The sequence below is a fragment of the Mastigoproctus giganteus genome, chromosome 14, assembly GCF_048544385.1.
Source record: "Mastigoproctus giganteus isolate SK-2022 chromosome 14, ASM4854438v1, whole genome shotgun sequence".
Classification (NCBI taxonomy): domain Eukaryota; kingdom Metazoa; phylum Arthropoda; class Arachnida; order Uropygi; family Thelyphonidae; genus Mastigoproctus; species Mastigoproctus giganteus.
The window spans coordinates 77,434,603-77,506,691 of NC_143588.1; the positions used below are offsets into that span (position 1 = coordinate 77,434,603).

Consider the following 72,089-nt stretch of genomic DNA (forward strand, 5'->3'; position numbering starts at 1 on the left):
CCCTGACCTTTCTGCATCCTCCGTATTTGGTGTTGACGGGCTCGAACCCCGGTCTCATCAAGAAGCGTGTGCTACGTACTGCTGCTCCTTCCCACCTGGCTATGGAGGCGCCCCATTTAAACAGAAGTGGGCTTCATCACTCCAAAGGATGTTCCATGGCCAAGTGATATCCACTGTCATTTGCACCAGAAACTGAAGTACACATGTGAAATGAATATCTGCATCACCATGCTTTAGAATGTGCATCTTGTAAGGATAGTACTGCAACACCTGACGCATTACTAGCCTTTCAGTGGAATATGGCATGTCAACTTCACGAGAAATAGCTGGCACACTGGCACTACCACATGGAGATTGACTTGATAAATCCACAACAGCCATAGGCACATCTTCAACACAAGAGGAGTCCACTCGTTTTCGACCTCTACCTGGTTGAACACCAAGATGTCCTTTTCACTTCAGATTTTACAATCATTTTGCAGACAGCACAAACAGTCATAGGTCCACGTCTTATGCGCTTCTGACGCCAGAATTCTCTGATAGCCGCAGCTGCATTGTTGCTGTTCTGATAGTACAGCTTCACTAATAGCGCCTTTTCCAGCAACGTTGTTGGCATTGCTGCTGTAGTGCAGGCAAACATCTACTGTATGATTTTGAAGAGACTGCTTTGCTTTTATTCAGTACAGTAGAGCTGAGTAGTGGGACTGTGGCAATAACTTATGATTATGCAAATAATGCAAGTTATTTGCATAATCGTAACTAAGATAGTTACACGCCTCACAGTGACAAATTTTGTAACTAATTTTTTTTTTCCCAATAAATAGCAAGCACCTTCTTTATTGTACCTGTTGTCCAAATTTTTCTTCAGTACATAGGGATATTTAATTTTAACAACCGTATATTTACTTGTTCCGCAATGACTCCCAGCAGTCTTTGAAATTCCCTGAATTACTTACAGCTCAAATAAATTTAAAGATGAATTGGTGGATAAATTTTTAGAATGGGCTGCAAATAAAGTGAGTAGTTTTTTTTTTTTTTTATGTTGGTTGATGCTGTATAAGCTTAGTTCCTTGCATTATTTTGCCACTAATAATATTAATACTAAATTCTTTTCTTTCTTTACATTTCTCTTTCCAATCAAGGTTCATAAAAAACATCAGCAGCAGTAGTGATCACCTGCAGATGATGGATTTCAAAATCAGTTTTGAAATGCATCATCCAAGTTTGGTTCACACTGCCCTTTTGGGGGGAACAAGTAGTTTAGATTCATTTTGAAAATATACAACTGACTCTGGGATATCAAAATTCTAACATTGTGAAACTGTTTTAGCATTAGTTGCCTCTCTGAAATTTAACTCAGCTAGAATGAAGAAAACTGTTTAATCCCGCAATCATTCCTCTAATCTTCATGGTGATATGACTGATTTATTAAAAAATCATTAAAACTTGCCACCCACGATCCCATAATTTTGAAACACTATGTATTACCACACTTAAAATTAAATTCTTGAATGTCATTGTTAGTTTTCCTCTGATAAGAAGCCTTGTGATTAATTAACCTGGCAGACCCCCCCCCCCCCTTTTTTTTTTTTTTTTGCTATATGTAGTACTGCCTGCCCTGACAGGTTTTAGACTGGAAACTTTGAAAGAAAAAAAAAAAAAAATTTTGAATCGTGCTAGGATGTACTTATGCTTGACCTTTTACCAACAGATTGAAAATTATTAATTTTATTTATAACTTTAATATTTAAAATTTTGTAAAGTTCATATTCATTAGTGCTTGAATCTTCACATTCTCTTAGTTATTTCTGTCTGAATGCAAACTGAGTTATTTCTCTCTGAATGTCAGAGAATGCAAACTGAAAGTTTACTCAAATAGCAGTTAAACAGTGAAATTAAAACTAATAATTTGTGTTCTGTGGAAGGGTACACTTCATAAATCGAAAGATTTATTACCAAAATTAGCCAATTAGAAACATTTTAATAGTATAATAAAATCACACTTTAAAGGCATTTCCCCCCCACCCCAATTTTCTTTTCGCCAATGGACAATGTCAAATCGCATAACGATTTCATAATTTTTTTACTCACCTATCAATTTGCATATATGTCCAAATTGATTTAACAAATATAAAAATCTGTTACATTTAAAAATATATTTGTTAAATAAAATGTGTTAAATCCAGAAGAAAATGTACTTTTTACTCGTTCTCTGCAATCAAATATTTAGTTATTTCCTTTTCAAAGTTAATATTTTGCTTAAAGGAAAAACATTTTAAATCAAATTGAGTTGAAAGGAAAAATTGAGTGAAAATGCAAGTAGACCGAATGAAAAGGGTATCAACGATTTTTATTTTAGTGATCATCCACGGTCTAAAAATAATGATTTTTATATCGAGCCTGAGACGCCAATTGCAGCATAATTATCGCCAGAAAATCTTAGACTGAAGACCTGTTCTTTTGCTCTAATTGAGCCAGCTGTATAAATTTTGTCAAATTGCAAACAATGTAATTGAATGCTCTAGTAACTTGCTAAATTTTTTATTACAGCATTCCCCTGTGAGTGTATTGTTTCGATTTTCCTAACTTTATACGAACTTACTATTTACTAACGGGAAGGATACTAGATATCAGCTTCCTCCTTGCCAGTTAATTCAACTATGTAAATCCCCTGGCCATATTTCTGGCCGTGGAGGGAACTTTGTTGTTTGTATTTATAACCTTGACAATAAAGATTTATTTACATACAGTATTGCACAGCAGTGCGGTACCACTCAGTGATACAATCTCTCAACTTGGAGAGTACGACACTCTGAGGGTTCATATATTTGATTATTTTGAATTTAAGCAATTTGATGAGTAACTTTTATTTATACTCAACCAAAAACAATTGCTATTCATAGCAATTGTTTTTATTACAAAGCAGTGCGCTAAATAATGCAATATTCCAGAGCATTGCATTTCTTCGGAATATTGCATAAATTAAGCAATACTTATTTTTAAAATTACCCCAAAATCATCCTTTTATATTTGATAAATACAGTTAAGTATATCTTATTTGCAACAATAACTTTAGGAGCAGCATCCGTTTTATATAATTCTAGCATATTCACCATTACTACACTTTATTCGTCATTACTGCAGTTTTGTACTAATGCTACTCCTACTGTTAAATTTTATCTTTTGATAACAAAAAATTTTGTTCATTAATTAAACATGTTTCTACTCTAATATTTCTTTTATATATCAAGCTACGTTCTAATTTTTGCTCTTCTCTATTATATATACTAACGTTTATAGTAACTCTAAATAATATTTCGTTTTACAGTATCATAACACTGTTTGTATCTCCACTTGTAATAAGAACAAATCAATGTTTCCTAGAAATCAATTTCTGAACAAGATCTGCTGCCATGCATCACGTGAACAAAGACACATGCGTGTCATCCTATTGCTTTTCTGCCATTGGCTCTCTCCATAATTTCGTTTGATCGAGAATGTTCCACATACTGCGTCATGACTGGAGGGTTACTGTACTATATAAGGAAAACCGAGGGTATGGCGCTCTCTTTAACAGTGCCTGTCCGTTGTTAGGTCCAGTTTTATTAGCCGTTAAAGGAATTCTCCTAACTAAAGTAAGGTAATGAGTAAATATGTTGTCGATTTGTTTATAAGTAAATTTTATATTTTAATTAATGTACATTTTCTCATATTAATAACTTATTGAATTTAATTTACTATTTTAATTGATCTGGAGAAATGCCATATCGCTGAAAAGCATTCTGAGAATAATAGGGGAGAGGACTTAAAAAAAAAAAAAAAAAAATGTAATGTTCTTTCTGTTTTTATTATATTTAAATAAGGAGAAAAACTTGGCACAATCAGGTTTAATGTTTGTCTGTATATTAATGGCAAGCTAGTGAAAATAAATGGAATTTTTATGTTAAACCAAATTGTTCTTATTTTTTCATATTTTCATATAAAACCAAATCAAATTTTTTAAAAGTATTGAGAAACCTTTATCCTCTTTTTAAAAGATGATTTCAATAAATCATACCAGTAATCCTGGAGAGTTAAGTGAAATAAAATAATTCTTGTATGGTTGAACAATGGCCGGAACCCGCGCTTCAACAAGCGGTGAGGTACCTTTGTGTAGACGTACGAATCAAGATTATGGTTAAGATCCCCCTCTACTCTCACAATTTGCGGGAAATTGGAAAGCTTTTATCAAAGTTTAAATTGTTCCTGTAACAAATTTATAATATTGTGTTTTTCTTTTATATGGAGGTTTTTTGTTTTTTTTAATGAATAGGAAATGTAAATAATTACGGCCCGAGATTGTGCTTGATCCAACTTTGGACTTTCAAGCAGCATAAAATAAGTTCTTCCACCTCTCTAAAATGGCGCCTTTTCCGCTAACTGAACTAGTGCTCCTGCCATTCACAATGACGTACGTGCAATTAAATATTTTCCTGTTTCCGTTATATAAGATAGTTGAAAAGGTTCATTAACGCATAACTGAGATGAGTTTCTGAGGTTATTTTATTTGGCGTTAGTCCATTTTGGTGGAAATAAGCAAATACTGGGTGCTACCAACAAATAAACCTATGGTGTAAGGGTTTTTATTTGGGTTGATCTTTATAGGTGGGTTTCTAATGTGCTTAGGAAAGTGGTTAAAATCCATTATTTGGGTACCACTTGTCTATGCGCAGTGGTCGTAGAACGGAGGTAGAGCTCTGTGATTGGGTTATTATTGTGAAGGTGTTTTTTCTTTGTTTCGTCGAGGAACTAGGCACAGTGGATAGTTGCTCAATTCCTTCCAGCGCCTTCACTTTCAGGATATGAAACTAGCGCGGCGATCTGAGGCCATCAAAACTCAGAAATAACGCGCATGTCCAACGCTAATAAAGTTGCTACCACGTGGTTGCTTTTATATCTCGAGTTCTAGTGTTCGTTGAACGTAGAAATTGTTTTTACTATTGTTATAGTTATTTGTGTATTTTTCTATTATAATTATCTGCTGTCATGCAGAGAAATAAGTGTTTCGTGTGCAATAAATGTGGCTGCGATTGTACTCATTTCCGAAAGAACGTTTAAGGTAATTTATCGGAATCCATAGAATCGGGAAATGAAATGTAACAAAAAAAAACTGAATAGCTAATTAGTAACACGTGATTATTAATTCTTTTGAGTTGGTGTTCGTTGAACGTAGCAATTTTGTTTTACATAGTTTTTTTTTTTTTAACTATTATAATTATCTGCTGACATCATGCACAGAAATAAGTGTTTCGTTTGGGATCTATCTGGAGTTCGATTGTACCGATTTCGGAAAGAGCATTAGTAGAGGCATATGATGCAAGAAAGCAAGCTTATGCAGCATCAGCCAAAAAAACCCCTTCCACTTCACCCCTCCGTTCGTTCGAAATACCTGTCCAGCTGAGCCTTAAATTTATTTAGGCTAGCAACTTCCACAACAAGGGATGGAAGTCTGTTCCACCAACAAACTACCCGCTGGCTAAAGGCAAATTTCCGCACATCTATCCTTCATCTGTCTTTCCTCAATTTAAATTTATGTCCTCTCAGGTGATTATTCTGAGCAAGAGGCAGAATCCCATCAGCATTGAGCATGCTCAACCCATTCAAGGCTTTATACACCTGTCAGATCACCTTGCCAGTGCCTAGTCTCCAGACACTGTAATTTGCAAAACTTAAGCCTTTCTTTGTAAGAGAACCCTTTGTTCCATTCACTAATCTTGTTGCCCTTCTCTGTACTCGTTCCAGCAGCTCCTTCTTGAAATGAGGCCTCCAGACCTGTATACAGTACTCAAGGTGTGGCCTGACCATTGCCTTATACAGGGAATAATCACCTCCTTATCCCAGCCAGAAAAATTCCTGTATATCATTGATAAGACACCATGAGCTACTCTTGCAGCCCATCTGCACTGCTCAGAGAACTTCATATCTGCCTGCACAATTACCCCAAGGTTCTTTTCATTCTCTACCACTGTCAGTGTAGAAACACAGTTGATACGTTGCTCTGGGGTTGCAGTTTCCCGTATGTGGTACTTTACATTTGTCAATGTTAAACTTCATTTGCCACCTTTCCAGATCCTGTTGCAGCAGAATAGTGTCCTTAACAACCCTGCCAACCTTTGTATTGTCTGCAAACTTGGACTTTAAGCTTGATATACCATCATCAATATTATTTATAAATACAGAAAACAATAATGGACCCAACACTGAACTCTGAGGGACTCCACTAATAACATTAGTCCACGATGAGCAGTGTCCCTTAATTACCACTGTCTTCTCTCCCTCAACCACCCCTTTAACCCTAGCAGCAACTTTCCTCCAATGCCACAGTGCTCCAATTTGTGCAGCAGTCTTCCATGTGCAGCAGTATCAAAAGCCTTTCTAAGATCCAACTATATAATATCAAAGTTATTCCCTGCATCCAGTTATTTTGCAACTGCATCATAATATCCAATCAAATTGGCCGGGCAAGACTTCCCCTTAACAAAACCATGCTGTGTCCGAGCTATAACTGAAGTCTAGTCTAGATGATCCTGCAGTGCTTCTTTAGAATAGAAGTTAAACTCACAGTTCTATAATTACTTTTGTCAGTCTTTGATCCTCCTTTGTGAATTGGGGTCACATTTGCACATTTCCAGTCTATGGGTACCTCCCCTGAGTCAAAGAAAGCTCTCATAATTATGGCTAAGGGTTTGCTTACTTCCTTTGCTGCATCCTTTAATATAACTGGATAGATCCCATCCACCCCAGGTGCCTTGTGTTTATCTTCAACAATTTCTCCTCCACTTTCCTCTCAGTTATTACAAGATTATCTAGCTTACTGCCAGAGTTTAATACACCTCTGGCATTTCCCTTGCTGAAAACTCCATGTGTGAATGTCGATGCAAAATATTCATTTAGTTTGTTAGCTACCTGAGCAGGATCATCAACAATTGAACCATCGATATCAAGTGGACCAATCTGATTCATCCCCTCCTAGAGTTTACATAAGCAAAGAACTCTTTGCTGTTTTTCTTTGCACCCTTTGCCAAAGATTTCTCGTAATCTGCCTTTGCCTGCCTAACTTCCTCTGTAACTTGGTTACAGATCAACATATCTATCATAGGCTTCTGTGTCATGTGTTAATTTATGTATCCCATGCAATTTTCTTTTCTGCCATATGTCTCATTAGTTCATCTGACATCCATTTAGACCTAAACCTTGAATAGTATTTCTTAGTTGGTATGTAAAGCCTAGTAGCTTGCAAGATAAGTTCTTCGTAGCATCCATGTTTAATTTGACTTGTACACACGTATCTGTCTGAAATATGTAGAGGCCATGCCATCTTAGACTATAGGAGAAATTAGATAGTATGAATCAGAGCTGTAATACTCAAATGTTCTACGTTGATTTTCTTCTTTCTAAAATAAGAGGAGTTTAATTTTTTTAATTGTGTTAAATTGGTTTTTAATCATTTATTTTTTACTCTAATGTAAGTTTTCGGTTTTTTCGTTTTAATTTTTGGAGAGTATCACATGGAAGTGTTCCACGTACTATATTGAGGTAAACTCCTTATTATTTTACAACTATAGGAGAAAGGAACTGGGGTAGAGATTCAGAAATGGGTACCCCTTTCAAAATGGTGGTGAGGAGGAGCGGAAGCTGTGATTGACAGGTTTTACTCTGCCCACTCACGGCATTCCCCTCCCCTCCTCTCCTTGGATGGCAATTGACACAGCAACAAATATTGGCTGCTGAAAACAGGATAAATCCAATAAATTAAAAAATTCATTCAAGTTACAAAAATGCACACTTTGAGATCACATTGTCATGTGACATTGGAATAAGTCGGATAGATAGAGCTGAGAAGGGGAGAAGGTAATTTAAAAGAATTTCGTAAAAGAAAAAAAGGCAAATGAGCAGTTTAAAATTAAACAGGCTTTTTTGTATCGGCTGCTGCCCCCTAACCCCTTTTTTTTTTTTTTTTTTCCCCCACAAAATTGGAGATTGAGCATTAAGAACGATAACTGCTTATGCAATGAACACAGAAACAAAGGCCTTTTTTTATATATTTTGGTGGGGTGCTGCCAGTGGCATAAAGGCATTTTTCCCCGTACAAAATTGGGGATGAAAAAGAAAAGTAACAGAAAATCGACAATAAAAAAAATGCACGTTAAACGAGCATTTTTTGTTCGAAACTTAAACTTCAAGTAAGTCTAATATCTTCTCAAACTCCAATCCTAATACCTCGTATTTGGAGTTTTTATATAAAAAAAAATTCTCATCTGTCCTGTTTCTTTTTATACATTTGATTTTAGGAGTAAAAAAAAAAAACTGCTTGCAAGCATGCATTGATCCAAACAAAGTAGCCATTTTCATGGCATTTATCTTTTAGTGGAAAATTTTCAGATGGGAAAGAAAGCCTTATCGAATTCAAATAGTTTATTTTTGCATCTATATAGTTATTTTTGAATCGTATTTTGGCTTGAAGATCAATTTCAAGTTAATTGCGATTGTAGTTTTCAGCCCTAGAAGTAAATGGGTTCTCAAACAAACTCATGGGACATTTATATCAGAATGTACTTTCAAACTTGTCAAAAAGTAATTGTAATGATGAAAGGCAACAATTCTTTGGAAATGTTTGTCCTTTAGCTCAGTACAACGTTCGAAGTGAACTAAATTTAAATTGTCTTGCTCAACTGGAATTTAAATAATAGCAACTTGTTCTGAAATCATTTGATGTCACCACACAAATCAGACCAATCTTACTTTCTTTTCCCTTGTAGTTTTAAATTAAGAGCATTTAAATTACTAGAAATGTAAGTATGAATTGCAAGATCAAACAGCCACATTAATGCCATGTGAAATTTACAGTTGAAATAACCACATTCATAAAGTGTTGGAGATCCAATACTATTCCATAAAGAGCTTCTTGATGCACAATGCAGTTAATAATTCCAATCTGAGTTTCAGCTCTGATATCTATCATTTTCTTGGTTATTCTGTCCATAAGCCCAATGTTTTTATCAATCATATTTTTTGCACCGCCAGTTGACTCCTACCAGGTTTTTAATATTCAATCCTAATTTTTCAATAGATTGGCAAAGATTTTCACCTCTAGTTCCGTGCATACTCTGTAGATCAGCTAAATCTTCAGCTGGTACAAAATTATCATTAATTTCACGTATGAAGTTGAGGAGTTGGGCTGTCACTTACATCAGTATTGCCATCCAGTGCCACACAAATTTCATTTGTTTTGTTTTCTAAAAGTTGTTTGAACAAATTCTTTCCAATACTTCTACTCTTCGTGTAATTAGTTTGTAAAGACAAACTAATGTCTTGTTTCTACGGACAAATTTCTTCCCCAACTTTTAACAAACAGCACTTTAAATTCACCATTGAACGGTTTACTTTCAAAAGCGATAGAATGTGCAGTTTGTTAACTGACACGTTCAGCAGAAATTTCTTGACTGATACATTTTCTGTATGTTTTGTTTTCTTAATTAGTTTTGTAACTTTGAACACTTCTTTTTTTGCAGCACTCCTTTATGTTGAGCATAAGATTTATGATTGGAATCATCAGTTTTATATTCTTTAAAAACTGTCTCCTGACAGACTAAACATACTGCTTTTTTGTGGTAATTAATGAAGAAAGTCTCCAGTCCACCTTGGATCAAAAATACAACACGCCAAATTGATTCTCCCCTTTTGAAACATTTAAAGAAAGATAATTAAATCAATGCAATGAGCAAGCTGTATCAAAATACATAACTGTATTTAGCATACATGTGATTGCACTGAATCACATGTACTTGTTTGATACAGTTGAGCTAGACGCTTGCTTGCCTGTACACGCCATGGAGATAGATGCTGTTTTAGTTTGCTTTCCGTGCGGGCCTTATAAAAAATTATTCACTGGCCTGCGGGGCTGTAGGTTGGACACCACTGATGCATGGCATAAAGGTCTAACTTCTAAATAAGCTTTGTCAACTTTTTGTAGTTGGGTATCCAGTTTTCTGACTGCTAACTGTGGGTAATGGTAGATGGCTGTCTTCTAACTTCTACTGATGCTGGTATTCCCCATGGTTTAGTCATTTCTCTCTAGCTTTTCCTCTTGTATATTAATAACCTTGCATTGACTAGAAATACTATCCATAGTTTTGCTGATGGTAGCACATTGCATTCCACCTTCCAGTTTGAGAAACCTTGTCCTGCAAAAATAGCTTCAACTTATTGAATATCCACTGCTAGTTCCTTAAATGCTGATCTCCAGTGGGGCAAATTTGACTTTATTTTAATCCTAAAACTCTGACTATTTTTTTTCTCTTGCTGCCAGCATTACTTTAAAAAAAAAAAAGCTGTTTGCACTACAAATGGCAAATCTGCCCTACAATGAAATATCATTTCCACATCTGGGGAGTGCCCCCAAAACCTCTGAGGCTTCTAGATTCCATTCAAAAGAGGGCAGTTAGGTTAATGACTTGTCTCTACCACATGTTTCATAGATGTTCTGTTTCTGCTGCATGCCTTTTCTATAGATACTTCCATGGTTGCTGGTCTTCTGAATTGGCTTCTATAATTCCCACTCTTTCAAAGCAGTCTGAACATATGCCACAACCAATCAACATCTTTTACTCCAACTTACTCACAGAACCAACTTCTCTTCCTCATTTATTCATTCAACTTCCTGATTTCTCGTACAACCATCCTTCATATGTATTTCCTGAAAATTCCAATCTACTGAAGTTCCAAGTCTAATGTTAACAAATCTTTCACCTTCAAACAATGACCTGTACTCTTACAGGTAGCTTTTTTTTTTTTTTTCACAACAGTTCAGTTTCTGAAGGAACTGTCACAACTAAAATGTAAGTCAATGAGTTAATTTCAGGCCACTGAAAATTGACATAAGTAATATTAAAGCTCTGAAATGAATGTGAAAACTATTTTTTGAATATAAATCAATTAAATGTAATTCAGTATAAAATAACCGAACTAAATAGAATTACATATTGTACATTTACTTTGATATATTCGAAGCCCGGACCAAAAGTTTGAAGTGCCTCCATAAGGCCCCTGCATTGATCTGTTTTGACAGTGAAGTACTGCAGAGATTTTACTTCTGATGTTCCTGGTTGAGGATAATCCCTTTTATTGAACAAAGCATGCAGTGTTGACTATTTCCCATTGGGGAGGCCCTTATTGAGGGTCTCCATGGCTGAGAGGATGCATTGTAGATTGCTTGTATTCATAGATTTTAGGAGGCTCTTAAATCTTTCTCCTCCTGTTGGCTTAGTTCTTTAGACAATTTTTCAAAGTCTTCATTGAAAAGATGCTGTCCATGGTTATCTTCAGCTGTAACCTTGTCCAATCCTGCCTCTTGTGCAAGCCTGCTAATGTGTTCAGTGTTCTCCAATAAGGTTGTGAAGTCATGCATAAATTGTGGGAGAAGTTTGTACCACATTCCATTCAAATAGTTCACTGACACTGACACTTCCTCCCAAGCTGTGTTGGTGTTATTAAATGCATACAAGTGCCAATAATCCTTGATAGTCTTGTTTAACCTGTCCAAAACTCCATTTCTGTCAGGGTTTGACAGAGTTAAAGGTTGCTAGGCTTTATAGGTTGCTATTATCTTTACCCCTTGGCCAATTAGATGGAAAACTGAAATGGTGTTTGTGGCAATGTAAACAACATTGATGTCCAGAGATGTTTTGACTTCAGCAAGGTTTGCAGGATGGGCAGGGGCATTGGCCAAGAGAAGCCATGGCTGGTAACTTTCTCTTGACAAAAAAGAAACAGTGTACAAAAATGTGTACCAATCAAAGAACATTTCTTGTGTAACCCTACTCCTGTTCCATTTCCAGTAGACAGGCAACATGGCTTGCCCTTGAGAGCATGTAGTGTCTGTGAATGGTACACCAACATTTGTTTTAATTTATACCCTTCTGTACAATTGCAGGACATGCTGCAGCTGCTTTGCCACTTAATTTCACACAGTTGCATTTTGAGATTTAAATTGCATGAACCATCCCTTGCTACCAAAAAAGTCTCATACCCCCCCTTTTTTCTTCAAAAATTTACTTTGCCATATCAGTAATAACAGCTTGTTAATGGAATATATATATTTTTTTATTATTATTTGTCATCCACCTACAATGGCAGCTTTTCTATTTTTTCCAAAAGCTTGCTTTTACTATATAACTCACTTGTGTTGCACTTACTATAATATGTGCATTGACTTTTATTTTATTGGCATTTTTCATTATGGTACTTGCACTCAATGGAGGCAATTCCATACTTCTACACACATTAGGATGTATCTGACCATATTAAATTACCTCCTTGTTTTTTCTTTCTTTGACACGATAGATCTAAGTGACTTAGTGCCATTCTTACATTCATTTGGCTTTACAGCACTCCTACTAGACATGGCTGCTCTTAAGTTAATTTAATCAATTTTTAATATAGTGGCCCAACAAGCAAACTGAATGTTCCCTCTTGTCTCTGGCCACCTCATCCTTGACTGGCTTAGATCAGGGGTCAGCAACCTTTTTTGAGTGAAGTGTCATTTTGATCTCTTTTTAAAAAAGAATCCTTAGCTCAATTGGGGGAGAGGGAGATTTTTAAGGAATGGAATAGTGGAAAGGTTTTTTATTAAATATTAGTATATTTTGAAATTTACTAAACAAAAAACCTAACAAACATCCAGTTAGGTACGAATTAATGTGACTTTTGCTGCTGACTTCTTGAGTGAGTCAACATCAGGTGAGTATGCTGTAATTTTCATTGTTAAAGATGCTGAGAGATTTGCATTAAGATGTTTCTTGATTTATTTTTAATATAAACTGTAGTTAATGTTTGAAAACATTTGCCAACAGAAATATGTCAAACAAAAAAACTCCAAATGTAAATATTTTCAAATTTATATACTTGTCCAGTAAGCTACTCCACACATCGAACACAATTTGGTCTTGCTTTTTCAACTCCACAATCACTGTCCATTTGTGTAGAACTGCAAGGGCAGCCTTTTTGCCTCTCCAAATTTTCAGTTTTAAGCATTTGTCTTGCACTCCACATTTATTTTTAAGCCTTAACTCCATTTTAAATTGTGCTTCGTGTGGGCCAAAAGTTAGAGCTGCAGGTTGCCAATTCCTAGCTTAGATGATAAAGGGATGGCTCTCATCTCTGATTGACTGTGCTGTTTTTACATTATATCTGGTATTTATATTTGCACACTTTGAAATTTTTTGTCATGCTTTGAACTTTACCGTGCTAACTGGAACTTGCTTTGAAGTTCAGATCTCCATTTCATTTTGTGAAAACTTTTCACATAATGAGGGACCAGATACTGTCCAGCAGATTGCTATTGGGGGAAAAAACCCACATGTAGACAACCTCTAACTTAGATTTTTCCCTAACTGCTAAATTTGCCACCCTTGTTGATGAGATGATTAGAGCATTTTGTAATGCTTCCATTATTTTTATTTGTCTGAGATTGTTGATGTGACAACTCCATATTTCTCAGCCAAAAACATTCCAATTCGCCCTTTTTGAGACCTAAATTATTTTAGTTTGGTCTTAACTTCAGCACAGGTTTTAGTTTTGGTGACATCAGTATTAATATTTTTTATAAATTGCAATCAAAAATGCCCACTCACAAAATGAACAAGTGCATTGGCTAGCCATGCTGAGAAGATAAATTTTAGAAAGTTGAATTGGTACATGTCATACTGCTGCATGTACTTCCACTACTTAACTACTTCACAATGCTTGTGAAACACTATCCCACATTTTTCTCTATAATGTATTATGTATTTGACCTGTGCAATCCAGATACTAGTTTACTCTCGTTTAAAACTCTTTAATTAATCCTGGAAGTGATTTAAATAGTATCATATACATTCAAAGCTCTTTATAGCAACCCTTTTTTTTTTTTTTACGGCTTGTGTATTGGTCTTCTGGCCAATTTCTTAACATAATGCTACTTTATGAACAATCTATATAAACAGTTTTTTTTCTCATTCCCTTGGTAGAGCTTGATAGAACTTAGACTGTATATAATTTAATTTTTGATACATTTATATAATCCAAAATAGTTGCATGTGCAACTTATTTTCACACATTTAATGGTCTTTTGAATTGGAAAATGGAAGAGAATGTGAGACTGACTTTATTTTATGTTTTAAGTTTTAACTTTTAAAAAGTTTTTATAAAACTTGGCAATAAGCATTATAATCAATAAGAAAATATTGGCATTGTTCAAGCAGGACTTAATTTTCCTAAAAATTAATAAGAACCTGCTCCTGTTAGGTCAGTCTTTCTACTAATTGGGTCAATTGCCTGATTAAGAGTTGCACACATCTGTGTGCATACACCATAATCTAATTATATTTAGAGGACAACTCCAAAACTTGTGAAAAATAAGTGATGTACTATACATCTAAACCAAGCATCATTCAATACTTCAAGACCTGTTGTAGGGCTCTTGAAGTCGCATATGGTGCAAAAGTAATTTTGTTAGTGATTGACAGAGTATTGTATTAGTGCTCTGTTTTCTACTGACATATAATACTTTGTTTGTTACTTTTTGTTCACTGCTTCTAAATATTGCTAATCCACATACTGAACTTGATCTGTGCTGAATACAGATTTTATACCATATTCAATTATTTGTTAGATTTTGAACAGAAAAATAGAATTTGAGTTAGTAAAATGTCAAACTATAACACAGGTCATATACTACACTTGGAACTGTAACAGGGCAGTGTAATGCATATACATGTAATTCTCATAAAACACAATAGTTAGGTTCTTGTAAAGTCATGTAGTGCAAAAGTAGTAGTAGTGGCATGTGATGCAAGAAAGCAAGTGTATGAGCTTATGCAGCATCAGCCAACAAAAAAAAAAAAAAATCGCACCATTCCCTCCAAATGCCTGTCCAGTTCCTCCTTAAATTTATTCAACCTATCAACTTCCACAACGACAGATGGAAGTTTGTTCCAACAATTAACCACCTGCTGGCTAAAGGCAAATTTCTGCACATCTGTAATTCTGTCCTTTCTTAATTTGAATTTATGCCTCCTTAGGTTTGTAATCTGAACAAGTGGAAGGATCAGCGTGCTCAACCCATTCAAGGCCTTATACACCTCAATCAGATAACCGCGCAGGTGCCTAGTCTCCAGCCACTGCAATTTGCATCCCTTCATTCCCCTCACCAATCTTGTTGCCCTTCTCTGTACACAAGTAAATCTACATCTTTCCTAAAATGAGGCCTCCAGACCTGTATGCAGTACTAAAGGTGTGGCCTGACCATTGCCTTATACAGTAGGAAAATCACCTTTTCCCTGCTAGCAAAATTCCTATATATCATTGACAAAACCCCATGACCTGCCCTGGCAGCCTTGTCTGCATTGCTCAAAAAATCTGCCTGCACAATTACTCCCAGGTCTTTCATTTTCTACAACCTTAGTGTAGTACCACACAGTTGGTACATTTCTCTGGGGTTACTGATAACCATATGCCATACTTCGCATTTGTCAAGGTTAAACTTCAGTTGCCACTTGTTAGCCCATCTGCCCAAATTATCTAGATCCTGTTGCAGTAGGACACTGTCATTAATGACCCTGCCAACCTTTGTATCATCTGCAAACTTTCTGAGACCACTGTACTCACCTTTTATGGAAGCAAAAATGGTAAGTAAATCCCACATCAGTACACTGTGATTACTGCCACCTAGTGGTTCCTTTATCTGCAAATTCTTAATACACAAATGATCACTGCTGATAACCAGATCAAGAGTATTACTCTCTGGTTGTCTCTCGAACATGCTGCTGCAGAAAACAATCATCCAATAAATCCACAAAAGTCTGACTAATGTGTGAGTGACCAATCCACAAGTTCCAGTCAGTATCTGGGAAGTTAAAATCCCCCATTATAAGACATTCCGATTTACTAGCCCACTCTATTTCTCTGTACAATTGTTCATTGTACTCATTCGAGTCATTAGGCCTATAACACACTCCTACTCTTATTTTTGCTTTCGCAGTACTTATATCACACCAAACTGACTCAACAGTGCACTGTTCATCTATATCAACTGGGTGCACTTTTGATTTTGTTTTTCTTAATTAACAGCATAACACCTCTCTTTCTGTACACATTGTATTTGCCAAATTCCAGTTCTGCATCACTTATATCCATGTGACACCATGTCTCTGCTATCCCAACAATATCCACCTTTGATGTCTTGACCAACACTTCAAATTATACAGGACTTAAGAACCAGTACACCCTACCTGTTCCAAAAGCTAACAAAAATAAATTTTTTTATAAAATGCTATTTTTTTTTTTTTATTAAAAATAGTATTAATTGAACAAACTGTGATACATATGACAGTTAATGTACTTTTATTTACTTTCTTCCTTTTCATTGCTGCCAAGCACAATCAAATGAGAATTTCTGTTTGCAGAATATCTTCATCTTCTGAACTTTCCATTGCAGCATCTAGATTTTGTGTATCTTCTGCTCTTTAAAGAATTGGTAATCTGGGATTGTTTGCTTTTGCTTGATAGATCTCTGTACGTTGCATGGTATGGAGCCAAACATTAGCATTAGTAGAGGCATTTGATGCAAGAAAGCAAGCTTATGCAGCATCAGCCAAAAAAAAAAAAATTCTACTTCACCCATCTGTTTGCTCAAAATACCTGTCCAGCTGAGCCCTAAACTTATTTAGGCTATCAACTTCCACGACAAGGGATGGAAGTCTGTTCCACCAACCAACTACCTGCTGGCTAAAGGCAAATTTCTGCACATCTATCCTACATCTGTCTTTCCTCAATCTGATAATTTATGCCTTCTCAGGTGATCTTCTGACCAAGAGGTAGAATCCCATCAGCATTGAGCATGCTCAAACCATTCAACACTTTATACACCTCTATCAGATCACCTTGCCGGTGTCTAGTTTCCAGACACTAATTTGCAAAACTTGAGCCTTTCTTAGTAAGAGCAACCCTTTGTTCCATTCACTAATCTTGTTGCCTTTCTCTATACTCATTCCAGCAGCTCTACATCCTTCTTGAAATGAGGCCTCCAGACCTGCATACAGTACTCAAGGTGTGGCCTGACCATTGCCTTATACAGGAGAATAATCACCTCCTTATCCCTGCTAGAAAAATTCCTGTATATCATTGACAAGACACCATGAGTTAGCACTGCTCAGAGAACTTCATATCTGCCTGCACAATTACTCCCAGGTCCTTTTCATTCTCTGTCACTGTCAGTGTAGTACAACAGAGTTGTACTACACTGACACTACACTGTAGTACTTTAAATTTGTCAATGTTAAACTTCATTTGCCACCTCTCAGCCCTTAACCTTTCTTATCTGCTTAACCTTTCCAGATTCTGTTGCAGCAGCATAGTGTCAGTAGTGTCCTTGACAACCCTGCAAACTTGGACATTAAGCTTGATATAACATCAATATCATTTATAAATACATAAAACAATAAGTCCCCCAACACTGAGTCCTTAGGGACTCCACTGATAACATTAGTCCACAATGAGCAGTGTCCATTGATTACCACTGTCTCCTCCCCCAACCACCCCTTTATCCATAGCAGCAATTTGCCTCCAATGCCACACTGCTCCAATTTATGCAGCAGTCTTCCATGTGCAACAGTATCAAAAGCCTTTCTAAGATCCAAATATATAATATTAAAGTTATTCCCTACATCCAGTTCTTTTGTGACTAATTGTATCCAAATTGGTCAGGCAAGACTTCCCCTTAGCAAAACCATGCTGTGTCCAAGCTATAACTGAAGTCTTGTCTAGATGATCCTGCAGTGCTTCTTTAATCAGTGCCTCCATTAATTTTCCTGGAACAGAAGTTAAGCTCACAGGTCTATAATTACTTGTGTCAGCCTTTGATCCTCCTTTGTGAATTGGGTCACATTTGCACATCTCCAGTCTGTGGGTTCCTCCCCCGAGTCCAAGGAAGCTCTCATAATTATGGCTAAGGGTTTGCTTACTTCCTTTGCTGCCTCCTTTAATATAACTGGATAGATCCCATCCACCCCAGGTGCCTTTCTTGTGTTTATCTTCAACAATTTCTCCTCCACTTTCCTCTCAGTTATTACAAGATTATCTAGCTTACTGCCAGAGTTGAATACCCTTCTGGCATTCCCCTCGCTGAATAACTCCTCATGTGTGAATGTCGATGCAAAATATTCATCTAGTTTGTTAGCTACCTGAGCAGGATCATCAACACTTGACCCATCGGTATCAAGTGGACCAATCTGATTCATCCCCTTCCTTCTAGAGTTTACATAAGTAAAACTCTTTGCTGTGTTTCTTTGCTTCCCTTGCCAAAGATTTCTTGTAATCTGCCTTTGCCTGCCTAACCTCTTTTGTAACTTGGTTACAGATCAACTTATATCTATCATAGGCTTCTGTGTCACATGTTAATTTATGTATCCCATGCATTTTTCTTCTCTGCCATATGTCTCATTAGTTCATCTGACATTCATTTAGGCCTAAACCTTGAACAGTATTTCTTAGTTGGTATGTAAAGCCCAGTAGCATTCCAAGATAAGTTCTTTGAATGCTTCCCATTTTGAATTTGCTGTTGGTAACATCATCAGTTGGTCCCACTGTATAGAATTTAAATACTGTGTCAGTCCATCGTAGTCACCTTTACGAAAGCAATAACCCTTCCCTTTACCCCTAAAGGTAGATACCTCTTTGAGCGTGTCAGCAGTTTAAGTTTTTACAAGCCATTAAAATATATACACATATATAAATTGGATCATTTAATTTTAAACTTATACTGCCTTATATATATAAATAACAACTTGACGAGGTAACCTTTTTAAAGGTTACCAGAATTATCTTTGTTGATATTTTAATATTTTCTTGGCGCAGTATAACTTCAGCCGTTTTTGCACAAATAAAATCAAACTCAAAACCTCTTTGAGTAAATCCCACTTCAGCACACTGTGATCACTTCCACCTAGTGGTTCATTTATCCTGCAGATTCTTAATGCATGAAGAATCACTACTGATAATCAAATCAAGAGTATTACTTCCTCTAGTTGCTTCCCGAACATTCTGATGTAGAAAACAATCATCCAATAAATCCACAAAAGCCTTGCTAGTGTGTGAGTGACCAGCCCCCGAATTCCAGTCAATATGTGGGAAATTAAAATCCCCCCATTATAAGACTCTGTAATCCCCCATTATAAGTCATTAGGCCTACAGCACACTCCTACTCAATTTTGATCTCCCAATGCTTAAGTCACACCAAACTGACTAGACACGTCACTGTCCGGTGACGTCGACTGGCTTCACTTCCTTGGATTTAGTTTCTTTCCTATCCTGTCCATCCTTTCTGTAGACATTGTACTCCCCAAATTCCAGTTCTGCATTCCTTATATCTGTGTGACACCACGTCTCTGATATCCCAACAATATCTGCCTTTGAAGTTTTGAGCAATACCTCATTCATCAAATTTATTTACTAAACTCCTAGCACTGGTGTACACGCAAATATACAGGCACCTGTTTCTATTCTTAGGGTAGCTAAGAATAGAAGCCTTTCAGAGACTGCTGGGAATCATTGGAGTACAAGTAAACAAATGGTTCCCAGCAGTCTCTGAGATATCCTGAATCTTGTTTTTCAGGCTTCTGTTCATTCCAATAGAAGCAGTGCAAGAATCTCTCACCTCTGCCAGTGGCTACTGTTAATCTACTAGTCTTTGTCTCCCCCCCCCCCAAGCTATCAGTTTTCCGACCCACCTAACACTACCACGATAGCATCAGCAATATTCTTGCACCCTTTCTATTTAAGTGTATCCCATCCCTGTAGAAGCAGTATCTCTTGTTAACAAGTACAGTCCAGGCTGGAAAAAATTCTACCCCTTGAGCCTTGCACAATCTTTCCAGGGCCAAATTGATTAACAAGGCTCTCATCATATACTCCCTTCTATCGTGTCTGGGCAGAATTGCAGACACTTTCCAATTCAACTTTGACTGAAAGGAACAGGATCTGCATTTGAAAAATAGATTCTAATTGCTTTCCCATATGGTTTTTAGTGTAAAATTCAGAATTTCTGTGCTCTCATCCTCTGAATTGATATTTGGTTTACCTCTGCCATTTCCACCAAATCTGCTTTGCCATTCTTTTTCTACCAGTAATTCTTGAATGTTGTCAGTCTTATCAAACCTTGCTTTCCTACTGGCTTCCATCAAGGGAATCGGTAAGTTCCATCTTACTGATTCCCTTGACTTTTACTTCTTTGAGCAGTAAAGCTGATACAATCCACAATTGATAAATGTTTCCATCACTTCAATGATTCAGAACCAATTTTTTCCAAAATCTATTGTAGCAGTTTTCTCATGTAATTAGTTTCAAAGGGAAATAAACGTTTTGAATGACTTAAATCTTTTGTATGGCCTGGTGTGTTACCCAATAGTATTAACTTTAAAATCTAGTTACCATTATAAATTGACAGTTACTCAAATTATGCCCAAGTTCCTTGGCATAATTTAGGGCTATGAATTTAATTCACAACAAAAATTATTCCAATATGGTTCTTAAGAACAGTCTAGTAATACATGCTTGGAAAAACTTAAACAATCAAAGACTGATATAACCATACATCAAAAACTGCATGCTTTTGAAGTCAATATTTTGGTCCCAAGAACAAGTTCAATAGCACAGAACCTAACATGGGAGAATTTCCAACAAAATAAAATGCAGGGATATTTTTTGTCTTTTTATCCAGACAAAAGAAAATGTTGAAAAATTACACCCAACATAATCACAGGGTTTTTTTCTCACACAAGCTCAAAAATACCATGTCATGCAAGGTTTGCTGCAATTCTCTAACCGTGTTATATAAGTACAGTGCTATGCGAGGATTGGTGCAGTTTATCAATGTGCTGTGTTATACAGGGGTTTCCTGTAATGTTTGATAGTGATCAAATAATACATGTTGCAGCATCACTACATTAAACTAATGTATTTAAATGCAGTAACACTGTACCATTTATGCAGCAATAAATTGTAGTATTCTCAATTAAATTGAATTTGGACAGAAAACATGCCTCAGCAGCAAAGGGCTCCAAGTAGGAGTTCTGCAGCTTAGGGACTGCTTCTACAGGGATGGGATACCCTTAAATAGGGTACAGGTGATGCTAATGAGGCAGTGTTGGTGGATCAAAAACTTGATAGCCTTGAGTTAGAGAGAATACAAGAGTATTCAGCAGTCCTGGGCTTGAACCTGGGTCACTCAAGGCATGTGTACTTATACATTGGCACCCCTGACCACGAAAAATGTTTAACAGTAGCTAAAACTACTTCTGTATTTAGAAAGAAGTTTGCACATTTAATAAACTTTATGGGTCACCTGACAGGTGTAGTGTGACCACTCTCCGGTTAAGATAGCTTATATTGCGATTTGAAATTGGTTGTTATTAATTTCAGCTTTAATACAGAGATGTGATGAATTCTGCAATCACTGGATCAATTTCCTTTAGAATCTGCAGCTTTTGCTTGCTCTGGAGATGTAAAAGCTTCTCTTAATGTGGCTTTCATATGTTGTCATTTAAAGATAGAGATAACCAATTAACTTCATAAAAAAATGTATTTTAGTAATAAAATCAAGTTTATTTTCAAAAAACTGAATGAAGATTTGAAATATTGCATAGTCGGGTCTGTGATTGTTAAATGTTTAGTCTGCTTGACCCAAGGCAAAAGCATGCCAGCACTTATTCCTTAAGTAGTTTTTTTTAACTACTCCTGTGTGATGCTGATCTTGCAATTTGAGGTTAGCCAAGAGTAGTTGAATTTCCTGAACACTTTTTTCCCCCCTCCCTTCTCTAGAAGAGAATTTAATTACACGGCTTTCTATTTAGACAAGCATATGGATCCCTTTGCTGAGCAAATAAAGCTATAGATACTATGAACCATGGATGCTTCAAATCTGGCAAATGAAATCTATTGACCTTAGCTACTTGTGGAATCTTCAGAGAAATCAAATTTTTGTTAGTTTTGTCTGTGCACAGATAAATTCAATAAAAAATTGCTTGCTATGTATATAAAGTGCTTAGCATCAGCTTGAGGCTCTAGCCCTAAATGCGCCTTAGTCTAAAATTGCTTGCTTAATTCCTTCATGGTTCTCATTGATCCACCTGATTTCATGTAGTAGCTGTTTGTGACAGCTACTATGAGTATTTCCTCTACTAGGCAACAGTACTGAGACTTGCAGTTCTTGATTTATCCTTTAGACCTCACTTGTTTTCTGATTTCAGCCAAATAATTAATTTGTATATTAGTTTAAAAGATTGTAATAATTACTGCTTTCTCTGTAAACTTTAAATTATATTAACTTGTTTCTCTCTCCATGTAGAGATGGCAAAAACACCAGCTGTTGGTATTGATTTAGGAACCACATATTCCTGTGTTGGAGTATTTCAGCATGGAAAGGTAGAAATAATTGCCAATGATCAAGGAAACAGGACAACTCCAAGCTATGTTGCATTCACTGATACAGAAAGATTAATTGGTGATGCAGCAAAAAACCAAGTTGCTATGAATCCAAGTAACACTGTATTTGGTAAGTATTCTTTAAGCTTAATTTGAAGATTGATTAACTGGACAAATGAAAAATAAAAGCATACTATTACTGAACTTTGGAAACAACTTTTATTCCATTCTTTGGTGACTGAAGATATTCTAGTGCAGGGGTGGGCAACTTAATTTCTGATGTGATCTACATTTTTCTTTAAAATGTGCCGTAATCTATCATCTCAAGAATTTCATTGCACATGGTTGAAAAATGTTTACAAATTTTAAAACTAAATAAACTTCAGAATTATTTTAAATTCGTACGTGTGATAAGGCCAACCGTAAGGAATCTTTTGTATGTAAGAGTAGTGAGGTGTTTTTTTTTTTTTTCTCAAATATGAAACAGCTGATTCATGTAGATATGTGGAACCAAAGCAGGAATTTAAAAGTTCACTGCAATTTTTTTACATTTGAGTACTTTTCTCTGTAAACATTTCCACAAGTCTTTTTCTGATGATCTCACTTAGAAATATTGTTTTGCATGTGATAAAATTTCATTTAAGTAATATTTTCTCCATGTGAAAAACTCAGCTTTTTATTTCATATCAAAGTTACATTAAATGGATAAGAAATATTGAACAGTGTCTTCAATTGTTTTAAAATCACATCTGAAATGGTTTCAAAATCGTCCACAACTTTCAATTTCAGAAACAAGTTTCTCACTTAAATTTATAAACAGGATATTTTTGCAAATGATCTTACATATTTGAGGCACCTCCGTAGCTAGGTGGGAAGGAGCAGCAGCAGTGCGTAGCACATGTTTCTTGATTAGACCGGGGTTTGAGCCCGTCACTACCAAATATGGAGGATGCGGAAAGGTCAGGAATGACCACTGCATATTCACGGAGTAATATGGCCTTGGTTGCTAATGCTCCTAAAAACCAAACAACTTACATATTTGCAAAATGTGTTGTGTTTTTGTTTTTGCCAAGTGTTTTGCCATTGCCAAAAATTGATATTTATACAGGGTGTTTCAGTTAAACGTTTCAGAACTTCTAAGAGGGGTAGGGTACATCCTGACAACTCTAAATCATATAGCAATGTGGGGTCGGAAATGCTTTCCTGAAGCGGTGTTGTACACAGAAGCACCATAAAAAGAAAAGAGACCGTAAGTGAGAAATCGTTTTAATAATACATGAAAAGAAGCAAAAGGTACATGGATTAAAGTAAGTGTTCGAAGTTTCTTCAACCTCGTATTGCTTTCGCACAGTGGTACCTTGGAAAATGTGCTACAAATCCCCTTTTTCCTGCTGAAGTGTTGTTTTCCGATGAGGCATCCTTCACAAGGGAAGGAATTTTCAACACGCATAACGGGCGGCCGAGAACCCGCATGCAATACGACGTCGTGCAGCACAGATTTGATTTTCGGTCAATGTATGGGCCGGTATTATGGGAGATCACCTCATCGGACCTTACCTGTTACCGTGTCGTCTAACCGGACCTATCTACTTGATCTTTCTGCAGCAAGTATTGCCACAACTTTTGAGAGATGAACAGATTTCTGCATCGACGCAACAGACAATGTGGTTCCAACATGATGGAGCCCCTGCCCATTATAGCGGAGATGTTCGTAACTACCTGGATGTCACATTTGGTCAACAGTGGATCGGACGTGGTGGTCCCGTGCGTTGGCCTGCTCGGTCACCCGACCTATCATGTCTTGATTTTTATTTCTGGGGTCATATGAAATCGCTAGTTTATGACACCCCTGTTGACAATGCTGAGCAGCTGGTTGCAAGAATCGCAGTAGCTGCCGAAGAAATTCGAAATTCACCTGGAGTATTCCAGAATGTTCGGATGTCCATGCGTCGGAGATGTGAGGCGTGCATTGTAGCCCGTGGAAGAAACTTCAAACACTTTAATCCATGTACCTTTTTGCTTCTTTTCATGTATTATTAAAACGATTTCTCACTTACGGTCTCTTTTCTTTATGGTGCTTCTGTGTACAACACTGCTTCAGGAAAGCATTTCCGACCCCACATTGCTATATGATTTCGAGTTGTCAGGATGTACCCTACCCCTCTTAGAAGTTCTGAAACGTTTAACTGAAACACCCTGTATACTAATCATGCTATCCACATTTTTTTATTTATTTATTTTCCTTGTAATTCCCAATTCAGATTGCTTAATTTTTAAAGTTACCAAAAAGCGAATTACCACTGTATCTTGTAGCTGCTGATAATCATCATCCCTTTGATCAACTTTTTTTAATTTCATTCAGCAAATTTCTGTAGAAACTTATTCCAACTCTGCCACTCACCTCACATCTGTGTGTAACATCAGATCTGGTTCACTTTCATTGAGTTGCATAAATGCAATTCTGCTTTTTGATTCTACTGTTTTTTTTGCAGTGCAACGAAACAACAATCAATGTGACTTACTAAACTAAAGATAATACACTGGTGTGCAAAACTTAAGGACCAACACTATTTCTAAAGGTTACGACCACAATCTTTACTTAAGTCTACTCTACTGATGGGAGTAGATTCAGGCTCAGTAGCTAATCTGGCGAGAGGTTGGCACACAGTAGCACCCTGCAAACATCACTTAAAGGGATCAATATGGTGGTCTAGGTGTACTTGTCTGGGGAGGTGTTATCTTGGATGTACACAACTCCAGATCTGGCAGAGAGCTTTTCTGCTCTCTGCCAGATCTGGAGTTTTCTGCCTCTAGAGCAGAAACCCATTTTGATCCATATGTGTAACCAGTGCATGCTATCTGTTCAGAGGTGCCATTGGCCCAGAGTTTGTTTATGTAACACCACATCCCTTGTTTGGAAAGTGAGGACATTTATGGATTGGCCTGCCCATTTACTCTATCTAATTCCTATGGGACACTCTGGGGAGACTACTAGCTGCACATCCACACCAGAAAATCTTCACCAGATGAAGACTGCACTGACAGAGGAATGGACAATGTTATCACAACTTAACATTGTTCTAAGTATGGACATGTGCAAAGCCTGCATAGACATTAGGGGTGGCCATAACTCCTGCTGAGGACCACCTCTTCCTTTTGTTCCATCTTTGGCAGTGACTTATTTCCTTTGTGTTGGTGTTTCCTTCATTTCAGTACCTGATGAGGTTCCTTTGGTATGCTTTCCCATATCTAGGCCACTCCTATGATAAGCTACAGGTGAAAATGCTGGTCCTTATGTTTTGAACACCAGCGTGGGTACACTAATCTCCTAATGACTACTTAATAATGGCATTTCATGTTGTTTATTTACGACTTGCAAAACATCTGTTTATACCTATTCTAGTTATTACTTTAATCTTATTTCTGGTTGGAGTTTTTTTATTTATTTTTATTTGGAGTCTTGAAGTGTCCTGGTTAATTCAATCCCAGTAAATTGAGTTTGCTGTATATTTAAAATTTGATCAACATATATTAAAGCAGTGATCTACTTATTTGCCATCCCCATTCTAGTCTACACAATGGAATGTACTGTACTCACCCAAGAGTGAAACAACTTTCACTTGGACATTGCTCAGTGGGGCAAAGTTCCAAGCATGTACAGTAAATGCTAAACTTTAATGTTAAGCATTTACTGTACTAGTAAACAACTGTGTTATTTGTGTTAAACTCTTTGGTCCAAAAAGGCCTGTCTGCAAGTAGTCTCCAGTTTTTTTAGAAAGTCTGAACCTGCATAAACTAACTAGCAAAAATACTGTAAGATAGCCAAGTTGATGGATGGTTAAAATTGAGAAATAAGTACATGGGGTTTAAAAAAAAAATCTATGGACCTCAGACTGGGCTTGCATAGCTTATCTTTCTTTCATCTCTAAAATGAGTTCCTCAAAAATAAGACTTGAGTTTCTGAACAAATAGTCATTTGGAGCCTGATCTGCATTGTTGTGGGGTGATTGTGAAGCAAAAACCAGTGACTCAATGAGGCAAGGATAATTAACTAATAATTTTCCTTTTGCATCCCAGAAAATTGAGGCCACTTTTCTAGCTGTGATGTGGTCCAGTTTGGTTTTTTAGGGTTGAAGATTCCTTGTGCTTCCACTGCATGATCCTGATTTGGGATCATAAGTTTAGACAAGTTTCATCACCAGTTACCAAATAATCATTCTGAATTGACATGAATAGAAAGGTACCTGAGAAACAATCTTGCACATACTTTAAACATTCCCAAATGCTCATGTATTGTTAATTCCCTTGATAGGAAATGGACTTTGAAGTCCACTTAATTATACAAAAAAAAAAATCTTAACAATTTTAAACTATCAATAACATCTTATAAAATTTAATACATTTTATATACTGTGTACCCTCAGAACTTTGCATGCTACTCTTAGTCAGTATACAGGTAACTCCTGTTACTGCTCAGTAACACTGACACTATTCTGCTGGCCTCAGCCTTTTCTATGTGAAGAGCTGTGCATTTAATGTTCATACCACTCCTAGCTGCAATACACTGCTACCCCTCTTGATTTCTGGCTTTGGAGAAGTGGTGCTACAGGTAGAATCCCAGGAATCTTGCATTTTGTTTATCACATGGAACTGATTTCCAGTGTCGGTGGCATTTAGTTTGTATATAACTCTGCTTTGAAAATATAGATCAGTCTGTAAAGCTAACTATTGCATTTCTGCACTCTACTTGGTGTGTGTGTGTGTGTGTGTGTGTGTGTGTGTGTGTGTGTGTGTGTGTGTGTGTGTGTGTGTGTGTGTGTGTGTGTGTGTGTGTGTGTTCTCATTCAACTGTTCACCTGCTTTCCTTCCTGGTAAATCAGTCCTTATTGGTAAACAAATTTAATAACCAAGTATTATACATGTCAATGTATATGACAAACCAGAATGGTATTACTATTAATGCTAATTTTAGCATGCATAGAAATTGAAGGTGCCAAAAGAACAAGTGTAGCACATAAAGTGGTACACATGTTAAATTATATAGAATCCACTGATTTGCAAAGAATTCAAGATCACTTACATCTGTTACCAGAATTGACGCATGGAAAATTAGCTTTAAGATGATCCCTTTTTGAAAGTACTAAAATGAGTTTACTGGTGTACTTTGGTAGTCATTTGCCCTGACTAGTAATGGAATTAATTTTAATGACCTTTTATAGTAGATGTCCTTGTTACTTGCATCACCAACCCCCTTGTTTTGGGATTATGCACTATTTTCATTACCTTTTTTGTTTTTCTTCCATAGATGCCAAGAGACTCATTGGTCGACGTTTTGATGATCCTTCTGTACAATCTGATATGAAGCATTGGCCATTTGCTGTAATTAGTGATGGAGGAAAACCTAAGATTCAAGTAGATTACAAAGGTGAAACAAAATCATTTTATCCTGAAGAAATATCTTCAATGGTACTAACCAAAATGAAAGAGATTGCAGAAGCATATCTAGGAAAAACAGTTACAAATGCTGTTGTAACTGTACCAGCCTACTTCAATGATTCTCAGAGGCAAGCAACTAAAGATTCTGGTACTATTGCTGGGTTAAATGTGCTGCGTATTATTAATGAACCAACAGCAGCTGCAATTGCATATGGTCTTGATAAAAAGGTAAGTGTTAAATTATAGACAGCTAAAAATTTAGTTCTTACAAATATTCTTTGGCAGATGGTTTCCATGCTAATTACCAGTCAGCATAAGCTGATTGGTAATTAGCATGGAACGAACAGAGTACTAGTGTTGGTGCCATTTCAGTGCTGTTTATTTTCATTTTGAGCTGATAGTAAGTAGTCTTCCTGCATCTGAAACTAAACAATATGAAACAAAGAAAAAATATACCATGGGAAATTTGGTTCACTAAAGCAATTGACTAACTCTGTCACTGTCTTCTAATCCAACACTTCAGATAAGTTTTTAAAGAAAAAAAAAAAAATAGAAATACTCTAACAAAAACATTTTGTCTCGAATACTACCATAAATAAAAGGAAAATAAGCCTTTCAAATTATTCTGGATAACTGACTTCCAGGTACCCAGTGTTTTATTGGAATTAGATTGATTCCTATTTAGTAGGAATTTTTACTAGCAGATGGGTGTGAAGACAATAGGTGCTTTGCAGCTAAAAAGTAGCATCTGCAAATGCTATTAAATGTTTTGTTAATGCTTTGCTTTTTTCTTTACTATTAGGAATATACATCATAATTTTAACCTTTTTTTTTTAAATCTGAGAAATCTAATTGATTCATTTAAATTAAACATTGTTGTTTAAATGTACTTTCCACCTGATTTTATAGGGAACTGGAGAAAGAAATGTTCTTATTTTTGATCTTGGTGGTGGTACTTTTGACGTTTCTATCCTTACAATAGAAGATGGTATATTTGAAGTTAAATCCACTGCTGGTGACACCCATCTAGGAGGAGAGGACTTTGACAACCGTATGGTTAACCATTTTGTACAGGAATTTAAAAGAAAACACAAGAAAGATCTAACAACAAACAAAAGAGCTCTTAGGAGATTGAGAACTGCATGTGAAAGAGCTAAGAGGACATTATCATCAAGCACACAGGCCAGGTTTGTATATTATACTTTAATCCTTTTAACTTAAATGTGACAAATAAACATTTCTAGGAGTAATGTCACTTTATGTAATGGTACATGTTCAGTTGTACATCAACATTTTCTTCCCTTGGTATTGCTGTTTTCAGTAACTTGTATTAACCTGAAATATGGTTTGATCATTCTGCCAATACTAAGCTTGCAGTTTTTTTGCTTCATAGATTTGGGTTCAAATGGAACTGCTCTGATATCAGATGTGGGGCTCTCCTCCATCTGAGGTTGCATTGGTGCCATTCTTAGAAAAAGCTTGCATTTTTTTGGCCTGTAAAAATGCTTACTGGATATGAGCTGGTATAAGAAGTAATTGTACCCCCCTCTGTCTTTAAATCACTAATCAACTCACCCAGTGTGAGTTGGGATTTATGGGGGGGGGATGAGTATTCTGTTTGGTCCAGTCTGGTTTTGACTTTAAATTAAAATCAATATAGAAAAAAAAAGGGAAAAGAATAACCATGCTTAAGAGGCAAAGCAACATTCAACTTGTTGAATCTTAGTATCATTTCACTATAAATACTTGGAAGATTGTGTCCATTTGCAACACAATACTATCTAAATGAAACTTGGGTGTGCCTGTTTGAGGGGAAAAAATAACATTTTTTAAAGGAAGTTTCTAGTCATCTACTGGATTTGAACCTGGGCCTTTTCTGCATGGTATGGGGAGGATTTGACTATACTGCTACTACTACCTGTGCAGACTATTTTGATCTAATAAAATAGAACTGGGCAATAAGCAGGAGTGCATTATGGCAGAATGTAACATTGGATCATCATGTTTGTTTTTTATGTGCAGTCAATAAAATTCTTAATCTTTCTTATTTAGCCTCATTATTTCTATATTAAAAATGAAACTTTCTAGATGACAAAATTGAAATAATGCCATCTTGAATCCTCAAAGGTTGGTATTCTGAAAGTCTACTGTACTATGGAATAGATCCATATTACTAATAAATATGGTCTTTTTTTTTTTTTTTCCCTTCTTTTTGGTGTACATTGTTTAATCTGTGTTATACCTGATTTGAATTTAGGTTTTCTACAGGTCTCATTTAACTTCATAAATTATCTAATGTTCTCTTTTCGGATTAAGTGACAAGTCTTGCTTGTTTGGAATGGTCCATGTTTTGATTCTCATGGAAGACTAGAACTTCTAAACCCATCTACAGTTGAATGGTGTACTTATCTGACTTCAGGTGGAAAAATAGGGTTTTCTGTTAGTCCAAATCATCTCCCTGCACAACATATAGATCTGCTGGTAAACTGGTTTCTACAATTAAAAGTGAGTTATGGTTAAGAACAGGGGTGGGCAACAGCTGGCCCGCGATGATGTTGAATCCGGCCCCCTCGGTAAATGCATAAATATAGAAAATCCATACCTGACTACACTCGCTGTAAATATTCGGTTCAATCGGGAATCGCGGCCAGTACAACAGTAACCAAGTGATTCTATCTACGCAGCGTCAAAGAGTTATTTCCTAATTATTATTGTAGCATTGATCGAACGAAGTTCCTTTGGGTTTGACTTTTTATTGAAAAAAATATTGGTGCGAGATATTTTATGTTTTATGCCTTTTCTAATTATTACAATTTTTAATTTAATATAATTTATAGCCCATAAAATGAGCCAATTAAAAAAGAAATTGATGCCGAATGCTGCATTTTCAATGATAATTGGACATTCAGATATTTTTTTTAAAAATACATTAATAATTTGGTAATTCAAGTAATATAAATTTTTTTTTTTTTAGGTTCTGATTTTTTTCTATTAAATCGTTCAATCTATTCCGGCCCGCATCATGATACGAAAATTTCATTCGGCCCGCTGACAAAAAAAAGTTGCCCACCCCTGGTTAAGAAGTTAGAACTTAGGAGGCAATTCAGAAAAAAAAGAATGCAGGTGCATTATCATGCATTAACATACCTTTCCCAGTCTATTTTGGCACCTCCGGGGGGAGGAGCAGCAGCGCGTAGCACATGCTTCTGGATTCGACCGGGGTTAGAGCCTGTGACCACCAAATACAGAAGATGCAGAAAGGTCAGGGAATGACCACCATATATCCCCAGAGCAATATGGCCTTAGTTGCTAATGTTCCTAAAGACCAATTAACAAAAACAAAACCAGCCTATTTTTAATACCAGTACGTAACTATGAGGAAGTTGGAATTAATGCTGCCTTGCAGGTTCAGCACTTTTGAAGGTAATCTGTTATTATTACTCCATGCTAATCCGGAAAAAAAACTGACAGCATTACTTTGTGCCAGCACTTAGTTACACCTTTGCTTTTTTGGGGCAGTAATTCATGCTTCCATTGTTTTGCCATTTGTTTAGTAAAGTTTGTGGTTATGGTACCTATAGATTAATGTATAGTCACACTTAGTTAAAAGTGACTAGTGCATTTTGATAACTTAAATTGTAGTGTGATTAATTCACATGTATAGGTTTTTGCAAGATGAATATTCTATGCCTAAATAGGTTGAGCTATTACATTATAATAGAACCTTACCTGAATACACTAGTATTTCCTTTTTAGTAAAAACTGTCTACAATCAAACTAGGTGTACTTTGGAGTACAATCAATTCATTTCAAATATCAGCTTTTTATGATTTTGATAATTTAATATTCTTTTAATGAAATTTTTCATTAAGTTTTCATAGCCTGGATGTTTAATTCCTTGTAAATCAGTGTGAGGCAAATCTTCCTTTCTCCATTTTCAAAAATATCTAAGAGGTAAACAAACTGATTAAACAATAGTTTAGTAATTATACTCTAATATTTTGGAACAAGGGAAAATATCCCATTTGGTTCCCATTAATGGAGAAAACAAAGTCCTCAATTGGGAAAGACTTCAGATATGAGCTGTCTTGCAGAAATACTATTTCAGAGCAATGTGTCCAGATCTGGATATAGCTTAATGGTACTATGGAGAAATTAATTTAATTAAAACTTGTGGCTTTTGACACTTTACTGCAAGATTTTGAGTGCTTGTGAAATTAAGTGTTTAATAGTTTAACTTTGGGTGATATATAAGGAATCTACTACAATCTTAATATTTTGTTTTTTACAGTATTGAAATTGACTCCTTATTTGAAGGAGTAGATTTCTACTCAACAATAACAAGAGCTCGGTTTGAAGAGCTTAATGCAGATTTATTCAGGAGTACCTTAGAGCCTGTAGAGAAAGCTTTACGGGATGCAAAATTAGATAAAAGTCAAGTTCATGACATTGTTCTGGTTGGTGGATCCACAAGAATTCCCAAAATTCAAAAGCTTCTTCAAGATTTCTTTAATGGAAAAGATCTTAACAAGAGCATCAATCCTGATGAGGCAGTTGCTTATGGTGCTGCGGTACAAGTAAGTTTACCATTAATATATTGAATGTAGATTATAAAAAATATTACATACAGCCCTTGCTCTTCTAGCAAAGTGCATCTTTGTTTTGTTCTTACATAGCAGTCCTTTAAAATAAATCATGGTGTTGCATGTTACTCTTGATTAGTGTTTTTATTTGGAAATAGCATTCCACTAGGACTTAAAAATGAAGTGTTTCCAGACTAATAAGTATCCAGCCAATTTTCTGCCTTGCTGATATTACACCACCAGATAAGCCTGAAACTGGCTTTTTAACAGTCATCTGTTCTGTTCGGATATACAGTCATCAGTAACTGTACCGAATCTAGTAAAGATGTAATGTTCTTCCAAACCAATTATTGATAACAAAAAAAAAGCAATATTTTGTTCTCTCCTCTTCAAACTAGTCAAATCAGATACTGATCATGGAAATCTTGCCTGGCAGATAGCCAGCCAGTCAATTTTTTTTTTTTTTTTTTTTTTTTTCCCTTTTCAATTCATCCAAAAGATATTTTGGGGGTTTGCTCAGTATTGCATTGTCATGCTGAAACTGCCTTTTATCCTACATCCATAATCTAGGACAAGTAAAATAAAAATATCACATGGCATTTGATGTGCCACAAATTACTAGCAGTGGTCCAAACAGGCAGTGCAAGTACTTTTTGCTAAACATTCATGGTATCTGACAAACTTGAAGAATATACAGGCAGTTTTCAGGTTTAAGTGATGAAGAATAAACATTCTTTAACATTTGTGTTGTAAATATTTATCTATTATAATTTGCTTGATTTTACAGGCTGTTTTTCATTTCTTTTGATAAATCATTGTTTAAACAAACTAATTAGCTGACTAATTTCACTGTTGAGAGTGTAACCCCTATTTTTAACCTTATGTCTATGGGAAATAAATTGCCGCTTTACGAGCACGCACTAGGAACGAATTCGAGAACTACCTGTATACCAACTTATTCAGAGTGCCATATGGTCAATTTTGGACTTTAGACAAGTATTTCCTGGCTGTAAATCAGTGTTCATTGATTTATTTCTAGCATGAATGCAGTTTGATTTTTATCCCTGTTCTTGATATGTGGATGATCCACTTTTGCTGGATATCAGCAATGTGCAGCTACTCTTGGAACACTCCTTTTAAATTTGAATAAGATTATGCTTGCAAGCAAGAGGTAGTACTGAACTGGAATTGTGTTGTGACCTTAAAATAACATTATAAATACATTTGCAATGATAAGACAGCTATATTCATTTGGGCATCTTGTCAAGAACTTGAATTTATTTATGCTCTTTTTCACATGTCAGTTATGACAATTTGGCCTTTTCATCAAATGTGACATGGAGGCACTGTACATACCTACTACACATTTCAGTGTGTAGGTTAACCCATTCTGTCTACATAGTAGAATGGATGATCTAGTCTAAGCTTGTTGCATTCAGAGTGTAAAGTCTTGTAAAATAGCCAACTATGTCTTTGTCAACTGCCATGAAAAATGGTGTACAATATCAAGCAATGTGTGCAAATTTTTTTAAAAATTGACAAATGTATAAAAAGTTCAGGCTTGTAGATTTATATCCTACATTCCAGTTTTTCTGATGGCATGATGCCTTTTTGGATGGATGTAAAGCTGTAGAAGATGAGACAGGCAGGGAGAACTGTCTCAGCAACAGCAGAGGGGGAAAGGGAAAAGGCTCTGGTTGTGTCCAAACACTTGAATATAAGTACATGACATTAAGAGCATTTGGGCAAGTGGGAAAAAAAAGAATGCACTTCTGAATTTGTCTTTTATGGTGTCTAGAAAGTCCAGTCAAAACTGGTTTTCTGTTTTCAGATGTATAAAATTATCAAGTGCCTATTGATAATCTGCTTGTTATTGTCTGGCTGGGTAGACAAAGTAGAAAAATAATTAAAAAAGTGGTCAATTTAAAGGTGATGAACTGTACAGACTACAATAAGCAAAAAAGCCTAGTAAACATTGGGTCCTTAAGTGAATAGTTGGAGATATTGCACATTTCTAGTTGGGATCTACCACTGACAAAGAGAACTGTACAGTTGGATCCACCACTGACTTGTTTGTTTAGGTTAGGTTATGCCCATTCTCTTCCCTTTCCCCTCTCTCAGTGCTCTAAGAAGTAGCAGGCATACTAGTACTTTTCAAAAGATAGTCAACATGGAAAGGGGCTACAGCAAAGTATGTGGACATACACTTCATGTATGGTAAAGCCAACAACAGTGCACTTGAGGCTGTGCATTTGTACCAAGAAGCATTTCCCAGCCAAAGGCAGCTCAACAGGTGCACATTCACCAGGGTACATAAATGTTTAGAGAATGTGAGTGCTTTGCACATTGAGTAAGAGCAGGTAGACCCAGAAGCATAACACCTGATGTTGAGGAAAGGGTGTTAGAAAGAATAGAACAAAATCCAGGAATTTAACAAGGAGGGTTGCTCTGCAAGAACATGTAGTAGTGAGTCAGCAGCATGTGGCAAATTTTACATTGCAAATTACTGTACCCCTACCATATCCAGCATGTGCAAGGTCTTAGTAATACAGACTATCCTCCCCAGACTGAACTTCATCCAGTGGATGCAAGAACAGTGTCCTGACTCCAATTTTTAAACATTTTGTCCACTGATGAAGCTCTGTTTATTTGGGGTGATATTTTTAATTTTCATAACTGTCACATTTGGTCCAACAAATCCTAATGCAATTCTCAAGCCACGACATTAGCAACATTCCTTGTTGAATGTCTGGGCAGGTCTACCAGGAGACCATCCAATTGGACCATACTTTCTGCCAAACAGGCTAACAGGAGAGCTGTACCTTCAGTTCCTGCAGAATGTTCTTCCAGACCTTGATGATAATATTCCACTTCAGCAACATCAGAACATGTAGTTTATGCATGGTGTACCATCACATTTTCTCAAGTTGTGACTCATTATCTAACTAGAAGGTATTGTCAACAGTGAATAGGTAGAGGTGGACATGTAATGTGGCCTCCCAGATCACCAGACTTAAATCCTACAGATTTTTGTATCTGGGGTCTTGTAAAAAGCTTGGTGTACACTTGTGACATTAACACAGTTGAGGAATTGCAGCATTGGGTTGTGGAGCCTTTCAGCAAATCAGGAATGCCTGAGAGGATTTGCAACTCAATGCAGAGAAGACTACAGTGCTGTGTATAGATGCAAGGACAGCATTTTAACACCTTTTTTATAACATCTAAAATCCTGTGGCATTCAAACCAAGGATTAAAAATTTATGTTTAATAAAACCACCCTTGGCAAAGGATTCACAGCTTTTTGCTAAACTACTGCTCCCATAGTCAGTGGCAGATCTTAACAGAATGTATTATCTCAAACCATTCATTTAGGGCCTGGTACTTTTTGCTTATTTTAGTTTGTACTTTTCACCTTTAAATTATTGACCATTTTTGGAAACCCCCCCCCCCTGTATGTGTGCCAAATTATAGAGGACCCTATTTTCAGTTAAATTTTGTTTATTATAACTTCCTTGGTTACAGACGGACATTGGGAAACCTGGTTACTTGATAATCAAGGGCGAGCAAGTGATTTAATAACCTGGCCCCATTTTCTATAACTTTTGGGGCATGAAGATTAAATTATGCTTGTCACAATATTAATGATCCCTAAAATTAGACTTGATTTGTTTGGAGACCATTTTCTTTAAAAAGAATGCTTATGGTCCTGAGAGGTGGTGGACTTGTCAGTCATAACTGGCCAATGGGGTATGAATTTAGGTTTGTGGATGAAGAATGAGCCTTATTGCCATAACATTAGCAAGCATCACAGGTGGTTTTTCTTTTTTTTTTTGGGCAATTTTTTGCTGATTAAATTGCCATTAAAACCAAAACAACAACCAAATGGATGTTTTTAACATGTTCAACAGCCTGTCAGTGATTTGTGTGCTAATACAATTTAGTGTTACAAACTGAATTACACTAGCAAACATTTTTTATTTTTATTTCTCCACATTGAAAATAAGTGATTCTGGAGGAAATAACTTGCTGATTCTGAAAATCGCCATAAAAGCCTCGTGTCTACAACAAAAGATTACCAGCATTTAAAGTTAAAACAAAGGGATATATACATGTAATAAAAGTGTAAAAAATGTTCTCTAACTAATTTAACTTCAAAAAAAAAAATACATAAATCATTGCAAAATAGTTACTTGAATAATATATAATTGGCATACCTGTAATTGTCTTTAATGTTGGGTGGGTATGAATTTGAATGAATATGAATTTTCAATGACATTCAACAGCCCATGTTTTTGTAGCACTTGAGTAAACTAGACACCAACATTTCATAGTTTCTTCTTTCCTATTACCCAAAAAACCATGTCTATTGCCTTAAATGATCACCAAGCTGTCAATTCAACCTCCTTTAACTGGGTTTCAAATGCATAGTCTTTCAGGAGTTTCCTAATTTGGGGTCCTAGGAACATTCCTTAAGTTCAGCATATGTTAAATTAGGAAACCCACTTCTCAAGTATGCTGATCTTGTTGCCTTTATCTAGTCCAGGTGGACCCCCACAGAATGATTTGGCCAGCCCAAACCTTGATGAGGTCAGAATAGATAACTAAAATTAAGAGAATTAGCTTATCTGTTAAGAGAAATCAGTATGTTATATATTACTGGCTAGGTTATGCCAAATTGCCATATCTTGGTACTGAATATAACATGTGAAATCTTGGTAAATTTTTGAAATCTGTAAAAATTGGTTCAAAACAGCATTAAGTTCTTGGAGACAAAAATAGTGTTGGCTAACATTTTTAAATTTAATGCAATTATGAAAAATTTTGAAATTTATGGATTTAGTTGGTATTTGGCTGTTTGACATTGAATTCCAAAGACAATATTTGCTTAAAGCAGAGTTGGCTCTAAACAGGATACATCATAGATGTAAGTTACCAAATGAATTTTTGGAAGTATTAAGTTAAATATCTACCGACATGGTATTTGCAGGACAACTTCAGATACCAAACTGAAGGTTTTGTAAGAAAGTTACCAGTACTTCTCTATCATTGAAGATACTGTTATTGGTAAGTTGGGTCTTTCTAAGCTTTGGAAATGCTGTCTTGTATAAATAGCAGTGCAATTGGTATAAACAACTGTCAATATTTCTGAACAAAATATTAAGAAAGATACTATTTTGTAATAGTATCTTTCAAGTAAAGCAATTGCTGCAGTCTAACACATAGCAACTATTCTCTTGTTAGAATAGTGTCAAGTGGACAATCCAAAATATAAAGAAACCAAGGTAACCTAATGTTTGAAAGCATTGCCTTTGGCTGTATTTTAATGTAAGATATGTTTCTAGTAAAGCTAATTTCTATTACAGTAATTCTCTTAGAAACTTCAAGGCCAAAAAACCTTCCTGCTTGTGGTTACTCCAACTTTAAAAATAGTTGGCAGCCATGATAATCTTATCCCTTTCACACTGTCACAGTAATATAGTATCCTTAGCAAGAACATAAGGAATAAATAATTTAATCATGCAATTCCCAATAATCTGAAATTTTAAAAGGACTTATTGTACATACCTGCCAACTTTTATTTGCCTGCCTGTTAGGCTTGACAGTTAAAACTGACAATTGGGGGAGGGATGGAATTTTAAAAACCATGAAGTATGGATTGTTGGATTTTATCCACCTGTCTGTTACAGGTCATGGTTTTTAAAATGACTAATGCCATCCTGTGGTGTTCTGACAAATCTATCTTATTTTTATAATGTAGTTTTTTTGTTTTTTTTTTTTTAAATTTGGCAGGTTTGCCTGCCTATCAAATTTTTACTCTTAATTCTTGTTTTTCAGGCTGCAATTTTAAATGGTGACAAGTCAGAACAGGTTCAGGACTTGCTGCTGCTGGATGTAACTCCATTATCTCTTGGGATTGAAACTGCTGGTGGTGTGATGACTATTCTGATCAAACGTAATACCACAATTCCCACCAGACAGACACAGACATTTACTACTTATTCAGATAATCAGCCTGGAGTTTTGATCCAAGTATATGAAGGTGAACGTGCAATGACCAAAGATAACAACCTTCTGGGGAAATTTGAGCTAACTGGTATCCCTCCTGCTCCTAGAGGAGTTCCTCAGATTGAGGTAACCTTTGACATTGATGCCAATGGTATACTTAATGTTTCAGCTGTTGATAAAAGTACAGGGAAAGAAAATAAGATTACCATCACAAATGATAAAGGAAGATTATCAAAGGAAGAAATTGAAAGAATGGTTAAAGATGCAGAAAAATATAAAGATGAAGATGACAAACAAAAAAATAGAATTTCTTCTAAAAATGCCTTGGAGAGCTATGCCTTCAACATGAAGTCAACAATTGAAGATGAGAAACTCAAGGATAAGATATCAGAAGAAGATCGCAAGAAAGCCTTGGATAAAATCTCTGAAGCTCTGAAGTGGCTGGATAGTAATCAGGTAATTTTTCATTAATTAAAATTAACAATTTTTAAATTAAATTTAAATTCAACTTTCTTGCAGTAATTCTCTTAGAATTTCAGTTTTCCAGAAGTTATGTAATATCCTATATTCATTATGATGCCATTAAACTGCCACTTTGTGTGATCAACAAATAGAGCTAGCTTGATGCATTTCACAACTGTATACAATCTCATGAAAGTAATTCTTTGGTATTGCATCACTTGTTTGCTTGACCTTATTGAACCAAATTCAAAAATCATCAGAAGCATTTTTGGAGTTTTATAATGGCCAAATTCAGCCACTAGTAAAGGTTGTGTGGTATCTGGGGTGATTTTTGCAAATTCAAGGAAAATGGTTCTTAAGGTTTGCAGACAAGGTGTTTTTTTTTTTTTTTTATCCAAGCAGATTAAAAATCCCTCTATGCATGTATGTCAACCATCAGTTGACATACATACATGCATAGAGGGATTTTTTTTCTTCTTCTAAAGCCCTGTTCTTGAAGGGAGAAGAGTATTGCTGTTTTCCCAAGTTGAATGGCATTACAGCAGCTTTTCACAATTGCCTTGGTATTTTAGCAACTGTTACTCTGTTCTTATCAGAGTAACAGTTGCTAAAATACAAAGGCAATTGTGAAAAGCTGCTATATACAGTGAATACTTAAATCATGTGGTAATTTATTCTTTTAAATTTTCTAAGAATACTTAATATGTACATTAGCATTTGGGTGGATTGTTCTAGTCACAATGCACACTAATTTCTGGGATGCTTCTTGCTATGCTAATGCACTCAAAAGAATGATTACATGATTAAATCATCCATGTTCATTATAAATCTTGACATTGTTCTTGTTTATACAATGTCCTTTGTAGACTTTCACAGTTTTGCTGTGTAATATAATTTCTACAAAACTCCTGCAAGGTGAAAAGTATCAGTTATGCATCTTTTTCCTTTTTAAGATCAGATTTGTCAAGAATACTCAGTTAGCCTATGGATCTAGCTACAATCATGCTAGATTACTTAATTTTTGTTCTGTTAATGATGGGCTCAATGATACTTGCCTGTCAGAATGAATGTCACTAAGTAACTTCATAACTGTATATGAGATACAGTATTAAAGATTTCCTTGCAATATTTTTGCTTATGGCAAAGAAATTTAAAGTTCCAATAGAGATGTGATTTTGTATAGAAATCTTTTCTCAAAGATGTGAAAAATAACTCTGGATTGAGTTTCAGAGGGATTGAACTTTCTTTGCCCCATTGGAGAAAAATTGGAATTAACTGGACAATCAGTTAAGGAATTGGTGAACATCTGAAAGCTGTGAGGCTGTTTGGAAGGCAAAGTTTCTTAAACATGAATATAGTGTGCTATCATCCTATGGGTAGGATTTCCTATCAGTGGGTTATTAATAGACAGGAGGAAGAGTAGGAGAAAAACCTAAGTTTTATGGAACACCAGCATTAGTTGAAGTTAGAACAGTGTTCACAGAGCAGTTGCCAAAACAGTTTATCCATGAGATGAGTGATTGCCTTGAGACCTTTATGCCAAAAGAAGTTTCAGATATGAGTGACAAACCAGTATTGCTACTGGAATCTATGTTTGATAATTTTTGAGATGGAAGGTTTCAAGATATAAGATTTTGGCAGCTGGTGGTTTTCCCTCCTTTAGGAAGAGGTAAGTTCAAGAACATAGGTTGATAAAAATGGAGAAATATTGGGGCCTGCACCACCTTGGCATCAAGGTGGTTAAAATGTTTGGGAAAAGGTAATGGTGTGCAGTTAGAACTGCCTGACATTCTAGTTGGTAAATCAACTATCTGAGATCATAAGAACCTTGGCATTGACCAGCTCGTTTGTGAACATTTTTAAAATCACCAAGGAACCGATCTAACTCTGAGTGACTGGAGTTGAGAACAATAGAAATTCTATAAATGGGGTAGAGATTTTAATCCAGTGGAGATCACTGGTCATATGCACAAGTATTACCTTTCGAAGGAATTGTAGAGTAAATAATTGAAAACTGATGCAAGCAGTGGTTGAGACAACCAACAATTGGGATTCAGTCACAAGTAATTGTTCAGGATTTGCAGACAAGGTGGAATTTAAAATGAACTTTTTGGGAAATTCTTTTCAAAATAATTTGCCACTTAAGTAAAAGTGGAGGAGTAGGAAGTGAGTTCTTGGATTGGTGCAATAAAGAACCCTAAGTAAATGGGATTAAAAAATGGCTTTATAAAAGTTTCCAAAAAGAATCTGCAAAGGTGTTGATGAAAGATTCAGTTCGTTGGTTACATCCCATTCCCATCCTGAAATTCTCTTTCCTTTTGGGGTAAGTTTCACCCTGGAAATTTCCTTCAATAATGCAACATTTCTCTTGTTTAAGTAAATTCCTTGAGTTATATATATACCCTGTTGAAAAACATGTTCACCATTATCTAGACTCTTCTGTGTTTAAAAAAAACTTTTTGGCCATTGTTGATTTGATTTAAGTCCACATCATGCTCTGGTACTTCTGGGTTGTGCTGAAACATCTCCACTGGTAATATAGTTAAAATTAAGATTGTCTGGATGAAATCTTCACAAGATGATACTTTGTTGCTTCTGTGAGGCTGTGTCAAACTTTGCACAGACCTTCAGTTTTCCACAACCATCATGCAGAATTTCACATCCAACTCTGGCGGTTGTTTTGAGGGTCAAACAACCTCTTGCCACAATTTCCTAAACTTTTATAACTACTCATTTCAAGAAGTTGAGACAACCACTTCTTGGGTCATCAGACATCCTCACTTCCATCTTTTAAAGTGCTTATACCAAACATGCCAGTATTACTAAATGTTTCGTCACCATAAAGTTTTTAATATTTTGTTTCTTCTGTGGATCTCCCCAGTTTAAAGCAAAGCTTGTTTGTTTATTATTCCATTGGAAACATTGTGACACAGAATGTGAATGCTGCTATCTAAGCTGATTGTTACTTGCAACCTGTCATCCTATTGGACATTCTCTGCCACCAGCTATTGGAGACATTGAACCACATTTTCAGTCATCAAACAACTGCAACAAATTTTCTACCCCTGTATTAATTTTTGGTAGTGCATATGCACAGAATATACACTGTCCTCTTGGCAGTGCTTCCTACATATTCCCATTTGCCCTGTACTAACAGAGTGCAGGCAGGGATTAAATACTGGTTTTATTATGTTTCGTAGAGTTGTCCATAGGTTCTGTCTGTTTTGATTGCCTAGCAGCCAGCCTGTGAAGGCATTTTGAAAGCTGTACCTTCAAATGCAAGGAATACATGGATCTTTACCATGTCTGGCATGGCATCAGTCTCTGGGCATGATGAAAAAGTAGGGGGTTGCCAGCACAAAGCACTGGAGACATGTTTTAAAACTATCACCTCCCTAGTATTGTCTGCTAATATGGGAACAGCATTTTGTCTGATTTAGATGCCAAACCTTTACACCAGTTTATGTTGGTTCACACTTATATTGTTGCCTGTAGCATTTCAAGTGTTCTTGACCCAGTGTTACTGTTGTATCATAGAGGTGCAAGGACAACCAATTTGCTGAACTTGAGTCTGCATTTTGAAAGTTTGTCTACAACTGTAAAATAGTTAGTGGTTCATGGTGAACACTTCTAAATAGTTTTTAACCAAGACTATTTTAGTGATATATAACTCTAGCATAAAGCTGTTTTGTTCATACATCTATGTATATATATGTTGTCCTGTTCTGTGATAAACAGTGGCAAGACTGGGTGGTGTTTTCTTATATTGACAATTTTTCCCCCCTGTTTTTTTAAACAGCTAGCAGAAAAGGATGAATATGAACATAAGCAAAAGGAACTAGAAGGAATATGCAGTCCAATTGTTACGAAGCTGTATCAATCTGGAAACATGCCCGGAGGAATGCCTGGTGGATTTCCTGGTGGTGCTCCAGGTGCTGCACCTGGTGGTGGTGGTAGTGCAGGTCCAACAATTGAAGAAGTTGATTAAATCATTCCTTATGAACTTTATTACCATCAAATGTTATGATTTTTTGACTGTGATCTTTACAATGTGTTCTGTTCGTTCATTTAAATGTGTTTATGCCTTTATTTGAATATTTATTAAACTAGTTTCAAGCATGTTTGTTTTAATTTCTTTTGTTTCTTACATGCCACAGCATCTTCAAAATATTACCAACTTTGATTTTTTTTTTTTTTCTCTCGTGCATAAATAACCACTGAAAACATACGGTAGGGCTATAGCCTCATCCTACATGAAAATTTCACTTAACAAAAAAGTTAAGTGCATTACATCATGCTTTTTCATAACTGAAGTACCAAATTGGTAAAATGGCATAGTTTTTATCTCATTGTGAATAGCTTCAAGAGTCGCCTGATATTGCACTACCTTGAATAAGTAACACTTCACCAATGGAGAAGAGTATTGTTACTTAATTCTCTGGATACCACCACCCAGACTGCTGTTTCAATGCTATTTGGCCTATAATCAGTGGGTGGTTAGGAACATCAGGGTACCTACCTACCTACCTACCTACCAATGATAGGCCAAATAGACTTGAATTGCTGTCTGTCTGGGTGGTGGTTGGTATCCACCAAGAATGAGCAACTATAGCCTTTGCCATTAATGAAGTGTTACATATTTCAGGTAGTGCAATACCAGGAAACTTGTGAAGCTATTCATGAGATGAACCATGCCATTTTACCAATTTGGAACTTCATTTACAATGCAATGAACTAACTTTTAAGCATAAATAACCATTATTTTGATAGGGGTGGAACTATTGGACAGGTTGACTTCAGTTTACTGATCTGGTAACATCCAAAAATTGGATTCCCCCATATGCCACTTAAATTAAATGTAGCATTAACATTCTTTTAATGGAGTTTGTTTTAAGACTAAAAACCAAAAAAAATAACTTTTTAATTATGCTTTCATTAATCTCTTATAAAAGGCTGGTCCAAACGTCTAAGTTATTTGCTTTGTCAATTTATGTTTTTAATTCCATTTTAATTTTTTTACTTCAACTAAACTTTAATATATCACTAAAATCCAATACTGTATCATTAACATAAGACTGATTCAGTGTATCACCTGAATTTATATATGATGCCTAAATTATCAGGTGATACCTAACTCTAACACTGATTTATATCAGTATAAAGTGAATCATGCATTTTTGCTTTAGCAATTCTGTACAATGCTAAGCGGTGCCTCCGTAGCCAGGTGGGAAGGAGCAGCAGTGCATAGCACGCTTCTTGATTAGACCGGGGTTTGAGCCCTTCACCACCAGATGCGGAAAGGTTGGGGAATGACCACTGCATATCCCGGAGCAATATGGCCTTAGTTGCTAATGCTCCTTAAAACCAAACAATGCTAAGCAAAACAAGAAACATCCAGTATGCAATGGATACAGATATTGTAGACATTTGCACTACATCTTGCCATGAAAGAGGCAGGTGGGCAAAGTTACTTTTTTTTCCCTTCAAAATTATGGATATTCCTCCAGTCCTTCCCAACATTAGAACAGAGACTATCATTATGATGACTATCAAATATGATGACTATCATTATCATTATGATGACTATCAAATTAGTCATCTATTCCTTAAATTGAGATAGATGAATGCAAACTTGTATATAAAGCAAAGCAAATGAGTTTTTTTTTTTTTTAAATCTAACAAGTAATGTATGTTAAAAAAATACATTTTGGGTAGGGGAGAAATGTGGCACTGGAGATTGTATTCTACTGAAAACTGAACTGCATTTTGACGGATTCATGCTAACCTGGAGATCAGTGCAGGACACTTATAACAGGTGCATTATGATCTGATCAGATCCTAGTATTTCTGTTTCAGTTTTTTAACTACTCCACCTTAAATTTTTTTTTTTTTAAGACCACTATTACAAGCATTCAACAGCAACATTAGTTCCTGCTCAGCATAATACATACTCCAGTATTAGTTAAATTCATCACTAACTAGCCCATAATTATGGGCAGCCAGAACTGTCTGCCCATAATGTTTAAATATGCTAAAAATCACTTTCTGCAACTAGGCAAATGAAAAATATATTTCAGATACACTGCTTGATCAAATTAACAGAACAGCCTTACATTTTCTATGTAAGGCATATGGGACAAAATTTGGTGTACTATACAATAATGAAGTGAGGAGACTGGAACTTCAATGGGTATAAGGGACATTCATAGTGGTTATATAAAAATTACCAAAAGTTTCTACAGAAGTCTATAATATGGTTGTGTGGCTAAGCAGACCTGACAGTGGTGAATTATGCTCGACAGGCAAATCCTATTCTTCCACCTTAGCTCACAAAGTGACAGGAGCTGGCTGCTGCCAAGCATTGCCTGAGGGGTATCCCTCATTTTTGTTTGGATTTGTCTGACCTTGCTGGCCATGGCAGTTGTTGGAAGTCTTCAGTTTCAAGATATCCCGCCACTACTTGAGCTCTGTGCAAGTGGTGTGCATGAAAAAATTTTGGCCAACTGCACCCCTAAAAAGATGTTTGAATGAAGATCTGTTCTCAGTACCTCTGCAGTTAATACCATCAAAAAACATGGATGGGTATATTTGTTTATAATTATTCCATCCCACACAGTCATAAGTGTCCCCCTCTGATGTTTGAAGGATGGTGCCTTGTCTCCAGATGTCTAGGATCTGTAGGCTAAAACAGGACTCAGAACAGAACTGTAACCCACTGGCAGGGTTCCAAGTCATGCTCATGGCAGCAGTTTTAATGAGTTCTGCAGTAGTTTAGGATTAAATGGATACCATTGTCTTGACTGTAGAGTACAATTGAATTGAGCCATCTAACAGTTTGGAAATGTTGCATGTGGCCACAACAACCTCAAGACATTGATAGGCATCTTGCTGTCAGTCAGTGGACAGGTTTTGGTTGATGCAGGCCTATTATCACCATACTTGGCCAGCTCTTTTAATGGTTCCTGAAACTGCTGAGATATTAAGCTAGCATGCTGCCTGAGCTGACCAGCTTAAGTCATCCTGTGGCCACAACAACCTCAACATCTTGCTGTGAGAGCCAGTGGACAGTTTGTTCTGGTTGATGCATGCCTAGGATGATCTTGGCCAGCTCTCTTGATGGTTTCCTCAAACTGCTGAGACAACACTGACATTTAGCTAACCTGTTGCCTGAACTGCCCAGCTTCAAGTCATCCAAAGGCCTGCCATCTGAATTGTCTAAACCAGGAGTGGCCAACTTAATCTGTGATGTGATTTACTTTTTTTTCTTTAAAATGTGCTGTGATCTACCATCAAGAATTTCATTGCACAAAGTTAAAAAGTTAAACAATTTAATGTGTTGATTTTTTATCAATATTAGAATTCAGAATACTTATTTAACATACATAAATTTTTAATTTATGTGAAGTTTGTCATCCCTAAACTTTCAAAATTGCAGATACTGTGACAAGGCCAACTGGAAAGAATCTGCATGCAAGGCTGTAAGAGTAGAGCAATTCTTTGTTCAAATAGGCCAATTCACATAAGTGGAACCAAAACAGGAATTTTAAAAGTTCACTGCATTTTTTTACATTTGGGTATTTCTCTCTGCAAACAAACATTTCCAAAAGTTTGTGATCTAGCTTTTAGGAAGATATTGTTTTGCAATGGGGCTCACATCTGGGGAGTATGGGCTTGGCACACCCAGGGTCCTGAGCTAGATGCCATTCTTCTCTTTCTTGGTGATTTCCTTTTATTTCTGATTTGATTTCTCTCAGGGTAACTCAAATTTTTTTTTTTTGGCTGGTGCAGCAAAAGCCTCAGACTTCCTTGCACCATATGGCTAATTATAACAATTTCATTTTCAAGTAATATTTTTTCCATGTGAAAAATCCCAGCTTTTTCTGCAATTTGTTTTATATCTAAGTCAACATTAAATGGATAAGAAATGTCTTCAATTTTAAAATTAAAATCACTGAATCTGGTTTCAGAATCATCCACAATTTCAAGATACATTTATTATATTCAATTCAAGAACAGAATATCACATCTGGTGAGTATGGGCTTGGCACATTGAGGGTCCTGAGTTGGGTATCATCATTCTTTTCTTGGTGATTTCTTCTACTTCTGATTCTATTAGGGTAACTCAATGTTTTTTTTTTTTTTTTTTTTTTTTTGGCTGGTTCTGCATAAGCCTCAGGCTTCCTTGCACCAAACGGCTAATAATAGTAATACAGTTGATTCTGGTTATTTGGGACTAGTGCATTTTGGCCGCGGCTTCCCCAATTATGTGAAATTTCACAGACATACTTTAAAAATACTACAGCTTTATGATTGATTTTCTGTACAATCAAATCACGTTCCCGTGGACTCACCATAGTAAAATACAATATGGTAAGCACTGGTCATTGTGATCACGTTTGTGAATTGAATTTTAATTGTATTAAACAGTGATTCTATTTAGCAAAAATAATATTTATCCACAGGCTATAAAAAGATATTAAGTACAAATTTACACTTGACCAATTAAATGATTGTGAAAATTGGAAGAATATTTTCCACAGATTAGCAAAATAAAAATAAATTTACACTTCATGCATAGCTTAATACGTACATACGAACTAGGTGATGTTTCTGTTCACTGACATTTGGAGGGTGGGGTTAAAATTTAAAACATGAAAAAATGTAAGCAATCAATAAACATGGCACACACAAATCAATACGTGCAAGTGAGAACAGGGTAACAAGTTGCAAAGCTTAAAAAAAAAATAGGAATGAAAAGCAGATTCTGAAAACTTATTTCACATTTCACCATAATGTAAACACCCGAATAATTCCAGATGTCAGGTATTATCACAAATTCGATAAGCTTGAGTTTACTAACAGAAAAGCCCAATAAATCCGAACTGCTAATTGTTTAACGGTTGTTACCCCCAGAAATATCCGGACAAGTATGGTTGGAGACAATTGTATGGCAATCTCAAGTGCTGTGGTCTCCTGCCCCGATTAAATGGCATGTTGTCCTAATTAAGCTAAGTAAACCCTGGCTATTTTCTCGATTGGGTTAAGATTTGTCCTAAATAAATTGCTGCGCTGATTAACTGGAATCCACTAATAAAAATTTTTTCAAAATGATCGAATTTTTCTTTTGAGATCCTTAGCCATTGCCAAAATTGATATTTATATGCAGAAATACTAAGAAGAAGAATTCTTTATTGCATACAAAATGCACATGCCATACACGGCTACCCTTTCATGGCTACAAGTAGCCATGAACACTACTAATCATGTCACCCACATTTTTATTTTTCCCTTGTAATTCCAAATTCAGATCACTTTAGCTTACTGGTAAAAAGCCAAATCACACAATCTTGTAGCTACTGATAATTGCTTCCCCTTTGATCAAATTTTTTAAATTTGAGCAAATTTCAAAATCTGCAGAAACTTACTCTGACTCAGATCTGGTTCATTTTCATAGAGTTGCATTCTCCTTTGAAGAGCATTCTCCTTTGAAGAGATTGTCCTCTGATGGAATTTGCGATTTCGAAAGCTATGGCCATAACACATTTAGTATTTAATCTTTTGTTGGTGGATGATAGTGGTAACTCAAAATCTGGGAATTTGTCATCCATTGATACAAGCTTAAATAGTGGTAATTTAATTTTTTCAATAAAAGTTTTGAATGTGTTAAATATATCAAGACTTCTAGTTCTTTCTTTTAATGCAACCATACCCAGTAGCAGAATTATCGAAAACCACGATTGACCTGTATCACTGACATCTGTAGATTCATCCAGTTTTAAAGAAAAGGATCCACAATTAGCAATATGAGCATGCAATTGTTTGCCCCATTTGCTCATTTTTTCGATGTGTCACATTACAGTATTTCAAGATAATTGCAGATCTCGAAGAGCACTTTTAATTCCATTTTTGTTCTTATCAAAAGAATTTTTTTATTTCTAAAAATGAGTGATGAATTGACCATCAGAAAATGCTTTGCATTTTTTTGCAAGATGACACTTTAAATGATGCTACAGTTACTGCTTTAGATTATAAGTTAGGTGTTGTGAAGAAATTTTGTGCGAATAACCTGGATTTAAGTTCTTTTAATTTATTTTTTCTAAGGTCACTGTTAGGGGAACCATGGAATTTACCATCATGTTGAAATGCCTTTCTAAATTTCCTTTTTTGGGTATAGCCATGGAAGTATTGTAAATCAAACATTTCTTTTATAATTACAAAAAAAAGTATTCTAGTTCCCACTCTTGATGAAAATGATAAGTTTTACTCATTTTATTTTTTTGTTAGTTGGCACATTGGCTTCTGTGGCTATAATGCACACTCTTTTTCATAGTATTCATTTTAAATGAAAGGGTATTAAATTAACATATAAGTACTGTCCAGTTATTAAGTAAGCTAAATAAGAATTCTACACATATACTATGCTCTTCACAATGTAACTGCATGAATTTTAATTAGAAAAATCTAGCAGCTGCATGGTGAGAAGAGTAGTCATGTGATTCAGTGGATTTGTAATAAGTGGATGCAATAATAATAACATTTAGATTTTGACTAATTATTTTTTATATATTAAAATTCTTGATCAACCAAAATTAAAGCCACAATTGACTTATCTACCCCTGGTCTAAATGATGATTTGCTATCCTGAGTATTGGAGATGTGGCTGGCCCACTGAGCAAGCCATAAAACAGGAATAAAGTGATGTGGCACAACCTGCCACAAGTAGAGCAATTCTTTTTTCTAGGCATGAGTAATTTCCATGATGGGAAGCTCTAAGGTGGTACATCAATTTCTATTGGATAGTTGAAATTTGCATGCCAGGATACCTATTATATCAAATATTTGCCTTTGGCAACACTCACAACAAAATATTCATGAAAAACATTTTGTTGAGTGGTGTAGTACATTATATGAGAAATGAGTCCAACATGCCATAAGTTTTCTTCATGATAGGTAAGTACAGTTTAAGGAGGGAATTGAAATGTAGGAAGTGGAAAAATGCATGTAACACCTTACAAGTGTTAAATTTTTTTAAAACAAAAAAGTGGGATTAAAGAAGTAAAGGTGAATTTTTTTTTTTTTTTCTTTTCCAAGGAAAGTGAATTTTACTTGTACTTGAAAATGAAAAGAATTTTTCTCTGCCTTTCATGTCTGGTCATGAAATCCCGTCATTTGATGGGGATTCTTGCATGTGTAGTGGGATTGGCAATACAATTTAGATTGCAAAAACAATACATCTGATAATGTTACTTAGCTTGCCAAAAACAAATGTCTTGTTAATTCAAATTATCTGCACTGTGTAATTGTCTGACTAATGAGAGCTCAAGTATTCAATTATGCCACTAATATGAATGATCTAAAGCTAATTGCAGTGCTAGACTATTTGAAGATGAAATGTGGAAAACAGATCTGTAAGATTCCAAATGAATATTGAAATATGCAGAACAGCATATTTGCTGTTCTGCATATTTCTAAGATCACTTTCTGTGACATTCAGAACTTCCCACAGTTAACCTGAAATGGTTGCCCTAATACTAAAACTAACATTTTACTAATAGATTGCATTAATTATAAGAAATTAATTTTTCATTAAAATGTTTTTGTATGTAATTTTCAGTGAAATGACTAATTCTGATTAAAAGAAGTTTAAACATGAAATAGTAGTAGGCAATGTGATGTAGTGGCATGTAATGCAAGAAAGCAAGTGTTATGAGCTTATGCAGCATCAGCCCAAAAAAAAAAAAAAAAAATCACACCATTCCCTGCAAATGCCTGTCCAGTTCTTCCTTAAATTATTCAACCTATCAACTTCCACGACAGATGATAGTTTGGTTCGGCAATTAACCACCCGCTGGCTAAAGGCAAATTTCCGCACATCTATTCTACATCTGTCCTTTCTTAATTTGAATTTATGCCCCCTTAGGTTCATAATCTGAACAAGTGGAAGGATCCCATCAGAATTCAGCGTGCTCAACCCATTCAAGGCCTTATACACCTCAATCAGATCACCGCGCAGGTGCCTAGTCTCCAGCCGCTGAAATTTGCAGAACTTACGTCTCTCTGTGTAAGAGGATCCCTTCATTCCTCTCACCAATCTTGTTGCCCTTCTCTGTACACGCTCAAGCAAATCTACATCCTTCCTAAAATGAGGCCTCCAGACCTGTACACAAGTACTCAAGGCGTGGCCTGACCATTGCCTTATACAGAGGGACAATCACCTTTTCCCTGCTAGCAAAATTCCTATATATCATTGACAAAACCCCATGACCTGCCCTGGCAGCCTGTCTGCATTGCTCAGAAAACTTCATATCGGCCTGCACAATTACTCCCAGGTCTTTTTCATTTTCTACCACCTTTAAGTGTAGTACCACACAGTTGGTACGTTTCTCTGTGGTTACTTCTACCCATATGCAGTACTTTGCATTTGTCAAGGTTAAACTTCAGTTGCCACTTCTTAGCCCATCTGTCCAAATTATCTAGATCCTGTTGCAGTAGCACACTGCCATTACTAACCCTGCCAACCCTTGTATCATCTGCAAACTTCGACATTAAGCCTGATATACCTTCATCAGTATCATTGATAAATATACAAAACAGTGGACCCAACACTGAACCCTGTGGGACTCCACTAATAACATTAGTCCACAAAGAGCAGCACCCATTGATTACCACCCTCTGTCTTCTCCCACCTAACCATCCTTTTATCCATTGTAGCAACGTACCCTTAATTACCATTCTGCTCCAATTTGTACAAATCTTCCATGTGCAACAGTGTCAAAAGCTTTCCTGAAATCCAAATTTTTGATATCAAAATTATTTTTTGCATCCAGTTCCTTTGTAACCACATCATAATATCCTATCAAATTTGTCAGACAAGACTTTCCCTTAACAAACCCATGCTGCATCTGAATTATTGCTGCAGTCTTGTCTAGATGATCCTGAAATGCATCTTTAACCAGTGACTCCATTATTTTACCCGGAACAGAAGTTAAACTAACTGGTCTGTAATTACTCGTGTCACCCTTCGATCCCCCTTTGTGAATTGGGGATACATTTGCACATCTCCAGTCCTAATTACTAATCACTTCCATTTTCTAGTTAAATTCATAAAGGGCACAATTTCAAACCTGCATATTTCTGTAAATATACATGTAGAAGTATATTAGAAGTCATGCTAATCTTTAAATTGTATATACTTATTAAAAATGAAAGAGATACCATTCTTAAGAGGACAGTTGATGTAGTGTTGTGTATTGTCTAATAACATTTGTTTCTGTTATGATTGGTCGTGTCCACGTCGATAGCACAGCTGGTAGAGTCACTGTCGTGTAAGTTTGAAAAGGCCTAATTTGAATCCCATCAATGATGTGAACTCATGAGTTTTTCGAAATGTGGCTGAGTTTGTCTATCTTGGTAGCACAGTTTTTCATCCAGCAAATTGACCTCGAAATACTCAATTTGCTGATATGTGGCCTAAGTTGCTGATGTGTCTAAAATCCTACATGATTGGTCAGTTTGACAGGTGGGCAAGGAACTGCTACCATCTGGCTTCTGTACCTGCCATGCGGAGCTGCACACCTGCTAATCAAACTTACTCTCTCCCATTCATTGCTCCTTGTTTTTGCTCCTTGTTTTTTCCTAATAACAAGCTCAGTAACAAAGAAAAATGGCATACTACTTGATAGAATGAATATACTTTGTAGCACAATGAGCTGCACCAGAAGCTCATTGTGCTGCACAGTATATTCATGTGAGCTCCCCAGGGGCTCACATCTGGTGAGTATGGGCTTGGCAAACCCAGTGCTGGATATCATTCTTCTCTTTCTTGGTGATTTCTCTCTCTCTCTCTCTGAGTAACTTGGGAATTTTTTTTTTTTTTTTTTTTTATGGTGCAGCATAAGCCTCAGGCTTCCTTGTACCATATGGCTGATAATGATAATATGATTCTACCTAAACAGCAAGAATGTTTGTAAAATTTATTAAAACTTTAGAAAACCACTAGAATGAAAATGTAATTAACTAAAATTAAACTAGGAAATATAAAATGATAAACTTATTGAATTTGAAAATACTGGGCATTTGCATGTCCAATATTTGGTTAAATTATTTACTGGATTGTCTTGTTAAAAAATCAGAACTGGAGCACAATATCATATAGGTTAGTGAATGTGTTTCAGAGGAATTAAACCTACTGTTTAATTCATCTGAAGTAACCTACTGTTTATGCATGTGTCAGTAATTTGCTGTTTATGGAAGAGATTAAAAGATTTATCAACCACATCTTTTCAGCTCCACATACAGCTGTAATTTGGAAGAGCATTTCACACTTACAATATGAAGTATACTGAATAAAAGATTGACTTCATTTTTTATGATGCATTGGACACCATAGGCCATTATGCAACAAGTACAACTGCTAAAAGAGAAATTAAAAGTTATAATAAAGCTGAAGTTACCCTAAATTATATTTGCATGACTGTCTTCCTTTCATCTGTTTTTGTGGAGGTGGCATTTAAACTTCACAGATAATCCAATAGTCTTAATTCTCACTTCAGAGCAAACTTTTAACAAGGTAATATTAGCAGTGGCAAATGATTCCAGAAAGCTAACATACAGCATGAGCAGAAAAAAAAAAAAAAAAATCCTTCCCATATCACCTGTCCATCTCTATTAGTTTGTGTTCTTCCTGAATTTATTTCAAACTACCCACTTCCACAACACCAGACAGAAGTTTCCATTCAAAGCTTTCAACACCTTACAGGTGCCTAGTTTCCAACTGCCACAATTTGCAGAACTGATGCATTTGCTGGTAAGAGCACCCTTTTGTTCCCCTCACTAATCTTATTGCTCTTCTCTGCTGCACCCATTCCAAAAGATCCACATCCTTCCTAAAATGAGGCTTCTAGACTTGTATGTGTAGCATTCAAGATGCATCCTAATCAATGCCTCATAAAATTGGATAATCACCTCCTTTATACCTGCAGGCAAAATTCCTGTATGTCATTGACAAAACCCATGGGTTTTTTCAATGACATACAGGAATTTTCATTTGCCACTGCTAATATTACCTTGTTAAAAGTTTGCTCTGAAGTGAGAATTAAGACTATTGGATTATCTGTGCAGTTTAAAATGCCACCTTGGCAGCTTATGTGCCCTGCTCAGAGAACTTCTTATCTGACTGCACGATTAGCCCCAGGGCTTTGTCATTTTTCAATTACCATGAGTGTGGTACCACAAAGTTGTTACATTAATCTGGGATTGCTGCAATGCATATGCAGTAACATGCTTTTGTCAATGTTAAACTTCAGTGGCCACTTGTCAGTTCATCTGCCAAATTTTTTTAGATCTTGTTACAGTAGCATGCCCTGACAATAATTAATAAATGTTAGTTAATAAATATAGAAAACAACAATGGGCTCAGCACTGAACCCTGGGGAACTTCACTAATAACATTAGTGCAAGAAGAGCAGTGCCCATTAATAACTATTCTCTCTCTCTCTCTTCTCCCACATAAACATCCCTTATCCATAGAACTATAACATTATGACATTAACTTTCCCTTAACGTCACACTGCTTCAAGTTGTATAGCGTTGCCCTTGTATTGGGGCTCACATCTGGTGAGTATGGGCTCGACACACCCAAGGTCCTGAGCTGGATATCATCATTCTTTCTTGGTGATTCCCTTTTACTTCTGACTCCTGTTTTCTCTCTCTCAGGGTAACTTGGGAAATTTTTTTTTGGCTGGTGCAGTATAAGCCTCAGGCTTCCTTGCACCATATAGCTAATAATAATAATAATATGACTAATAATATTGTGCTACTTTCAAGCACATGGCCTCACCATAGGCATTTATATAAAGGATGACAAACTGCTAGAATAGCTGTCTGTTTCAGAACTAGTCACAAAGCAGATGGTCTCAGGTGAAAGTACTCAGACAAAACATAGCTTTGGCTATATTACAACTTTGAAAGTTGATTTCGTATACCTCTTGGCAGTCAACATAACTTCTTTTCAAATGCTTTGTCTGTGTGCTATCACTAGCTATCTGATAAGGCGCCAGTTACTCCTTCATCAGAGGATAACAATTGTATTCATTACCAAAATAATTAATTGTAAACTCATTTACATTTACTGTCAAAAATGATTAGTTGTAAACTTTTAGTATTAGTAATGGCCACATGGTGCAAGGAAGCATATGGCTTATGTTGCACCAGCCAAAAAAAAATAATAAATAAATAGAATAAAATAAGAATAAAAATAAAATAATATTAAGAAGAAGAAAATAAAATAATAAGAGAAAGGGAAATAGACAACCTATGTGTTTCCCTCCTGTAGGTAATTATCCAGCTTACCTTTGAATTTCCCCAAACTGTCAGGCTCTACCAACCATGTAGGTAACTTATTCCAGTAATTTATAACTCACTGGCTAATATAAAACTTCCTGCAATCCAGTCTAAACATCCCCCCCCCCCTGTAACTTGAAATTATGGCCCCTAGTTCTAGAATCATTTATAACCATGAAAATTTCATCCTTTTTCATTTTACTTATACCTCTCAGAGCCTTCAACACCTCAATCAAGTTTCCAAGCTCTGCGACCCACAAATTCAAAATCTTTCCTCATATGGACGCTCTTTTGCCGATCTCGGCAGGTGAGTTACCCATCTTTGGACCCTTTCAAGAAACACAATATCTTTCTTTAGGTGTGGTCTCCATAACTGAGCAGAGTATTCCAAGTGTCGTCTAACAATAGTCTTATATAATTATTGGATTATTACATCATTATCTCTACTAGCAATTTTTCGATAAATCATCGATAGGATACCATGGGCTGTCCTTGCAACCAGTCTGCAATCCTCGGAGAACTTCATGTCTGACCATATCGTAATACCCGTCCCTTTTCTCCACTACCGGCTTTAGTTCAACTCCACCAAGTGTATAAGTTATTTTGGGGTTACTGTTTCCCAGGTGCAATACCTTACACTTTGCTGGATTAAAGCATAGCTGCCGTTTTTCTTAACATCCCTGAAGTCTATCTAGGTCACTCTGAAGAAGCTCTGCTTGGCAGTGATCATTAACTACTCTACCAATCTTTACATTATCTGCAAATTTAGACATCATGCCCTCACGGTTCATAAATGACATCATATGTCATTTATAAACCGTGCCTGCCTGGCAACCCAAAGGTTGCGGGCTCGAATCCCGCCTCGGGCTTGGATATCACGATGGTGCCGCACCTCCGGTTACAGTTGGATTTCACAGCCACGATACACGAAGGAAGCAGGGAAAAAAAAAAAAAAACTGGTTCCTTCGTGTATTGCTCACACCATATGAAATAAATAAATTTATGAAAATCAAAAACTACAGTCGCCTTAATACCATGGGGAACCCCACTTCTTACATCATAAATAGAATAAAATTTTTATAATGAATAAAATAGAAGAATAAAAAACTCTGACTTAGAATCATGCCAGAATAAAATCAGATTTTTTTTGTCTCTTTACGTAGTTTAAATCTTGAAAAAACACATGAAAGGCCAAGGATGTCTGAAAACATCTTTGTAATTATTATTAAGATTGCTGGATTGCTTTCTTGATATTTCTACATTGTGAAATTTTTAACTTGGACATTTTACAATCTGGAAAAAAAATTGTAAAATGTTCCAGCTTTTACAAAGTTTACTGTATATGCCCACACATATGCAGTGAATATATATATCCAATATTTTAAATTAAATAAAATAAAACATAAGCCAGTAGTATGGCAAAAACTGTAAAGCGAAAATTAACATAAAAATAACCCAAATAAACAAACGAACAAAAAGAAAGAATAGACATAAATAGTAGCCCAGAAACCCTTGTATAATTTCGAACTTTAAAGCCAATTAACAAAAACTATACAAAATTTAGGATAATTTTTCGCTGCATAAGGACCACCGCCGTGCAAATCCTCTGCATTTGTGGATCGATCGGAGGAGGGAGGGTGAATTGGTACTTCGATCTTTTCACCATGGCGACAATTTGTATAGCAATTGAAATGCAGCGATTCCATGACCATTATTGGCCTTGTGGTCCTCTGTCGATATGGGGCATGATGGTCAGTCTATTTTATTTTAATTTATTTTGATTTTGTTATCGTTTGGTAGTTCCTTTAACCCTCCTTTGGTGACATTTCACGTCTTTCAGAACTGGTACCTCTCGGGGGGTACCGCTAAATTAATATGTAATTGGCATTATCCTAAATTTTGTATAGTTTTTGTTAATTGGCTTTAAAGTTTGAAATTATACAAGGGTTTCTGGGCTACTATTTATGTCTATTCTTTCTTTTCGTTTGTTTGTTTATTTTTATGTTAATTTTCGCTCTACAGTTTTTGCCATACTACTGGCTTATGTTTTATTTTATTTAATTTAAAATATTGGATGTATTTCAGCTTCATATAGAGGAATTGCATGTCGCTGCCTCTAATGAATGCTTAATTATTAATTAATTATCTATTTATTCACTTTATTATAATTTAACTTATATTAATATTTAATATAATTCAATGATAGTATATATATAGTCGATTCCGGTTATTTGGGACACATCGGGACTAGTGCATTTTGGCCCGATTAAGCGGCTGCCCCAATTATCCGAAGTTTCACGTAAATAGTTAAAAATACAATTTACCCCCACCCCCTTTACAATTACTTCACTGTACAATCAAATCACATTAGGACGAACTCACCACAGTAAAGTACCATTCATTATACGATGTGTTGTAAGCGCCGGTCATTGTGATCACGTTTGTGAATTGAATTTTAATTCTATTAAACAGCGATTCTAATTTGCGAAAATAGGAGGAATATTACCCACAGGCTATAAAAGTAAAGATATATTAAGCACAGATTTACTCTTTATTACCTTACCAATTAAAAAATTAATGATACGTGAAAATCGGAAGAATATACGTGATAATCGGAATAATTAATACGTACTGTAATATGTACATACTAACTAGTTGACATTTCTGTTCACTGACATTTGTGGGTGGGGGTTAAAATTTAAAACAGTAATAAGATAAGCAATCAATAACAAAGGACACGGCACACACAAATTGCAAGCAACACAACAAGCGCAAGTGAGAACGGAGTAACAAATTACGAAGCTTTAAAAATAGGAATGAAGAGAAGATTTTGAAAATTATTTTTTTTATATGATTGAAGATTCCATAGAAGTGTAAACACATTTTACCATAATAATCCACAGAATTCCAGCTGTCGGTATTATCGCAAATTCAATAAGATCGAGTTTACTATCAGTTTATGATAGATTTCACCAACACAAAAGTCCAATAAACAGGTGACTGCTAATTGTTTTATGGTTGTGACCTCCAGAAATCCGACCGAACTATGTGGTATGGTCGGAGACAATCGTAGGGTAATCTCCAGTGCTGAGGTCTCCTGCCCCGATTAAACGGCATTTTGTCCCAATTAAGCAAAGTAAACCCTGGCTATTTTCTCGATTGGTTTTTGTTTTTTAAGATTTGCCCCAAATAAACGGCTGCCCCGATTAACCGGTGGTCCAAATAACCGGAATCCACTGTATATATTATTATTAATTATTATTTTTTTTTTTTGTGGGGAATAAAACACCCGTGGGATGTAGCGGAGCAACTAAACATAAAAAAAGTTAGAAAAGTGGTCACACTGCATCTGACAGGTTTTCCCACAAAATTACACTGTGTAAGCCATAGAATTTTATTTCAAAAACTGATAATGTAAAACACAGTATCTAATTTAGGAAGGCAGAGAAAGTTGTTACAGATTCTTTTTCTTACATCTGCCAGTTATAAATGGTAATGTAGGCTCATTATGACATTAACAAGTTTGGCAATTTTAATCTTCTTCATTCTGTTTTACTTTTATCTTCACAAGATGAAGTAATAAGAAAATTTTTAAACATTATAAACAACCAGTTAATAAAGTTCCAGCTATAGGATTGAAACTATCTAGATATGGTCTTTACAAGTTACTTATCTCATCTAAACGTTGGTACAAATGACATTAAATGTAGGAGATTTGCTGACTTATTTAACAAGTACAGGTCAATGTTGAAAAAAAGTTGCGAGTTAGGGTTGAATTTGAAAGTGTCTGCAATTCTTCCCAGACACAATAGGAGGGAGTATATGTTAAGAGCCTTGTCAATCACTTCGGCCCTGGAGAGATTATGCAGGGCTCACGGGGAAGGATTTTTCTTAATGTGGTCTGTGCTTGTTAACAGGAGAGACTTCTTCTACAGGGATGAGATACAATTAAATAGAAAGGATGCAAGAATATTTGCTGATGCTATCGAGGCAGTGTTAGGTGGGTCAGAAACCTGCTAGTTTAGGGGGATATACATACACAGACTAATAGATTAACAGTAGCTGTTGGCTGAGGTGAAAATGATTCTTACACTGCTTCTATTGGAATGAGCAGCAGCCTGGAAAACCTAAGGTGCTGGGTATTTCAAGGACTGCTGAGAGGCATCATGGAACCAGTAAATACACGGGCTGTGTTAGGGTAACTAAGAGTAAGAACAAGTGCGTGTATACCCCATGTACACCAATGCTAGGAGTTGTATATAAAGTGCTTAGCATCATAATACACAGCCATTTCTGAATAAACAGAAAATTTTTAAGGTGGCATCGTTTTAGGTTATATCTCATATTGTGAATGCCTTCACAACGAGTTGCCATGATATTGCACTACTTCGAATAAGTAACGCTTCACCTAAGGAGAAGACTAGTGTTACTTATTCTCAGATAGGTACCACCACCCAGACAGCACTGTTTCAGGGCTATTTGGCCCTTCGTCAGTGAGTGGGTAGGTACCCAAGTGATGCAATGATGGCAAAAACAGTTATGAAGTATAACTCCACAATATGAGAGATGCCTGATGGTGTATGATGTATTTAGACTAAGGCGCATTTAGTCTAAATACATCATACACCATCAGGCATCTCTCATATTGTGGAGTTATACTTCATAACTGTTTTTGCCATCATTGCATCACTTGGGTACCTACCCACTCACTGACGAAGGGCCAAATAGCCCTGAAACAGTGCTGTCTGGGTGGTGGTACCTATCTGAGAATAAGTAACACTAGTCTTCTCCTTAGGTGAAGCGTTACTTATTCGAAGTAGTGCAATATCATGGCAACTCGTTGTGAAGGCATTCACAATATGAGATATAACCTAAAACGATGCCACCTTAAAAATTTTCTGTTTATTCAGAAATGGCTGTGTATTATGATGCTAAGCACTTTATATACATAGTCTAAATTTGTTCGCAGCTTGAGGCTCTAGCCCTAAATGCGCCTTTGCTAGGAGTTGAGTAAATATATTTGATGAATTTGAGGTGCTTGTCAAAACATCAAAGGCAGATACTGTTGGGATATCAGAGATGTGGTGTCACACAGATATAAGGAATGCAGAATTGGAATTTGGGGAGTACAATGTGTACAGAAGGGATAGACAGGATAGGAAGGGAGGAGGGGGTTATGCTGTTAGTTAAGAAACACACAAAATCTATGGAAGTACATCCAGTTGACATGGGTGAACAGTGCAATGTTGAGTCAGTTTGGTGTGACATAAGCACTGGGAAAGTAAAATTGAGTAGGACTGTGTTATAGGCCTAATGTCTGTGAGGAGTACAATGAACAGCTGTACAGAGAAATAGAGTGGTCCAATAAATCAGATTGTCTTATAATGGGGGATTTTAACTTCCCAGATACTGACTGGAATTTGTGGATTGGTCACTCACACACTAGCAAGGCTTTTGTGGATTTGTTAGATGATTGTTCTCTACAGCAGCATGTTTGGGAGGCAACCAGAGAGAGAAACACTCTTGATCTGATTATCAGCAGTGATTATTCATGCATTAAGAATCTACAGATAAAGGAACCACTAAGTGGCAGTGATCACTTTGCCGATGTGGAATTTACTCAAATTTGTAACTACCATCAATGGTAAAGGGAAGGGTTTTTGCTTTCATAAAGTTAAAGGTGACTTCAGTGGTCTCAGACAGTTTTTAAATTCTATACAACGGGGCTAACTGATAGTGTTGTTAAAGTGTTAAAAAATGCTATCATTTTTTATCCCTTTCAACTGCTTTTAAGACGCATTTATTCCTTATAGTGCCTTATACTTTTTCCACGGCCTTTACAACTAATCTGACGGAAGGAACTCTGTTTAACTTTCAATTTCGCACCAGCACCGCTCTAGGGGTTGTTGTTGATGAAACGATACACCGGCGTTTAGTGCTCAGAGCAATTAGATGACGTCAGTTACCCCTCTCCCCGACGGCAACGGACAGTCCATGTATGCTTAATTGCCTCAGGAACGAAAAGAGCAGATCATGACTTTTGACAGAAGAGGGTGAGAAGCCAGAACGTGAGACATTTCTTATGCAATCGAATCTAATAAACAGAATGAATGTCATTCCAAAATTCCGTTCGCATAAGTGTATCGATTTATGTTCGATGACCGCGATTGCAAAACAAAAGAAACTGCTCTACACAAATATGAGATTTCCTTTATCTATTTAATATATCATTTGTAGTAGTGTCAAATCCTAAAGTTGACAGTCCCCAAGTGTAATTCTTTGACCCGTGAGATCAGAACACATCATGGGTAATTCAGTTAGGGGATGCAGAGGTATTTATATGTAAAGGGGAAAGAAAACGAGGATCTTTTGCCAGTCTTACTGGAGGTTTCAGAGTTTTCAGGTTGTAGGAGTCAGGGTCCGAGAAGCTTAGCGATAGTTTAGGATCAGCAGATAGAGAAAGTCAAGGAAGTTAGCCCAGAGTCGTACGTATGGATAAAAGAGCAGGATTAAGAAGTACTGGGGACGAACGACCATTTGTCGATAAGTGATTAGCCTTTTCTAAAACAACACAAACCCAACCATTCGAAGTTAATCATACTTTCCCCTTGCCTTTAATTAATTCACACACACTGATCTCTCTTTTCATAAAAATCATTCTGACAATTGTGTATCTACTTTTCATAGTTAGAATTTAACAGTTAACGCGACTTGTCAAGTTAGTTGTTTTAATACTCATTGTAATTGTTAGGTTGACAGATATATTCCTATTCTAGTAGTAGAACAATTGTATGGCATGACTGCCATCAGTGATTGGAATGTGAATTTTCGCAAGAGAAATAGTGGAAAAGCCACATGAAGAACATTTCAAAATTGTAACACTACTAATAGCAAGATAACGATTGCTAATAAGTTAATTTACCAAGCAACCACCTACCAATTAATCTAAAGCTTTGACCAGTTCAATTGTACTCGTGTGTATGACATATGTTTAATAAACCTTGTTTTGTTGATCATTTTGCCTTGTGACAATTCTCTGTTACACATAATTTACCGAGTAGATTTTGAGCTGGAATTAAGCGGGGCTCAAAGGTCAACTTAAGGAGAACCTTTGAGTTAATCACAAAGCGATCTTGATGCTGCGAGCCTACTCTTATTTAAATCTGAGTGTGTTTGAGGGTGCAAGATTTTTGTCCTAATCCAAACTACTGGACTATCATATGAAACCCAGGTCTTCTGGAAACACATATTAGCATGCAGCCTTGTCGGAAGCCGAGTGATTCATAGAGAACGTTGTTTAGGCAAGCACACATGCTAAAACAGAAAAACCCTGTGGAACAATGTTACCAAAGCAAATTCTAAATGGGAGGCATTCAAAGAATTAATCTTGGAAGCTACTAAGTTTTTCATACTAAATAAGAAATTTTGTTCAAGGTTTAGGCCTAAATGGATGTCAGATAAAATAATGAGACTTGTGTCAGAGAAGAAAAATGCATGGGATGCATATAAACTATCAGGTGACACAGAAGCCTATGGCAGATATAAGCCAGTCTGTAATCAAGTAACAAAGGAAGTTAGATAGGCGAAGGCAGATTACGAGAAATCCTTGGCAAAAGATGCAAAGAGTCCTTAACTTATGTAAACTCAAGAAGGAAGAGGATGAATCAGATTGGTCCACTTTATATTGATGGTTCAACCGTTAATGATCCTGCTCAGGTAGCTGATAAACTGAATGAGTATTTTGCATCTACATTCTCACATGAGGAGATATTCAGGGAGGGGAATGCCAGACGTTTATCAAACTGGCAGGGAACTAAATGATTTTGTAATAATAGAGAGCAAAGTGGAGGAGAAATTGTGGAAGTTAAACATAAGAAAAGTACCTGGGGTGGATGGGATCTATCCAGCTATATTAAAGGAAGCAGCAAAGGAAATAAACAAACCCTTAAGCATAATTGAGAGCTTCCTTGTGCTCAGAGTAGGTCCCCATGGACTGGAGATGGGCAAATGTGTCCCCAATTCACAAAGGGTGACACAAGTAATTACAGACCTGTTATCTGAATTTCTGTTCCAGGAAAATTAATGGAGGAACTGGTTAAAGAAGCTGAGCAGGATCATCTTGTCTAGATGATCCTGCAGAGCTTCTTTGCAGGATCAATTTGTCTAGAGTGCAGTTATAATTAAGAAACAGCATGGGTTTGTTAAGGGGAAGTTTTGTCTGACCAATTTGACTGGATACTATGATGTAAGTCACAAAAGAACTGGATGCAAAAAATAATTTTGATATCATATACTTGGATTTTAGGAAAGCTTTTGATACTGTTGCACATTATTATTATTATTAGCCATACGGTGCAAGGAAGCCTGAGGCTTATGCTACACCAGCCAAAAAAAAAAAAAAAAATTATGAATTACCCTGAGAGAGACAAAGAAAAAGAGTCAGAAGTAGAAGGGAATCATCAAGAAAGAGAAGAATGATGATATCCAGCTCAGGACCCTGGGTGTGCCAAGCCCATACTCACCAGATGTGAGCCCCTGGGGTAATGGAAGACTACTGTACAAATTGGAGCAGTATGGCATTAAGGGCAAATTGTTACGATGGATAAAGGGATGGTTGAGTGAGAGAAGACAGAGAGTAATCAATGGACACTGCTCTTTTTGGACTAATGTTATTAGTGGAGTACCCCAGGGTTCAGTGTTGGGCCCATTGTTCATTCTTGTATTTATTAATGATATTGATGAAGGTATATCAGGCTTAATGTCTAAGTTTGCAGATGATATGAAGGTTGGCAGGGTTGTTAATGATGGTACACTACTGCAACAGGATCTGGAAAAATTGAGTAGATGGGCTGAGAGGTGGCAACTGAAGTTTAACATTGACAAATGTAAAGTACTGCATATGGGTAGCAGTAACCCCAGAGTAATATATGAACTCTGTGGTATTCCATTCAGGCTAGTAGAGAATGAAAAAGACCTGGGGATAATTGTGCAGTCAGATGTGAAGTTTTCTGAGCAGTGCAGTCAATCTGCAAGGGTAGCTCATGGTGTCTTGTCAATGATATACAGAAATTTTTCTAGCAGGAATAAGGAGGTGATTATCCCCTTGTATAAGGCAATCGTCATGCCAAACCTTGAGTACTGTATACAGGTCTGGAAGCCTCATTTTAGGAAGGATGTAGATCTGCTGGAACGAGTACAGAGAAGGGCAACAAAATTGGTGAATGGAACAAAGGGTTGCTCTTACGAAGAAAGGCTTAAGTTCTGCAAATTGCAGTGTCTAGAGAATAGCACCTACGAGTTGATATGATTGAGGTGTATAAGGCCTTGAATGGTTTGAGCAAGCCCAATCCTGATGGGATTCTTCCTCTTGCCCAGATTAATCACCATAAATTAAAATTGAGGAAAGACAGTTGTGGAATACATGTACGGAAATTTGCCTTTAGCCGCAGGTGGTTGATTGCCTGAACAAACTTCCATCTGATGTTGTGGAAGTTGACTACTTTAATAAATTTAATAAATATGGAGTGAATGGATGGGTGAAATGGGAAGGTTTTTTTTGGCTGATGCTGTATAAACTTGCTTTCTTGCATCATATGCCTCTACTAATGCTAAAGTAATAATACTATTCCTTCTCATTATAAAGCCCTTTTTTTTCATCATTTTAAAATATTTGCTTGGCATCGTTGCTCCTTCTCAGATGAAATACATAAGAACTCTTAAATTTAAATTGGAAAGCAATGGCTGTAGAACAGATATGCAGAAATTGGCATTCAGCCAAAGAGTAATCAACTGTTGGAATAAATTTACATTTACGGTTGGTTGGGTAGGTTGAATAAAGTTATGGAAAGTTTGGGCATACTAAGTTTTTTTTTTGTTTTGTTTTGGCTGATGCTCTATAAACTTTTCTCCTTGCATCATATTGCCAATACTGCTTCTAATACCATTCACAAAATTATGCACATTGATTTACTTTCAGAAGGATAAATTGATCTTCATATTTAAAAGACCTTAGAGTAATATAATTTGATTTAAATCAACTGCTGACATAAATGCTTTTATTGGAATATTTATATAAAATATTTGGGCAGTTCTTAAAGTTACCTGTCATTGTTCTAATATAAAAAAGAATAAAGATTATTTGTAATTGAGTCAAAGAAGGGCATTGTAGATACATACACTATTACTTTCCATAACTTGCACCCTCAATTACCAAAGGCCATCACAGAGGCCATCACATAAAAACTAAATTTTTAGTTTTTTTCACTGAATTTAAAACAGTGATCCATTAATTATGACTACTGAACTCAATTAAAAAATATCAAAATGGAAATAGAATTTTCAAGGTCACTCAATTCCTGGATTGAAACACTTGCATGGTGTCTGGCAGATGCTTACCTGGCATCTGGCAGATGTAACATAAACAGCTGTTTGCATTTAGCCAATGAAATCAAAACTCTACAGCAAGATTTGCCACCTGTTGCCGGTGTCTTACAGATGCCATGTGGGAATAGAAATTGTCTAAAAGAAGGATAAAGATGATTTTGTTTACCTAGCATCTGAATTTTTTGTCTCATAATTCATAGTATATTGAAATGAAAGCACAAAAATACTGTATACACAGTTAGAAAATACTAGTTAGCAAAGGACTTGATTTTATTTTCAAGTTTAACAGGCACTTTAGCAGTGAAAAGCTTGGTAAGTTTAAAGAAATCACATATTACCATGTGAATATTGTTTTAATTAGTTATTTGTAGTTCCAAGCATGATTAAGTGCTAGTGTTGTCTAGTACAAGTAACTCCAGAAACCAAAAATTTGTTCCAAAGATGGAATTGAATATGGAATTCAGAAAACATAGCCACTTTTTAATATTTACATATAATATTTTCATGATAAAGTATCATTTCTTAAAACTTAACTTAAAGATTATCCTTCTTTAGGCCTTTCAGAATTTTAAAGAAGTTAGTATATACAGTGTGATACATTTGTTGCGCAGGCTTTTCTCCGTTATAGTATATAAACTTGCTAGTGTTCCAACAATTCTCAGTTATGGTGTGATGTGTCAGTTAGGAATAAATGTTCTTTGCAAGAGTTACACTAATATTTACATTCGGAGAAACCTGGCTTTCATGTAATCGTCTAGCAGTTAGTTAGGACAAATCCCGTGTTCTGAAAACTAAACTCAGATGGACGTTGAGCTAGTCTGCAACATCAAAGATTGCGTTGTGATTTTCACCTTTGACTCCTTTCTATTTGATTAGAATCAAAAGTGCCGCCTTAACATAGTTCTTTATCAGTAATCCATTCAAGGAATCATGTGTCATCAGAGAGTAATCATGAGGCAAAGATTGTTAAACAAAACATGGTTTATTACACAAGACAAATAAGATGTACACTCAGTAAACTAGTATAGTTTTTAGAATAGGGCATGTCACATTTGGCTTACTCCTCTTTACGTTAATATATAATTAGCCTCTTAATGTGAATTTACCAGCTGAATAGTAGTGGTAGTGTTGTTCTTCGTGTAGTTTCGTGCTTGCTGTCTGTTGTAGGAAACTCCAAGTACATTCCGTCGAGGCAAAAACATCTCGGAGGTTCATATAAGACACTAATGACGTTTGTAGCAGAACAATTATAAAGTGATCATAATGTTAAACTTATAATGTGATGTGTATTCTTTAAGTTCAAAAATGTCGCTTATTCTCTATTCTTAACAAGATAAGTTATTATGAGGAGAGAAGTCTATGTAAGGGAAAATAGGATCGCCTTTTACACTATCTAGTTCAGTTGTTTAATGAGGCATGGAAAGTTGACTTACCAGACTCAATCTGCATATCTTCAGGAGTCGAAACTCTGGGGGAATCCTCAACCTGGGTCATTTCTGTTACTTTTATCTTCATGGTTGGATCTGCTCCTAGTTGTCTGCGTTCTCGCCGAACAGGATTCTCTCTTTTACTCTGGAGATGCAAACACCTTCTCTCTTTTGCTCTCGTTCACAATTTCTCTGCCACTCTCAGACTTGGCTCCAACAAAACTAACTCCGAACTCTCCAAACTCTTAACTCTGAGCTCCCAAACTCTTAACTCCCAACTCACTCCCTGTGCTTTTCCCCTAGGTTCGTATATATATATCTCCCCCTCCTCTTTTGCTTTCCCCTGCATATTTGTTCTGGTTAATTTCAACGGTTCAACAACAACTTTGGGACTGTCGATTTTGGAGCTCTGCTCACATAAAATATTGGATTTATGGAGGTGTTGCGGAGGAAACTTTATTTTGGTAGGGTTTGTGCCTTCAGACTGGACAAAGGCCTGATGGCCACAAGTTCGTTCACTTCCTCACACAAGACTTTGAAAAAACACAAACCTCCAGTGGACGTCTTGTTCTGTTTACCCCAAAAGTGTCATTTGGAGGATGTACCCTCGTATCTCCACATGAGAGTCACATTCTTTTGCTGTTTTTGTCAACAAATGCGCCCGGACGCCTGTCCACTCTGCTCGGACAAATGACCTCCGGCTGTTAGGCGACCGGCGGAGGGCTGACGCTCCACGGGGTGACTTTCACTGCGTGTGTGGGGACCAGAAATATTTCCGCCTTCTCCCCGCGAGCAGGTGTTGCTCCAAATATACAGCATAGTCACAAAAGTATGGGGCGCTTGTTCTCTTCATGAACGTCCCGTCATAAGTGAAAATGGTTGCATTTTCATACACCTTACCGCCACCACCAGATTTTTCGCTAGTGAAGAAAATTTCACGTGCGAAAAATCCAGTGAAGGAAGAAAAATTTCTATACACCTCTCTCCTCTTACAAAAAAAATACCTTAACCTAAATTAGACCCAATGTGGGATACAAACAGCTTGTTTAACCTATGATATAATGAACATTGATAGGATTTGTATAAAGACACTAAACCATTTGCTGGGTATGATCTCCCAAGTAATAACCTTACCTTTGTTTAAGACATTTGGCCTCCAGAAACAAAGCTTTAGAGAGAAAAACAAAAACAGAGCGTTTGGTATAAATTTTTAAAAAAAAAGTAATTTTCATTTTAAACACAGTAAGTCATAATGTCATTGTCTCTTTTTTTTTCAAGTTCACACAAGTCCATTATGGAGTATACTGGGAACAAACACTGTTATTTCCTTTTCTTCTGCAAAGTTCCTCTGAGAATTTGTGTTCTGGAGTGCAAGGAAAACTGTTTATCACTGGTCCGTGAGTTCGCCATGGGTTCCTATCTTCTGGGACGTATTGAGTATGATGGTTCCGGGATGTCCTTTCACATAGCCAATCGATGTCGTAATACATATGGAACAAACAACAAAAAAAAAAACAAGAATTAGTATCTGTTCTTGTTCCTAGGAATGACTATAATTAATTCATAGGAATGAATTAATTATAGGAATGACAAACATATTGCATATTCCAAATCACATCCACGACGCTTTTGGTCGGGATTAGCATATTGTAAATATGAAGTCATAAACATACATCTTTCCACTAATTGCATAACAATATATTTTGGTACCCCAATCTTGGTTAGCCCTATTCCAAAAATAAATGCCCAGGGTTTTATCAAGAAAACCTATAAGTCAAAGGACAATCCCGGTGGGCAACTACGGTATGAGGAAAAAACCAAAAAAAAAACAATAATTTTTACACACTGACTAGTGTACATTAGCAACAGGTTACACAATTGTACCTACATAATAAATGGATAAAAACTGTTACGAACAGTGTACTTAGTACTGACAGGTAGTAAGCTGCTGCTTACAATTAGTACACAACAATCTTAATACATATAAAATCACTTACGACAGATGCTATAATACTGTCGGAAAGCTGGCAGTCACCACGTTATAATATGCAGTGGTACTGGTTAATACTGGGTTATACATATATATATATTTAATACACAAAGAGGATCTCTCTCTCTCTCTTTTTTTTTTTTTTTTACATTAGTTAGAGAGTAAGTTCTTATTATATAAGGCGTAAATTCTATGCTAATACAAATACTTAAGGTTACATTATAAAATAAGAATTTAATGGACAGCTGGGCTTTGACACATTATGATGACAAGATCACTCCCACCATTCATCCAGATTGGTGGCGTGTCGCAGCTTTACAAGACCTTCACATTCCAGCCAAAAGGCACGTATGTTGGCCGCGTGGACTGCACACGTCTCTTGAGGATGGCCCCAGGGGCATTTAAAGCTGTGGTCAACTGATAGGGGGAGCATACTTGGGTCTGGACAGGAAAAGTCCTGTACATTAATCACCATATTGAATGGCAGCACATCCTGCAATCTTTCCGCCTTTACCTTTCCATCTGTAAATATGACCCGGTAGGGGCCAATGATTGGATTTATCCATGCACTAAAACGAGACGAGGTGAATGACCCTGGATTATATATACAGGCCACATTTTGGTTGTCGCAGGTTACTAACGCCACCTCTTCCAGTGCGAACAATCCTCTCTGGTTCCTCACAAAACGGATGTCAAAGACGACCTAGGAATCGAATGGGATACAGAAGGTGTTGAAGGGGCGTCTGGTAGAATAGACCATGGTGGGGGAAAACTTTATTATTGTGGGGGAGAAGGAGCACTCCTCTGACCCTACATGACACTGAGAAGCTTGTTCCGTTTCCCCATTTACACGAGAGTCTCCTACGTAGATATCTGTCGCGTTGGAAGTATGACTTGTTCTTTGAGTGGTTTCCGATTCATGTTTCTCATTCATGAATACACTCTGCTCCTCTTCTTCCTGCTTTCCCTCGGGAACAGACATCATTAAAGGCGGGGAAGTCAGCTGCACCCTGGGTTGTTCTGGATGGGGGTTGGCGGGTTGGCACATAATCGGGGCTCTCCGAATTATTGAACAGTAGTTACCAATGACTTTCCAAAACCAAAACGTTGCCGCCCAAAGGATGGTTACCCATTCCTTGATGAATTTCAGGGGGGTATTGTCGGGTAACTCCGATGTAACTATCCAAGGAGAGGAAAAAGAATATAGAATGTACACAAGGAAGATACTATCGTTTGTACACACGTTCACCTTTCATTTTGCTCTTTCAAACAGTACACTAATCCTTTCACACTTCTTCTTTTCACCAAGTTCTACCCAGAGAGGGTGTAACCTTTAGTATCATACACATTATACTTTCACACAGCACATTTTACATTCTCAGTCAAATAAGTGATACCTTTGGTACCCACACATTCCTTTTCATACACGCAACACCTGATTTTATTTAAGAAAACATGCCATGCATGAAATTATAAATGTTCCTAACAAAGCTGCTATGATAAGAACAATAGGTATTTTGATCCAAGAGATCAATCCTCCATCTATCATTTGGTGGAACCATACTGTCCACGATGACAGTCCTGATGCATAGCTGGATATGTGAGCAATTTGAGAAAAATTTGGATGGTTAACCTGTAATGTCGGGTCTTCCAAACAAAATTCTATATCTTTACATGCGGTGATAGGTCGAGCAACTAGGCATAAGTTCTCACTATGACATTTGACATCGGTTTTAAATTGGATAGTGTAAGTAGATGCTTCTTGGGTCAGTTCAACTGACCTTGTAGCGATTAATATACCTTGGAAGTTCACTGAGACTGTTCTAGAAAGGCATGTTGGGAATGCACGAAAGGTGAGGGTAGCCAGTGTATCGCAAGCAAAGCATCCAATAGGCTTAGTAATGTCGTCGACAAATTTTGGACAAACCGTATGGGTTTCTAGATAGAAGTCAAACTCACGAAATGATAGATCTAATGTCAGAGGTGCTGACTGTAACATTCTTGAAATAAGCCTACCAGACGGCTCTATTTCAAACTGGTGTGACATGTAAAAGCGGTCTCGGCTCCATAGGAATGTGTTCCTCCAAATACTCCTGTACTCTACCCGTGGTTGTTCTCACCGCTGCTCCAGCCGAAACTCCTGCCACGCTAGTGAAGCGCCAAGCGATACGAAATAGCTTCCATATGACACTAGCGATCATGTAGAAACTCTTGATTGACTGTACCACCGACTTGACAACAAACTTTGAGTACCACACAACGATTACTGCCAGGGTACCCAAGACTAGGTATATTAAATAGGACACATAGGGTGGAAAACAATGCCGATTGTTTATCAATTCCCAACAGAAAACACAAGTCAACCTCTTACATTCATCTCTACCTGCCAGGTGTATTGTGCATTGTACCACTTTTCCTTGTTGAGATACGAAAAGAAACTTTAATGGTCCAGGGTTTAGTAAGAGTTCCCGTGGTACTTCGACTTGTAACGGTTCACTATCACATAGGCTCTTTCGATTCCGTACTTCCTTATTATTAAGGTACCCTTTTCTAATGTAGTGAAAACTGGATCCGTGAACATGACCTGTAGTCCCTGCTCTTGAAATTGGGCTTGTTCGTCCGACAACACGTCTCATGTGTCTGACTTGATTTAAGCCTTCCATAGTAGGGGTCAGACATATCTTGTATGAAACAATTGGCGGGTTTCTTACCGTCTGCGTTCCGTATTCTGCTAACCAATACGTTTCAGCCGCATGTCTCTGACATGCACATGAAGCTTCCTGATCACATTCAGTTTCGTAACAGTATTCGAGGCTCCCTTTGCAATGTTCCTTATGGCACTCACACTCTTCTCCATCCCTTCTGCACTGATAAATTGCTGAAGTACCATTTTCCTTTAATGACTGTTTCAGGAAAAAATGAGTTGGTGGGACAAGAGTACTGTTCCTAAGAAGAATTCGGGAAACC

At 36.4% G+C, this 72,089-nt stretch overlaps 1 protein-coding gene across 2 annotated transcripts; it reads left to right on the forward strand.

Annotated features, from left to right (window-relative positions):
* The first annotated feature begins 3,514 nt into the window (after nucleotides 1-3,514).
* On the forward strand, nucleotides 3,515-43,102 carry LOC150075265 (heat shock 70 kDa protein cognate 4). Of its 2 annotated transcripts, none has more exons than XM_090388805.1 (7): nucleotides 3,515-3,635; nucleotides 22,418-22,624; nucleotides 27,800-28,158; nucleotides 28,840-29,117; nucleotides 32,222-32,507; nucleotides 38,349-38,975; nucleotides 42,781-43,102. In XM_090388805.1, the coding sequence occupies exons 2-7, from the start codon at nucleotides 22,420-22,422 to the stop codon at nucleotides 42,967-42,969; spliced, it is 1,944 nt and encodes a 647-aa protein (XP_090244931.1). In that variant the 5' UTR covers nucleotides 3,515-3,635; nucleotides 22,418-22,419; the 3' UTR covers nucleotides 42,970-43,102. The 2 variants fall into 2 exon arrangements, with proteins under 2 accessions (XP_090244931.1, XP_090244932.1); XM_090388806.1 differs by having other exon boundaries at nucleotides 3,533-3,640.
* Nucleotides 43,103-72,089: the final 28,987 nt, after the last annotated feature.

Coding starts and splice junctions, on each gene's coding strand:
- LOC150075265 (XM_090388805.1), top strand. CDS start 22,420: ATGGCAAAAACACCAGCTGTTGGTATTGATTTAGGAACCACATATTCC. Junction 29,118..32,221: donor TCATCAAGCACACAGGCCAG/GTTTGTATATTA, acceptor TGTTTTTTACAG/TATTGAAATTGACTCCTTAT. Junction 32,508..38,348: donor CTTATGGTGCTGCGGTACAA/GTAAGTTTACCA, acceptor CTTGTTTTTCAG/GCTGCAATTTTAAATGGTGA.